The sequence below is a fragment of the Heterocephalus glaber genome, unplaced genomic scaffold (assembly GCF_053883595.1).
Source record: "Heterocephalus glaber isolate CG9 unplaced genomic scaffold, H.glaber_assembly_v1.0 deba00000768, whole genome shotgun sequence".
Lineage (NCBI taxonomy): Eukaryota > Metazoa > Chordata > Mammalia > Rodentia > Bathyergidae > Heterocephalus > Heterocephalus glaber.
The window spans coordinates 12,715,037-12,787,125 of record NW_028258162.1 but is presented as its reverse complement, the minus strand read 5'-3'; the positions used below and the strand labels follow the sequence as shown (position 1 = coordinate 12,787,125).

The 72,089-nt window shown below is 40.8% G+C and overlaps 2 long non-coding RNA genes and 1 pseudogene across 3 annotated transcripts in view; 1 reads left to right on the top strand and 2 right to left on the bottom strand.

The window, feature by feature from the left end:
* Nucleotides 1-21,901: 21,901 nt before the first annotated feature.
* Nucleotides 21,902-37,658, bottom strand: LOC110344912 (uncharacterized). Of its 2 annotated transcripts, XR_002387858.2 has the most exons (5): nucleotides 36,818-37,655; nucleotides 28,182-28,423; nucleotides 26,986-27,139; nucleotides 22,697-22,861; nucleotides 21,902-22,466 (listed from the first exon to the last, which is right to left on the bottom strand). It is a non-coding gene; the product is annotated as an uncharacterized LOC110344912 (long non-coding RNA). The 2 variants fall into 2 exon arrangements; XR_015449698.1 differs by having other exon boundaries at nucleotides 21,902-22,861; nucleotides 36,818-37,658.
* Nucleotides 37,659-40,930: 3,272 nt separating this feature from the next.
* LOC101699760 (large ribosomal subunit protein uL10 pseudogene) lies at nucleotides 40,931-46,579 on the top strand (annotated as a pseudogene).
* Nucleotides 46,580-65,274: 18,695 nt separating this feature from the next.
* Nucleotides 65,275-72,089, bottom strand: part of LOC147829106 (uncharacterized) — an 11,356-nt gene continuing 4,541 nt past the window's right edge. The window contains exons 1-4 of the long non-coding RNA XR_015449697.1: nucleotides 71,342-72,089; nucleotides 70,713-70,850; nucleotides 70,210-70,350; nucleotides 65,275-69,007 (exon numbers count right to left, since the gene is read on the bottom strand). The exon at nucleotides 71,342-72,089 is cut by the window's right edge and continues 4,541 nt beyond it. This is a non-coding gene — a long non-coding RNA (uncharacterized LOC147829106). The remainder of the gene's footprint in view (nucleotides 69,008-70,209; nucleotides 70,351-70,712; nucleotides 70,851-71,341) is intronic.

Here is a 72,089-nt window from a genome sequence, read left to right as displayed (position 1 = left end):
GGTTCAAACGCTCCCAGTTCAATGCCTGAAATAATATAAATACTCAATAAGCATAGCTATTCTTGTTATTATGACACACATTTATCTTAAGAGTATGTTTATCTCACATTTTTTGTTAGAGTGAGCAGATGGTAGAAAGCATTTTAAAAATCTAAAAATAAAGAACGTATTATTTAAACAAATTCTCTTTGGTTCATATGGATGGAGACATATTACTTCATAGGTTATAAAACTGAATGAAATTTGATGCTAAGCTTTTGTGTATCATAGGAAAAATAGAGTATTATTATACCCCTGGTGCATATATATATAAAATATATAAATGTGCACATGTATATATATGTAAATTTAGTCATTTTAAAGGTCTTGTATAGGTAGCGTTTATAAACAAATGCATTGGAGAATTTTACCTGTTCTGAATACCAAATATATCATGTAAACAAAACTCTCGTACCAAAAGGCAATATTTTAGCAAGTATGAAGTTTATATTAAATGTTCTTTTTTATTCACTAAGCTTACAATATCCACAGTAATTTAACCACAGAGCCTACAACATCCACAGTTATCTTAATCCCTTCAAGGTTAAGGATTCCCCTTAAATCAATCTCTCATTTTCTCCATAAAATCTATTTTTAAAAAAACCCAAAGAAGACTGACAGTATCATGTGTAAAACTTTCTAGCACAGCATGACTCAAAAGGGTCAAATAGAATTTCCAAATTTGAGCTGCTAGGGCTTCCCCTGGAAACTGAAGGAGACAGACTAATACCTATTTGACAACTCAAATCTTCATGAAACATTCTGTCTTTTAAAAATCCACAACATGTTTTTATAATATCTTGTTTATTTTTGAATTCTCATAGATATGTGAAAATCTATCAGTGCCGTGAAAACGTGCACACTCACACAATTTAGATTTTTATGAAATAGTCCCCTACTCTCTCTTCTGATAAGTGTAACCCAACCCCAGTAAGGGCAGAAGTCACAACATTTCAAGGATTTGGGCAAATAAACTCTTTCACTTTCAATTTCCAAAAGTAGGTGTTAATGAATGCGAAAGGAACTCTATTTTCAAAGTGATCTGACAATCAAGAGAAATACTGACTTCTAAAAACGACATGTTTTCTTAAAACATAGCTTATTTACCATGCTCAAGCATAAAAAGGGTTATGCAACATGTGCATGTGCCTTCTGCCACTGGAGGCTGGGCACTGTCTATTTGGGATGCTTTCCTTGCTCCCTGGTCAGCCTCACTTTTATTTTATCCTTGGAGGCCGGAGGAGTCTGATTTCTAACACCACGTGGCAGCGTTGCTATGGCAGCAGTGGTTTGTGCATCCCTAAGGGAACAAAGGGTGATTTCCATTTGAGGACCTCTGAGCAGGCTGGTACCCCGTTGGTAAAGGATGGTGGTAACCCAGACATTAAACACTATCGGCAAAATTCCACTCATATTTCACATGTCCTCTTTCCACCAAACACTTCTTCCTTCAGTACATGTTATTGCAACAACTTTGGAATATGGCCCGAACAAAAATTAGGCTTTTCAAGGTTGGGTAAGCATTTCCAGTCGAAGGAAGGCTCAGGATTTGAATCGTGTTTCTCGATGTCTGAATCCCAAGTCACAGCTGTCTCCCGTTGACTTGAGTTTCTGCTGTTACTATTATTTTTTAAAATGTTGCTACTCATACGACCAATATTAAAGTAGATGAAGAATCAATCAGGTAGTTTTCCAATTTCTCAGCTTCTGCTGAGAGCCTTGTAGTTAATTTCAGGCACCTGACTTATGTGTACAAACAACCTTAATGAAAAACAGCAAAATTCAAAATCTGCACTTAAGATATCGGTGATTGATGTTAAAAGCTATGATACCACGTAAGTTCTCAAAGTGTAGCTATATTAAATTGTTTATAGACATAATATCCTTAGGACATTCCCTTTACTAATTTGACCTTATGCTCTTATAGCTTTCTTTCTGAAGCAGAGTATTCATGCTGTGAAGCACACAAATTATATGTGAAGTCCATTAAATTTTTAAACAATAAGCACATCATATAACTACCATCTAGATTAAGTAGTAGATGTAACCAACACCCCAGAGCTGTTTCTCATCTCCTGCAAATGATAACCCATCAAAAAGTAACAACTACTCTGATATCTAAAATAAGTTTATTTTACAAGTTTTTGCGCTTTTTACAAAGGGAATCATTCAGAATCAAACAATGTGTACTACTCAGCAATATGTCTGATGGGTACACATAATAAGACTTTTTCCTTGCTGCATAGGCCCCGTGGTATAAATATAAGTAAATAACACATTTAGCATTATAGTACTAATGGATGTTTGAATTATTTCTAGTTTGGGTCTACTATGAATGAAGCTATTATATACCTTTTCGTGAATGTCATTTGATGGATATTTGCACTCTTTTCTCGAGGGTGTATACACAGGAGAGGAATATTTGGTCACCGGGTAAGGATAAATTTCTTGTAATAAATCTTGCCAAATAGTTTCTCAAAGTAGCAAATTAGGTACCAAATTAAGGTCCCTGAGCAGTGAATGAGAGATCATCTGACAGCACTTGAAACTCAGATGTTTTGTTTTGTTTTGCTTCGCCTTTGTGTCTCATTTTAGCAGATGTATAATGCTACTTCATTATCATTTATTCGCCATTTTATGTTGTGTACTCGGATGACCCTTAATGCTGATCATTTAATGCATTACTTACAAGGTTTGTGTGTACATTTAATGATTTAAAAATCAGTGACTTCTCGAAGGTCATGATGGTATTTTTATAATAGCACTTAGAGGATCTGCTTGTTAATCCTTCTCATTCAGATTGAAAATACTTCTGAAATGATTTTTGGTTTTTTCATGTGAGGTACGAATCACAAGGTTTTATTTTCCATACAAATATAGGATTGATACAATCAACACAAGAAAAAGCACTTCCCTTTAATAGAAAGAAAAGATTTTTTGTTTTCTTTTTTTCCCCACAAATTCTGTGAATCTATTAATTTGAATTTCCTTCCGGACTCTCTGTTCTACGACCCTTAACTATTTTTTAAATCTTTGAGCTAACCAGGACCACACTAGTTCATTGCTCCAGTTTTATACTAAGCTTTGATACTTGAGAGTGCAAGTATCCAAATTGGGCTTTTTTCCTAATGTGCTACTATTCTTGACCTTTTTATTTCCATACGCACTTTAGAATCAACTTGGCAATTTCTAAACAGTGTTGGGGATTATGGCAGGACTTATATTGAATCTTTAAATTATTTTAGGAAAACTTACTTATCAATAACATTAATTCTTACAATCCCTTAATAAAGTGTCCCTTTCTATTTTCTTAAGTCAAATATCTCTCAGTTTGCAGTTTTTTATATAAAATATTCTTGCATATGCTTCAGTAATGCCCAGAAATTTGATTTTATGTATCCATGAGCATTACCATTTAAATGAATGTTTCTGTAGACTGTCGAATTATTGCTGTGGCTCAAGTCTAGATGTCCCCCACAAAGTCTCGTGCAGTCATAGGTGAGGCACTTCGGACGGAGATGGCGGGATCTAGAATGTGTGCTGCTGGGATCGAGGCTGTGATGTTGGGTTGGATTCATGGTGGGATGCAAGATTAAGGCTGCCCCATCCCAGGTGTGAGGCTCCTACCCTGATGGTGGTGCCTGGATAGGATGCAGTGGACAGAAAGAGGGTCGCTGCTGAACCCTGGTCACTTGCTGCTTGCTGCTTCACTACCTTTCTGTCTGCTGCCTGCCCTGCCATGGACTGTTCCTCCTGAGACACCCCTCTGCCCAGACACCCCACCTTGGAGGCAGCCAATTATGGACTGAAACCAGGACAAACTGTGAGCCAAAACAAACCTTTCCTCCTTTAACTTTGAGAGCCGGTGTTTTATCTCAGCAAGAAGAAAACTGAGACAAGTATGTAGAGTTGCACTTGATTTCTCTTATTTGCCTTTAATTGATAACCTTGTTAAATTCACTGACTTACTGTAGCAGTTTGTCTACATACTCTAATGAATTTTCTATCTACACAATCATGGTGCTTATCCAGGATAGTAATTATATTTCTTTTCAATTCCCACGGCTTTCATTTCCTTTGTTTGGCTCATTTTACTGACTAGGACCTCCACTACATTACTAGCCTGGAACCATTGTACTGGAGATCACTGTCTTCTCCCCAGACGAAGGAGAGAGCTCTCAAAGTTTTGTTATCAAGTATGATCATTTCTTTAGTTTTTTATATACTTTTATTAGATAAAAGTTTCTACTTATACTTTGCTAATTGTTTTATCATGAGAGGATGTTGAAAATATACAATATTTATTTTGCACCTATTGTGATCCTTATATGGTTTTCAATCTGCAATATAAACCACCTGGTTTTAAATTTAAATCTTAAACATACATTCATAAAACAAACCCAACTTTGTTGTTATGTACCATTCCTCTTATGTGTCATTGGGTTGACTTGTTCATATTTGTTTGACATTTTTGTACCTATCTTTGTGAGAGTGATTTACCTATAATTTTCCTAATTTATAAGGTCTCTGCTGAGTTTTTCTATCGAGATTATGCTGGCCTTGTGGAAAAAGTCTGGAAATACTTATTTTTGTTATTTTCTGCAAGTTTGTAACATTGGTGTTTGTTGTTTCTTAAGTATTTTTTGCTAATATAATGCTGATGTCTTCTAGGACATGAGCTTTCTTATTGGGAATGTTTTAAATTACAGATTCAACTTTGTTCCTAGAAATAGAATTATCATTATTTTTTCTACTTCTCGTTTTAGTTCTAGGAATATATTTTTCAGGAATTTATTCATGTCATCTAAAATTTCAAATTTATCTGCCAAACATTGCTCATAATACCCTCTGTTTTCCAGTCCCCGGAACTTGCGAATATGTTTCTCTATATGACAAGAAGTGGTCGTGAGACAAAATTACAGCACTTTAGTGTCATGATCTTAATGGACTTTATTTTCAATTCCAGAATGAGAAAGCTTTATTTCATAAAACAGAAGAAGTGTGCCTATGAGCCAAGAGAAAGAGCATGGCTTTATAGACAGAAAAGAGCTGAAGAGAGCAGAAACAAAAAACAAAAATTGGGTTGGTCATTTCAAAGTTAGTTCCTTGTACGGTAGGGCAGCGAGACTGAAAAATAACGGACTGGTGACCATCAGGCGACCTCAGTCACCTTTTTTGTGAGAGGATTAAGGAAGAGGAAGCCACATTCTTATGCCAAGTGGAACGGACCTGTTTGGGAGATTCGGCTCTCTCTAATTCTGGGTTCTCAGAAACTCAGATTAACGATTCAGTTTCAGTTTGGTAACTGAAACTTTTATAACAGTCTGTGGGGCCTAATGCAGGAGTTTAGGCCCAAAAGATGGCCTCCTGTAATTTTTTTTAACAAACCTTTTCAGGTGTGACTAAATTGAGGATCCCAAAATGGGAAAATTATCTGAATTATCACATGGAAAGAGTGTGCACATTGCATAGCTATGACAATTGTATAGCTATAAAGTACCCAACCTGGGAACTTTAACAAGGAAAGGGGTTTATCTAGCTGATAGTTCTGAAAGCCGAAAATCATACCAGCATCAATTTAGGGGGCTGAACTCTTTGCAAATTGTATCACACTCAGTAGTGCATACAAAGGAGAGCAGTCATACAGTGAGAAAGGAAACAAACAGTACACCAAGAAAGCCAAACTGGCTCACTAACTAATCCTCTCCTTCAAGAAGGCCATTAATCCCTTCTCTGGGGGTTCCCTAATGACCAGTCACCTCCTATTCAGCTGCCTCTTGAAAGCTCTACCACCTTGCCATACTATTACACGGGAGATCAAACTTCTAACACATGAAACTTTCATGGCCAAACCATAGCCAGAAGACAGGAGAGTCTGAGCTGGATAAGACTCTGCTCAAGCAGAGGTCAGAAATGTGATTCCTGACAGAGAAACACAATGCAAAGAAATGTGGATGAACTTCCGAACAAGAAAGGGCCAGGAAACAGATTGTCCTCCTTCGCCTCCTGCAGGAGTCAGGCCTGCCTGCCCATGCCGTGACTCCAGTCCAGAAGCCTACGGGGCGGCCAACAACCTATGGGATGATTCTAAGGCAGAGGCACTTGTGTGGTTAAACCACCTTCAATTGCCTCTTGCTCTCTGCCTCACTACACACTGCTGAAAGTTTCCTCTTGGAAACTTTTCGGGGACAAGTGACACCAAACTCCTGGGTTTATTCCACCTCCCTGTTCTCTCCTTCTCGGCCTCTTTTTTTTTTTTTTTTTTTTTTTTTTTTTTTCTGACTTGTAGCTGGATTTTTCAGAGAATAACTCTGTACCCTTTTTCTTTCTCCTCATTCTGTTCCTAAGTGCTGTATTGCCATTAATTTGGTATAGACTGTGCTAGTAACTCACAAATACTTATCTGTAGTCACCTCTCTGCTGTGAACTCCAGACTTGCAACCATCTTCTCCAACCAAATGTCTGAAAATCACTGAATCTCCAACACAGAAGAAACCAAACTAGGAACCCCTCTCCTCCCTTTCACCTGGCCATTTTCATCTTGATCAGGATAAATTACCCAGTCACTTAAGCCAAATCAAAGTTTACTTCATCCATCATTTTAGTCCTTTGTTTAAAATTTAGTTGCTTCATTTTATTTCTCAAGAAAAAATTTTAAGAACTGAATTCCTTACAAAGAAACAAGAAGCCTTGCTGAGACCTGACCCGTATCTATGCACACATCATGGCTCCCGACATTCTCTCCCCATTTTACCCACTGAGCAGCAGATATAGGAGCTGGATTGAGTCCGTGATGGGACCTGCTTCCCTCGTCTAGAAATATTTTTCTCCCCTCTCACTCCCGAAGGCTCTGCTGAGATGCCCTTCCCAGAAAGACTTTCCTAGGTCATTCTCTCCGGAAATACCTCCTTCTTTCACGCTTTGTTCTCCATCTCAGCACCAAGCATGTTTTCTTCTGAACACCGTAAGTCATAAAAGCAAAAGTCCCGGCTGGACACCCACAGCCCCCACTGGGGGTGGGGTGTACAGTGTGTAATGGTGAGTGGATGTGGGAACATGCATCTAGAATTCTCTTCAACCAGTTGGGACACATTGAAAGAAATTATTTCTGGGTTACAGGGTGGAGATTCATTTTTGTTTTGTTTTCCTTATTACAGTGGACTAAATAAGCCAACTGTAACTGGTTGCAGTTTAACTGGTTGATTACATACCACTTACAATCAGAAAAACAAAACCAGCAATTAAAAGGCTATAAACAGAGCATTTTCTGTAGACATTATTATTAAACATTTATTTATCTACTATGTAGGTTGTCTCATCACTGTGTTGACTGTTTCCTTTGCTGTACAGAGGATTTTTTGTTTGATATAATCTCCTTCATCTATTTTTTGCTTTTGTTGCCTGTGCTTTAAGGTTTCATCAAAAAAAATAGTCGCCTGTAACAATGTATTAAAGTGATTCTCCTCTGATTGGTTCCAGTAGTCATATTTTCAGTCTTACACATAGATCTTTGAGCCATTTTGAATTGTCTCATATACGGTAAGAAATGAGAGTCTACTTTCATTGTTTTGCATACACATATTCAGTTTTCCCAGAATTTCATTGAAGAGATGGAGCATTTACAATGTATTCTTGGCAACTTTGTTGAAATTCCCTTGGCTGAACCCTCACAGATTATTCTTTGTTTCTTAGCTCTCTATTCTTGGTTTCCTTGGTCTCTATGACCATTTTAGTGCCAGTACCATGGTGCTTTAGTTACTATAGGTTTATAGTATGTTTTGAAGTCAGATATGGTATTACTTCCAGCATTGTTCTTTTTGCTCAAGTTTGCTTCATCTCTTCTGGGTTTTCTGTGATTTCATATGAATTTTAGGATTGTTTTTCCATTCCTGTGAAGAATGTCATTGATATTTTTTCATACAGTTTTTTGGGTAATAAAGTTTTCTCAGTTTATTTGTTTTTTATTTACTGGTACATAAAGTTTACATTTTTGCATGGACTTGGTGCATGTTCATGATGCATTGTGATCCCTTCTTCATCCCCTTTTCCTTGCCTCTCCCTCTAATGATCTCTTGACCCCCTCTTCTTATGCACATGACTGCAGCGCACAGGGTTTACACCCCTTGTGTGCAGTTGGCGCGTGTACATAACACATCTTCATTCCCTTTAGCATCCCCTTTCCCTCCCACCCTCCATCCCCTTCCCCTTTGAGGAAGATCCATCTCCCTACTTCCTATTATCTATCTTTTATTTTGCTCTTTATTGATACCTTGAGTTTCTTTGTGCTATTTAATCTTCTGTGCCTGATTCATTTCACCCTTGTGGCCTCACGATCCATCTATTTCCCTACAAATGATTCAAGTTTACCTTTCTTTGTGGCTGAGTAGTGCTCCACTTTGTGTATAATCACATTTTCTTTATCTGTTCATCACTGATATTTGATGGGTACCTAACTGGATCTGCAGATCACCTTGGATGCTATGAACATCTTATAATATTAATTCTACCAGTCACTGAACATTGGATATTTTTCCATGCTTCTGTGTATGGGTGTCTTATCTCTCTCTTCACTGTTTTTTCCTTTTTATTGCAGAAATTTTTCATTTTTCTGATTAAATTTATTCCAAGGTATATTTTTGTAGTGATTGTGAGTGGGCCTGCTTTCTTGATTTCTTTTTCATCAAGTTCACTATTGATACATAAAATGCTACTATTTTTTGTATGTTGATTTAGTATCTTGCAGCTTTACTGAATTTATCTGTTCTAAAAGTTTTTTGGTGGAGAAAATGTCATAACTATTTATCTGACAAGGGGATCAAAATCCTGATTACTTATATAAGGGTCTCGAACAATTCAATAGTGTAAAAAGTCTAATTAAAACTGAGCAAGTTATCTGATTAGACATTTGTCAAAGACATAGAAATGGCCAACAAGTACAGTATATGAGAAATGCTCAATGTTACTAATCACTGGGGAGATGCAAATCAATATCACAATGAAGGGTCATCTCACTCCATTTAGATTGGCTATTAACAGAAAGACAAAAAATAACAAGCACTGGTACATTAACAAGCACAGTATTTATATACATATATACATATATGTGTGCATATACATATACACATATATATATACACACACACTAGTATATATACACAGTGAAAAGTTAGTCATAAAAAAATGAAATCCTATCATTTGCAGCACATAGGTGTAACTGGGGTACGTTATCTCAGATGAGCTAAGATAGGCACAGAAAGGCAAATGTGTCATGTTATCAATCATTTGTGGCAGGTGAGAACAAAGGCCTCACAGAGGTAAGGAGGAAACAGTGGTCACTAGAAGCTGGGAAGCAGAGGTTGGCTGGGTCCCTGCTACAATTAGGTAAGAAGAATTATTCCTAATGTTCTATGTAGCACGATAGGGTAACCATAGGCTGTGATAATTTGTTACATATTTTTAAATAATTAAGAGTATGAAGTTTCCCAATGTATGGAAATGGTAAATGTTTGAGGAGATGGAAATGCTACTGGGTTCTGGAGTTCCGGGGTCTCTTTGTAGGTTCTTTCTGACCTGAACAAAGACCTGATCAAGACGAGCACAAAAGGTTGCAAGGTTTTACATTTATTAAAGGAAAAAAAAAGAAATAGGCTCTGCAGAGCAACTGTGGGCTGATTAAAAGAAGTACATTCCACCGGCTGAACACGGACGGCTAAGGAAGAGAGCAAAGGGGGACCTGCCTGCTGTCTGTGTCTCCCCACCCGAGCTGTCCTGTGGAAAGCCTGTAGGCATCCTCCGGAGAAGAGCTGAGGGCAGCTCTCCCCGGTTGGTTCCAGTGCAGGGCTTGGGGAACTTCCTGCCCACCCATCCGGGAAATGCCACTTACTGATTTGATCATCCCAAAGTGTAAATTTGTATCAAAGTATCACCTTCTCCATAAATATGTACAAATACCATGTGTTGATTAAAATTTAATTAACTCTAGCTTAATGATGGTACTTAGAGGGTTTTACCCTCATCTAACTGGAAAGCCTCCGCTATGCAGTACTTACCCAGTACCCCACGTAGAGTTTCACAGCTGTATTTTTATAATAATTACTCCTTCCCACCACTATAGATCTATGGTGTGAGGCAAGGATAACATCTCTTTCCATCTTGAGTCTAAGTCAAGAGTTTTCTCTTTTTCTTTTTCTTTTCTTTTTTTTCTTTGAGACAGGGTTTCCCTATGTGTTCTAGGCTGGCCTTGAACTCACTGTGTAGCCCAGGCTGGCCTCAAACTCACGGCAATCCTCCTGCCCCAGCTTCCTAAGTATTGAGATTACTGACATGAGCCACAACACCTGGCTGAGTTTTCATTTCTAATACTTGATTTCATTTTTTTCTTCTCATTTTTCCTTGATTTTCAGAAAGGATTGGGGTTTTTTAATTTTTGGTTTGGGGTTTTTTTGCATTTAGCAAACAAGATTTCAAATTGATGTAAAAGGCTCTGGACTAAATGTAGCTGCCTTTTTGCCCAGTGGATATAAATTTTTTCCTAGGCAAATCCCCCACTGACTTCCCAAAATAGCAGAAAGTGATTGCAGTGCAACATGTTTTTAATGTAAACAGACTTATTTAGTCAGATTCATACATGAGTCACATCTATACTGTTAATTTATTCTAGAGCAATTGCAAGGTCTCCAGGAGTCTTTTTCGACAGTTTATTCTGTGGCCAGACCAAAAAGTTCCCTTCATGGCAATAGCCAACACTGACTGGAGGCTAGCTTAGCGCGACAGTCTAGGACACTTTTGTAAGTCAGCTCATCGGTACTTTCACTAGCTTTCCTTCCTGTCATCACTACAGTGCTGTCTCCTCCACCCTCCTGCAATGGTTTCCTTGAGGCTTCACCTCCTAAAAACGTAGGAAAAATATGAAGAGAAAGCCAAATGGAATGATGACTCATGTGTGAGTCATGTGGTTTACTCTGACACTACACAGCATGTAAGGGTGATTTGATGTGCCTGCTTTTCCTCCGGGATAGTGTGATAAAGTCACTTTCTTGAGGAAACATAGCTGCTCCTGAAAAGAAGAGAAGCCACTTTCTCTTCTGTGATTGCCCATTTGGAACTTCCAAGGCTGTAAGAAGAACCACATCCTCCACCTGGAAAAATCACGAGTCAGAATCATGAGTGTGGTTTCATCCACAGCTTGCTTTCTCATGGCTTGAAAATGTGCTTTCATTGGAAAAAAAAAAATTCTGATAAATCCTGGAGCTGTGTATTTAGACTATATTGTCATTTAACAAAACAGAACATGGTGCTAATCATCCAATAAATACCAAGGAGAGCAGTCAAGTCTGGTGGTATCCACTGGTTGCTCTGATGTTTACATGCTTCTTATGAGAAACAAGATAATTCACACTTAATGCAGCTACTTAAGGAAATCTTGGTAGAGTGACAGCAAGGATGAAGTGTGGGAATTAGGGAAAAACCCAGAGTCATGGGCCAGCCAGATGAATAGCTTTGCTTATTAGAATACAGGGGGATTTTGACTCCTTGAACTAATTATTCAGTGCTAAGAGCCCCAGAGGTGACCCACTGCTTTATCATCCATTCACTGGGTTGGATTCTTGGGAACTCTGTACTTTGGAACAGACTATTTTATGAGGCACACAATCCACAATAAAGTCTTTTGTGATTCCCTCTTCTGTGACTGAAGTATTCTGAAAGTAATCTGCTCCTCACCAAGAAAATAAACATTAGGATCAACCAGAAAGACAGAGCCTTCTGCCGATAACACAAGGAAGCAATGAGCCGAACACGAAAGTAACAGGTTTGGTGAGAGAAGTGTCAAAGAGGCGGAAGCACAGGGCTCAGAGACAACAACTCAGCCAAGTGGCTCGGTTCCTTTAAGCTCAGAGTTACTTGGCTGAAAGTGAGGATGATGATACCTGTGCTGCGGATGTCAGATGGGTGTCCTCGTCATGAGACACATGAGATGCTTTGTATGAAAGCACCTACCAAATACAAGATATGATTTAATTCCACTGCAGTGACTCCTCTTTATGAGCTTTGAGGCAGAAAATAGTTTTTCAAAAAGAAAGTCAGGTAAGAACAATTAGTTCTTGAAATTTACTTAAATAGAGTTCATTTGCACTATATTCTTAGAAACAGTGTTCAGTTTTCAGAATAGCCTAGTTACACTCTGACTACATATGATGATTGTGTCTCCAAGAAAGTGTGTACTATTGAAGATTGTTTTCTAAACTACCATCCTAGCCGGAAAGGTTGAGAGTAGAGGTTACATTATGTTGATTCACAAGACTCATGGTTGTAAAGTTATTTTGCAGGTAGATATTTAATAATTAGGAGACTTAATCAATGCAGATGTGCGAATGTAGGCATCAATGTCCTTGAACAATTCCTCTACGTGATTCGACAACGCTTCCCTCACACAGAAGGGCCTTTCTTTTTCACTCACTGAAAGCACCATCGCTTACAGGCTTCCTGCACATTCCAGATAATTTTGATCATTATGACATCTGATCATTACAATGCTTAATGCACAGAGAACCTAGGTCACCTGCACAATAACGCTAGAAAACACTGATTACTAGCTTTAGGGCAAATTCTGTTCCCAGAATAATTCACCTCTTTATATCTTCTTAAAAATATTATAGCCTCTTGATATAAATTATTGTCTGTATTGACTACTACTCCGCTTTTAAAAAATAAAATTAAGATGGGGATTTAGCTCAGTGGCACCATGTGTGCCTCCCAAGCGCAGAGTCCTCAGTTCGATTCCCAGTACCAAAAAAAAAACTAAATTAAATTAAACTCTTGCAAACAGATTTCTAGGTTAGGCTGAATAGTAATAGTGATGATGGTGAAAATAATTATAATACCTCCTACTTAGAGTACCTCCTCTCATGTTTGAATATTCCAAGGTCATTTGGTGAGATCATGTGCTGTTGTGATACTTTGCTGTGAAAAAGCACATCAGATAATAGCTTCTCAGTTGTTCCTCTGTGCTCTGCACTTCTCAGGTAACTAAACTGAAGCATAAACTACATCCCAAAATAATACTACCTCACATTTCTGAGTGCATAATATATGCTGAACTTGCTAAATGCTTTGTGTATATATAACTTTATTTAATCTACACAACAAAAGCTAGGAGACTGGTACTATTATATCTACTACTGGATAAGGAAATTCACTTTGGAATGAGAAATATTCTCTCTGGAATATAGCAGCTAAGAATCTGTCAAACCATTTGATCTCCTAACTACGGCTTTAGGAACACAAGAATCAATAATTGTGTGTCTCAAGAAAGAAGCATTTTCTATTTCTATTGATCATAGACTACCGTACTAAATAAGGCATAAATTGTAAAATAACCTTATCAGATCTAGAACTGTATTCAGTTTGTCCACTATGAAATCATAACCTGCTTCCATGAAACATTTATGAACTGGCCAAACTGGTCAAGCTGTTTGAACCAATAGAATATGTAGAAACTTACACTTACAGAGAATTTACATAGAAAAGTGATAGAGAGAGAGAGAGAGAGAGAGAGAGAGAGAGAGAGGTAAATATATGCATGTATATGTATTAATCAAAGAGAAATGTGTGACAACAGGAAGTGTCCGGACAGGTCTACAATCATGAGGAAAAAAGTTTCTGGCCTCTTAAATTTTAATTTGTGCTGTGACTCAAAAGCACTTTTGAATGAACTCAAGCCCTCTGCACTTCCTCTTAGCCCACACAAAATTAAGATAAAGCTCTTCTCTCTGTGGTAGCCAAAACATGGGCTATGATCAAAACCAGTACTAAATTAGTCACTAATAACTCTGTAGCTTAGACCAATTCATCTGCTAATTGGCTTACAGGTGGCCACTTATTTGCCTCCTCAGAGTTTTACTCAGGAGCTATACCACTTAAAAGCCTACTGTGATGTAAACTATTCTGAGATTTATTTCATAAACCCATGAGCAATCGATATTGACACTTTCAGCCTTTCATACGAAATCATCACAGTCACATTCATATGATAGTATTGATCATGAACTATGTTTCCTGATTCACCATGATACTAAGATCTGTATATCTCTCCTCCTCCTTTGATTTCACAACACCTATTAATATAGGTGCTAATATTATCTCCAGCCAATATATAAAGAATTTGAGTTTCAGATAACTTGCCTAGGGATGAAAAATTAGATTTTTAACCAGCCAGTTGAATTTCAAAACTTTATTTTTATATTTTGTAATATAAAATTGGGGGGTTAGATTATTCGATTATTTGCATAGTAGGGTATATATTGGCCCAAATTTATCCTCTAAGGTAAATGTGGAATACTGTCTACAACAACCACCAAGTCAAAGTCTCAGGAGGACTCTTACCTTTTATGACGGGTCTCATTGATATGTTCTGCTTATATGCCTACATAACACCACCAAAACTTCAACCTTAAAGTATTTGTCCTTTAAATTTATTTTAAAGCTGGATTTTTAGAAATAATATTTCTGAGAGATTTCCCAAAAGATATGCAATTCATAGTTTCTTCTAATCTAGGTTTGATCATTCATCAAACAAACCAACCGCAAGGGTGCACTTGGACTTTTGCTCTATATGGAAATTTTATCTTAACGTTTCAGAGCTTGATGAAAAAAAAAAAACCCAGAAAAAAAGTTTCTTTCAAAAATTTAACATGCTTTTTAATGAATAATATGAAATGCCTAGATGATTCTTTTTTCATTACATGGCAAAAACTTAAAGTCAGTAAAGATGGAGGAGATTATGAGACATTCATTTCTGCATAATAATTGTTCTTTGAGTCTCTTACTCTTTGACTTTAATTTTTCACTTTTCCCGTTTTTCTTCATGAAGGTTGACTTCAGAATTTCTTAATTGACTCAAAAATGTACATCATACATTGACTTCAAGAAGCCTTGGCTATCAAAACAATTCAGCCCTAACTAACCCCCAGAACTGATTCAGTAAAAAGTGCTGGCCGCCTATTCTCTTGACAGAAATAGCCACATCACTTTGTGGGTCCAAGGCAAATGAAAACAGAACTGGGGAGGCCACAGAGTCCATCCCCCTCAACCTGTCAAGTGCCCGTGAGCCCATACACCAGGTGGTGGGGGCCCAAGGCCTAGAACCTGTCCTGGAACCAGCCTGAGGGAGGCAGAGGGCGAGAGAAGGCCCATGTGTGAGCTGAAGCTCAGATTCCCCACACACACCATTGTCAGCCTTGTCTCCCAAAGCACAGGTCAAAGGAGAGATTATTAACAATTTCCAGATCTCAAGGATGAAGCAGTAAACCCAACTGTGAGGCTCTTTCTGGCATGGAATTCTCCTGGACCCCCTTTCTGGCAAATTTTATTACTCAGGAACAAAAGCAGACTTGGGCCAAATGTATCAATTTAATAAGCGTAGGTTGTGATATTTAAGGTCTTCCTGGCTACATGCACAGGAAGCCAGTGCCTGCCCTTCTAAGCACTTCTCATTCTTGCTTCCTCTCTTCGGAACTACCCTGGAATTCATGGGAAAATACGTCAGCCTCAAACTGCTTAAATCACACAGTCCAGCTGGTGCCCTCCCACAATTGGCTGGGGGATGTCCACTGATTTCCACCAGAGGAAAATTTTTCAATACCCTTCAGCTCCTGGCTCCTTGACATTCTTTCCAGTTTTCTGCAGTCTGGTGCTGGAGGTGTCAGGAGCACCCTTGCACCATCTGTCAGCATCCCCAGATGCTGTCACTCAGGTTGGCCATGTGGCTCTCCATTCCTTTGCTGTCCTGCACTTTAATGCTCTCATACTGAAGGAGTTCTGCCCTCATGATTGAAAATTATGCTTTTTGATGAAGAAAGGGGAAACAAAATAGGAAATGAACAGCTCTACTTTCTGTCATCTGTTTGCTGCTGGTCATCTCTAAATATCACACCATGTGCTATTAAATTGAGAAATTTGGGCTAAACCTCTTTTTGTACCTGAGTGATAAAATTTGGCCAGAAACTGCCTCCATATGTAGTGAACCACAGCCTATCTTAGCATGTAAATACATTACAACCTAATTTAGGATACACTCTGTAAAAGATAGCTGAGTCTCAGCCAATCACAAACCATCAACTGGTCAGACCATGCCCATATAAGGCAAATACCTCATCACACCACACCCATATAAGGCGAAGCTGTCAGCAGCCTTCAGGTTGTTTCTGTGTGTCACTTGCCTTCCTCCATCTATTCACATAACCTGTACATGCGGTAGGGTGGGGGCCTTCTGAACCAACTTAGATCCAGAATACTTACTGCCTGGCTCTAGAATCATTTTATGCTCATATCATCTTTGTTAAATTGAACTCACCTTGCACTGTTACTTAACATGCCTCAAGCAGTCATTTTTTTTCTCTAGCCTGAAGTACAGATAATAAAGCCACCTCTGCCTTTGCTTTGGTGCTCCTGATACTGTTGTTAAGTTTCTATCACTGCCTCAACTACTGCTACTGGTTTTGTGCTCGCTTTTCAGCTTCTGTCATTTCCAACAGCCCCACCCCATGTGCAGCGTATGAGACCTTCCGGATACCCCAGCCCCTCCTTTCTGTCTTGTCAAACTCTCGCAAGATTCTGCTATTCAGCTCTGCCCCATCTCCTGTTCTCAGACGTCAGGCCCAAGAGGCAGCCTCAGCCAGCTGCAGCCTGGGTGTGAAGCAAGCCATGGGACATCACCCATGACTCAACTTCTCTGTACCTCAGCCTCTTTATCTTTAAAGTGGGGCTGAGCTACACCAGGCCTAATTTTCTCACCCTGCCAGGTTTTCACGTCTCCTGCCTGCCCTGGAGGTATCTCCGCTGGAAACGTCTACCTTAAGTCATGGCTGAGTGTCCACGCTGAGTTCTATAGGAATAAAGTTTTGAACTCACAGAATGAGTATTTGTAAATTTGAACACATGCTTTTTGTGTTATGTCCATATAGCTCATAAAGGAAAGAAGGTGCGTCATGGTTCCTGCTTTCGTTTTCATGAGGGCAGAGTTTTAGTCACTTCAGGCTACTTCAACAGAATACTATAACCTGAGTGGCTTTCTCACACCAGATAACTATTCCTCCCCGTTCTAGAGGCTGACGTCCAAGATCAAGGTACCCGCAGACTCACCATTTGTGAGTCCCCGTCTTAGAGGGTGAGGATTTCCACATGTGAGCTTTGAGGGGACACAAACTCAGTCCATTGTAGGCAAAGAGCCTGCAGCAGACAGCTGGACGCCCCACCTCTCTCTTTCCAGGAAAATCTCTCTCTCTGCAACTTCCAACAGGTGGGGTGACGATGGCCTCCTGGGAAGCCCCAGGGGACTCTCTCATGGGACAGGAGGTCATTTGTGAGATCTAGCTGGTCAGTGGAGAAGTTAAAAAAGCAGCAGATGCCCCCATTTACCATCTTTCAGGGGTCTCCAGTCCTGCTTGGCTCCCTCCCATTCTGCTCTGTTTTCAAGGTATGCACTCGCATCCTTGCAAAGCTGTTGCTGCGGGGGAGCAAAGCCCCCTTCCTCTCTGGCCCCATCCTTCACAAGTTACACGAGATGATACACCTGTTCGAAATATTTATTTTTCTCTTTGCAAATAATTTGGGATAAACTAGGTCAGTTCAGAAGCTTGGGCATCCCAAAGAAACCTGTTCTTGGCACTGAAACAATGGAACAATGCCTTGGCTTAGCTTAAATAAAAAGCTGGAGCAAGATGAAAGGAAGTGATCTCTAACCCTCTAATCTGCAGCCCAGTCTCACAAATCTGAAGCGATGTGAGACACCACCAGAGAAAAACCCCAATGGTTGCCATGGAGACCGGGCACCCTGAGCACCTCCAGAAGCCCAATGCCTGTCCCTGGGTACCCTCTTTCCTGACCATGTATTTTCAAACTGACAGTGTCAGGTTGCACCAGTCTGGGTCCAAGACATTGGGGAATTGGTTTGGCTTTGTTTTCTTGTGTTTTCTTTTTTCTTTTTGTAAACTATTATGACCTTAGTTTATATATTTATGTATATATACACCTAGTGAGAAACACGCAATGCAAACCCCCCATCTGGATAAACACACTGTAAGCAGACAATAAAAGCTTTATCAGATTATGAAACAGTGGGCAACATTCTCGTATACTTAGCTGCTCAGAGGAGAATTTCCGCCCTGCCCTGTTGCCTGGCTGGCCCCTCCTTCTCACAGGTAGGCTGGTTTGAATGCCACTGATGCTGGGAGTGTCCCAGCATGGCCCAGTTAGAGAGACCTGCCATCTACTGTTTCTGCTGCTGTGATGCCGGGTGAAAATACAAAGACCAAGTCCCGAAAGGCCCTTCAGCCGTGGTTGGAGGTGTGGTGTGCAATTTCACACGCAAAGAGGCATACACCAGGGAGGCTGGGGGGTGACCACCACGCCTTTTAACTACTTGTGCCCTAATGCTTGGGCAGCACACTTCCTCTTTCTCTCCATCTCCTTGTCCTCCCTTTCCTCAAACAAAATGTATCTAACTGAAAAGAATTCATTTCGATCAGAGCAGCCCCAAACTTCCCAAACCCCAAGCTCAATGCTATGAAACAGCAAGTTCATTCAGAAATCTCCTTCACCTAGGAAATATGTTTCATCAAAATATAAAAATGTAAAGCAAGCTTTGGATGTGACTCTCTGCATTGTTGTCACATAGGAACCTAATTTATAACTTAGAATATGTGTGTTTATAACATTCTCAAAACAGATATTTGAAATCAACACAATAAGGGCACTTAAAACAGTAAGGCACCCTCAACAGCTCTATTAAATATTATCCTGATAGAAAGGATTCACAGCAATTGATTGGATGCAATATTTTATATGAATCTGATTTGAAATGTTTCCTATCTTTGATTAGACAAGTACCCATTAAGGTCAGGAATCCAACTTCATCATGATTGATAACTACCATCAAATACAGCCTTAAGCATCTCAGACATGTCACCCTCCGTAATATATTCTTGGAAATAGCCATTGTAATATTGTAAGGGCCAACTTGCCTTATCAGAGGAAAGGCTCAGTAATGGGGACAGTGGCCCACAGCTGTCACGACGAAGAGCCCAGTTAGCTTCAGCTCAGCTCACACTGACTGGACCCTTCTGCACTGCCAGCCAGGTTCCCATGTACACTATGAGCTATACTTCTGCCAGTTAAAATCCTCTGAGTCTAAAATGAGTAGGAACACATAAATGCAAATGGACTGATTGAATCCTGGGCTCCTGTTTACAAATAACCAGTGCAGCAATTTTTTATGGTAACACTAGGTAAGAATTTAAAATGAATCTGCATCTCCTCCTAATGGGAACAGGCACATGAGCATTCTTAGACAGAAGGCTCCCACTTGGCCACAAAGAGATGTGCCAATGCCCTGTAGGGAGGAACTAAGGGTTTCTTGTGCCATTTCAGGGACTGAGAGGAAGTCCTGTTACTCCAGGCTATTGGCTTCACTATGTCACTGAGGACAAAGCTCATTGTGTGTGTGGCGGGGGGGGGGGGGGGGTTACTCAAGTGAAAGGTGACTATGATAACATCGTGCCAGGCCAGTGATTGCTGGGCTCAGTCCTAACTCGAGGAGGGAAAGGGAAGGCCATGTCTTTAAAATGTAAGGAGCATGGCTGCTGGGAAGCAGCTTAGAAATAGATCCCTGAGCCAGACGGTAGTAACAGGAGGATGCCCTGAAGTTATCCCCAGTAGATCCTCGCCCCCAGAAGACAGTCTAAGACCAAAGTCATGTGACACTCTATAGCTGCGCATTCGGAAATAGGAAGAAACCTATGATGTGCAATCTGTGGCTTCCTAACCTTTGTACACAACTTGGCAACATTCTGCTGATTCCAGAAAACAAAAGCCGTCCGGCAACACACCCAGAAGCTGCCCTCCAAGAGGGCAAAATACCCACCACATTTTGAAACTCAGCTGTGGAGATTCTGAATTTTCTTTGCAGACCTCACTACTTGTCTGTCTTGTATAATGAGATGAAATGAGAACCCTTTGCGAAAATGACCACTACTATGTAACTAACATGTGCTTTTTTAAAAGAGAAAACTGTTTTCACATTTATTAGTCTATCTTAAGCCCTTCTAATATGTGCATGCTCTTTCTTATTTCAAAGGGACAGTTTTCCTCTCCTTCTTTGTAAGAGGTCCTACTAGGACGGGATTCTCTGTGAACACCTGGACCAATGTCTTCAAAGTGGTTAAGAGGAGTAGTAATTAGAGATTCTGGGAGATACAAAGAGAGAAAATGAGCTGTCTCTAGAAGTGTCCTCTATGAAATTCCAGATACAGCCCCATGGTGACATTTTGATCAACAATAGACCAGAATTCCAATGGTGACCCGTCGGAAGCTTTGTACCACGACCCATGGCTACGCTGCCATCCTGGCCCAGTGCATTACTCACATGCCTGTGCAGGTGTTGCTGTACACAAACCTGCTTCTTCACCAATTGTGTAAAGTACAGCACATAAAATCACACACAGTACACAGTATCCGCGAGTGATCCCAGTGACTGTTACCAAACATGTCTCACCATCAGGAGTGCACGGCCGGAGCCAAGCTCTTCCCTGTGGATTACCTGTGCCCCTCTTGGGCAGTCTGTACCTCCAAGTTCTATTATTTTGCTGGCTCCTGTGACAGAACAAATGCACACTTCAGGCAAGATTAAAATAGGAAATCACAGTCGTAACATCTTCATGCACACACTCTCTCATTTCCTGTTGGTGTAAGCACTTTTCCATTTAAAGCATGTTTATGGTTCACCAACCTAGAGCATCTTCCTAATTAGCACTTGATGTCTTACCAAATAACGCCCATAAGGACTGCGCATACCCAAAAGGCAGAAGCCACAGAAGACTGCCAAATCCACAGAGGGAGCATCAGCGTGGGAAGAAAGACGGGCATGGGGAAGGTAGAACCAAAGAAACGGAGCAAATAACAGATTCTTCAGCATAAAACAGACTTGTGAGAAGCTAATTGCTGCAGATTTTATCACGCCCAAAATAAAATGCAGGGAAAATATCATGAGCATACTGTAATGCATAAAATCTTGACACTTGTGATAAAATACTCAAAATACACACTGGAAGGTTGGAGCTCGTCTGTAATGTTCAGTTCTGTAAATTATTCCAAACAGCTAGCCATATTTGTGGCATCACATTGAACTGGGTGAGAGAGGAAGAGAAGAAACAAAAATAGACCCTGCTCTTCCTTGGAAATGCACGTCCCAGAAGGTGGCTTCTGAACAGCCAGGAGCAGTGCTCCATGAGGGCGGAGGATCTCATGTCAGAGGCAAAAGTGTGGGCCAGGACAGAGGAGGGATTCGGCCAAATGGCTCCCTTTTTCAGATACAGGGATTCAAAATCTCTTACCTCGTGGCCTCTCTGGGATGAAGCAGAGACAGCTCTTCTTTGGTAATTACCATAAATGATTGTGTATCACTCAAGAGTTTGGAGGAGCCTGTGGGAAGATTACATTCTACAGATTTGATCGCTGAAAATGCCTGGGTTGGAGCTGTAATTATGGGCTTTCTGGGCCAGCCGCAGCACCTCCCCTGGGATTATTTGCATAAACTCCTTGCCTGTGACGATTCCTGAATGCAACAATCCCCTCACTATTAGGTCCAGGCAGTGAAGGGGACGTTTCTTAGGTTAGAATTTTATCATAACTTTTGTTCAGCAACCTCCATGTGGCTGTAGCCTTAAAAAACAAACACACCTGGAGTTTTTCTGTCCTGTCAAGCACTTCAACTATAGAACCACGGAACACCTAGAATGATCAAGAATACCAATGGAGCAGAGGAGGGTGGCTTTAGAGTGGTGACTTTCAACTAGAAAGTGACAGCAACCATTGTGGACACGCTTTATTAGAAACAGGAAGGGAAAGGAAAGCAGAGCCGGTGGGGGTTGCATTTCAAGAGCCGAGGGCAGGAGTCAGAGAACCTAGGATTTGGACCTCAACCCCAAGTTGTAAGGGTCAAATGAAATCATGGGCTGAGAGCCTTGGACAGTACTTCACTGACATGCATTATATGACCAGACTCCTCAGAGGGCACAGAGAAAATGGAGAACAGTGAGAGCTCAGAGGCCCTGAGGGCATTCGTTCTTCAGTGGCCACACAGGAAGAGGACCTATTTCACAGAGCACAACCCGGCAGGGCCTCCTGCCCACCGCGGAAGTCGCTCTTGCCATCTGCTTGAAAAGGTTCTATGTCCAGCAGGACCCCCCAGAAACATCAAGTGATCCAGAAAGAAGAAGGTTGAGGAATTTAGTGGCAAACGTGTCTACGTGTTACTCACAGAGACACTAGGGAGGAGGTAGCTCCAGGGTGAGGGCTTTCTGGGCAGACGTTTGCTCCTGAGGCTGTGGTGCCTTAATGTGAAGATGCTGGGAGCCTTGGATTTCTTCTCTTCTCTGAATGACAAACACGACACACACATGCAGAGGGAGGAGCCATCCACAAGAGTGGTGCTACAGAAGTCCTGGTCCACACACCAACACTTGCCCACATGTGTACACGCTTGTGTGCACAGACACACATACACACACGGGCAAACACACACACAGGATTCACCCCAACTTCTGAGTGACACCCACCCCATTCAGGAAAGAGAAGACCTATTCTCTGCATAAATTTTACTTACACTAAGAATTATTTGCTTGAAAGTTAATGCACCTCCCAATTTCCAGTCTCTTAGCAAGGACTATCTCGCTCATCCATCATAAATGACTCCTGAAATCCTCCACGCTGCTACACGAATCTCAGCTTTCATCTCCCGTCAGTCTGCCAGGAGGACCTCTCCGATGACCTTAGGGGATCGAAAACAAATGATGCACATGAGTGAACGGCTATTAAGCACAGCGTGTTGTCGTCTCCCAGCAAGGCCTGACTCCGCTGTTTACCGAGTGGGCGCCGGAGGCTCACGGAGAGCTTTACACTGTCCTTGGTAATCCCAGCACCTTCTTCACACAGGGGTCCCCACCAGACTCAATGACTGAGGTGAAGGAAGAGCAATTTCCTGGAGGTTTCCTCCCCCTGCTCGACTGTGGCACACCATGAATGACCTCAGACACACAACACAATATTTTAATACGATTTCTCTGACATCAATTTTTTAACCACGCACGATCATTCATGGCAAGCTTTTCGGGTTCCTTGGAATAATGGTGTGCTTACAAACTTTATAGAAAGGCCATGCCAGGTTGTGACGAGTTGCACAATTACATGTGCAAGGCATGAGCACATTTTTCTGACGTAGCCACTGAGAAGCAGCTCACCAAGAGAGCAAAATTCTGCCCATGTCTCAGAGCCCCCATAGCATGATCTGGCCACATCTGTGCAACAGTCACCTCATACTGCCCAGTGGTGCCACCTCTGAAGGAATTCGGCTACTGGCTCCCACCCTTTCTCTTCAGGACCACTCTGTGCAGCCTCGGCTGCTGATCACTACTCCGCTGTGCAATCTTGTGAAATGAGAAAATCTTCCTTCATTTTGCCTCTTGTCAAATGCTGCCAAGAAACAGGTTAACATTCAGCTTCTCCCAAGGAAGAAAGGACAAAGAATAGCAGCAGCTTCCCCCAGACTACAACTGAATTTCCATCATGTACCGCACACTGCTCAGTTTGGAATCTAACAACTGCCCCAAGTGAATTTTCACATTTTTCTACTATTAAGGACATTTCCATGTATTCATTTTTTTTTTAATGTATTGAGCCCAGACCTGAGTTTTTCCCCCACTCTTCCAAATTTATAGGTTGAAGCCCAAACCCCCACTACCTCAAAATGTGACTGTATTTGGAGACAGGCCCTTTAAAGGGGTGATTAAACTCAGATTGATTATGAAGGTGAGGTCTAATCTAATGCGACTGGCATCCTCACTGCAGAAGAGATGCACAGAGGGAGGGCTGTGGGCAGACAGGAACAGATGCCCATCTTTAAGCCAAGAGAGGCATCAGGAGAAGACAACCCTGCTGCCACCTTGACCCTGGACTTCCAGCCTCCAGAGCTGTGAGAAAACAGACTTATTTATTATGGAACCCCTAGGAAACTAATGCAGACACTTAAATTATACCAGAGCCATTGTTAAAGATGATGGAGAGGGGTTAGTGAATTGAACAACACCAGGTGTTGGCTGGCCTTCCAGGGTGAAACTGACAGGAAGTCAGATAAAGGCTAAGCTGAGTGAATTAATGAGTGAGGAAATGAATTAATGAATGAGTACCTGTAGCCAGAGTCCAGAGTATGAAAATGTGAACTTGGAGTGAGAGTGTTTAGGACATTTGCGTTCTAATATGCTATTCCCATAAGATAGGGCGTGATAAAACAGTTTGTTCCCCTCTCCTATTACTTCTTTTTCAACCCACAAAACTCATGATCAAGGTCTTAGAAATGCAGTTAGTCTCCTCAGAGGAGAAGCTTCAGTGCTTCCTATTATCAGTGACTTGTAGGAAGGCACCGATCATGTAGACCTTATCAGGAGGCCCCTGGGTTCAGTGAGTTACTTTACAACAGAGCTGTAATTCTTCGTGTTCTTTCTGGTTACCCAGGGAATCAGAACGGTGGTTCTCAACCTGGAGAGAGTGAGGCAGTGCAGGTCCCTGGGTCCTGTCCACAAAGACTCCGTGTAGATGTGAGTGAGACCTGAGCATCACACATGCTTAAACCTTCCCGCTGATGCTGGTGCTCGGTCGGGACCCTAAACACTCTAAGAGGCTCTAGTCAACCCGCCAGCTCCTCAGCGGACACTGGGTGCACGCCCTGCCCACCCTCTCCGGTGCCTGGGCTTTGGCGGATATTGGGCTGATGAGCATGGATGGCGATTCAATTCAACCCAGCAGCGCCTCTTTGCTTACAACAGAACTCCAGGTATTTACGTTACTTGTTATTTAGAAGTAGGAGGAGCCCGGGAGATTGAAGTAAAAAGGGAAACCAAACATGTCCATTTAGCACTAGAAAGTTTATATCACATCTTCCAGATGGTAACTGGTACTTGGGGCTCTCTGCTATGAAGGTGCCATTGCTGCCCCCACCTTAGATGCTTTCTCAGAGTCACCGACCAGTTATGCATTTTACACTGAGACTGAGTAGCATCCAGGTCTTACTCTTTGAATGGCAAGATTTGGTAAATACAGTATATTCTAGAAGTCTTTAAAGAAAAACTCAAGCACCCAAACAAATTTGCCTGTTTTCTTTGGTCTTTCTACAAATTTAATCACAAGGCTTCTTAAAAATATGCCCCAGAACTGAGACCCACGAGACAGGAGGGAGAGTCATCTTTTGCGTCCTTTAATATGTACCTGGATCCTTAGTACTCCATTAACGTGATCAAGAAACAACCACTCTGACACTCAAGTTTGTGTTCCGTTTGTCCCTTGGTCTGTACATCCATTTGGCTACCACACCCACTCTGACTTTACTTGACTCAAATCCAGTTCTTTCCTTTTAAACCCATGATGGGTGCATTCCACATCTTCCCCGTGTGGCCTGGGGACCATGGAATCCCCCTGGCTTCCTCTTCTGGTCACTTTCTCAGTTAGGCAATCCTGTTATCCGCACCATGGTCTCCCTTCTTTGGTGTTTTGGTGGCTTTTCATTATGCTCTCCATTAGGTCCCAAGTACTAACCAACTCATGTCTGTCATCAAAATAGCACCAACCTTCACCTCCCTTCCTTAATTCTGTAAGTTTGCTACTTATCTTCAGTAGTAGCAGATTTGTCTTCAGTTTTAGTTTTGATTGGCTATCACTTTTTCTATCTCTGAACCTTCAAAGCTTCAGTGAAAGACTGGTTCATTAGGCTGTCAACTTTACCAAGTAATTCCTTAAAGCCTGTTTCCCAGCTTAAGCTTTCTCAGGATGTTTTTTAAAAAATAGTGCCTTACACAAGCACATAACTCCCATTAAATCTTCTGATGCTATCTTCCACTCACCACCGTGGAGCTGGTCTTGTGCAGATTGCTGATGCCATGTAATGAATTATTCATGTATGTTCTTGCACCTATATTCACTTTTCTACATGACCTATACACAGATGTCATTCAACTTGCATTAGACTCTAACGCTTAGAGCACAAGTCTATCCCTCTGTGCCTCAAGATCACATCTTGGCACAGGTTTGGAGCGTCAGAGCAGGCAGCAGAATTCCACTCAAATCAGTCAACTGAGAAGCCTTCATGAAAACACCATTTATAAACACTTAGAGTTAAAACTACCAAAAGGGGCATTGAGGCTCCCACAGCTCAGCAACACAAGCAAAGTTAAAGGGAGCGAAGAAAGGAAACAGTGTCACCAGAGATGAGTGAGCAATGGAGCCACAGAGGGCTCACCAGGTAGCTGACAACATGGATGGACATAGCTCTGTCATACCCTGAAGCACCAAGAGAAGGGAGACAATGCCATGGGCTCTCACTTCCCCAAACTCGTATCTCTAGAAAATGACTCTCTTTCAACAATCCTAGGGAAGGCAGCCAGCAAGGGATCATCCTGGGACAAGATGGGGACAGTGATCATAGAAAGTGGATATGGAGCAGGGGTGGGTGAGTGGGAAAAAGTCACAGTCCATTCAAAATGCCATCAACTGGCAGAATGTTAGTCAACAAAGGAAGAAATTTGTAGCTGGGTGTCAGTATCATGATGCACATCTGCAATCAGCATTCTGGGAGGCTGAGGCAGGAGGATCACAAGTTCTAGTCCCAGCCTGGGCAATTTGGTAACTCAGTGAAATCTTGTGTCAGATAAAATATTAAAAAGGGCTGAAATTTAGCCCAGTGTGAGGGCCCTGAGTTCAATACCCAAAAAAGAGGGAGAGGGGAGGGAGAAGGAAGAGAAGAGGGAGGGGGAGGGGAGAGAGGAAAGAAGGAAGGAAGAAGGGAAGCGAGGGAGCAAGGGAGGGAGGAAGAAAGGAGAGAGATCATTTAATGCAGAATTAACTCACCCGCCCCTGACTTCATGTGAATTTTCTCTGGCATATAAGCAAACGATGTCTTTGGCTGCTGTTTTAGTCACCAATGCATTTCCATTGTCTCTCACAGTACCAGTCACATTTCAGGTGCTTCATTAGTTAGTTAATTAATGAAATTTTAACCTATCTTTGAGTGAAGAAAAACATCTGTCAGAAGTATTGTGAAGGCTTCGTGAGGAAACTGCTACTTAATATGAAGGCTTGCAATAAACATAGGTCGGGGGTGCCCTGTGCTTTCCCACTTCTGTGGAGTCCAGAGTGACACAGGGTGAGTGAAGTTTCAAAGACCACATCCACAGAAGGTAGTGACAGTTTGTGACCCTGCAACCTGCCTCTGAAATTGGGGCATTCTCTCTTGTCTGACTCTGTGTATTCTTTAACCTCTATCACCTAGTTGCCAGGTATTAAATTAGGAAGCTCATTAAGCCCTCAGATTTCCCATATATATGGAACACATTGACAGAACACTGATTAGAAGTCTAGAATCATTTGATTTTTAAGAAGTGTGTTTCAAGCAAGCAAATATACATATGCATCCTCAGGATATGTTGTTTTAATCTTCAGTTTCAGCCATGTTTCTTATTGGTATCTCCCTTTCTTATCACACCTTTGAAATATGATTTTTTAAAATAGTTGCCATTAAATATAAACAGGATTTTTCTCTCATGCTATATTCTGAATATTTTACTCATATGCTGTGTTTATTAACTATAATCTCTCCCCATCACCACCACTTCCTCATTCTTCCTAACAAAATATAAGCAATGGGAGGACAGGGATTTTTAACTGTTTAATAATGAATCTTAGCTAGACGAGCAACTGGTTAATGTGATAGGGAAAAGTTTTAGATAACTTAATAGATTGAATATTAAGGTAGTTGTAGAAGCAAAGTAAGTAATGTGTTCCTTTAAGATTTGATTTTCCCATAACTCTTGTTGTTTAAGGTGACTTTAAGGTGACAGTTACCTGACTCTTTAACCAATAACTTCATTAACCTAACAAAGTTGCAATGCCAGGGTGAATTTACAATACATATGTGCCTATCTTGTGTCTGCGTCTTGTAAATAGGAACTGGAACTGTATTTACACATCAAAGACCACTAGGGATGAGATAATGGCTAAAAAGGATATAAAAAGAAAACTCTGAACAAAGGGGTGCAGATACTAACCAGACTGGTTTCTGGCAGTCCTGGCTGCTTGCAAGTAGAAGTTTTATTATTTTACCCGAATTCTGTGTCTCCATGCATTTCTTTCTGAGATTTCCGGAACAAATGGACGAGCAGTAAACATCTGCTCCGAAGGGGGAGATTTCAGTGTTTCCTACTCCATGTGAGTCGCTGTCCCGCATGCTATAGATGGTACTGTGTGGTGAGGAAGAACAAAGGCCAATTCCAAATTGTAACCCTAGACCCTGAGAAGAAGGAAGTGAAGAAGTTAGAGGATAAGCAGAAACAGAAAAATGTCCTCCTGAAAATATGAAGGGCGGGGGAAGAGGCGTCTGCATAGGTGTCCGTGGGATGCTTGGCAGCCTGGTTCATCGAGTCCTGAGGGCCACTCCCATCCTGCACGCCCCTGAAGGCCTGTGGCCCTCAGAAGTCTGACACCTGGCTTCATCACCAGCATAAGCCTGGGTCTGCTTTCCCCAGCCCCCCAAATCTCTGCTTCTGATTTGCTGCTTCCTATCTGTCTGCTCCCCCTGCCACACTGCTGTTTACCCTGCAAGCTCCTACTCAACCTTTACTGCCCTCCCAACCGTCCTGTCCTCTGAAGAACTCCAGCTCACGTCACGGAGCTCTTCCTACCAGTGTGGGTGATGGTGACAGCGCCAACACTTCCTAAGGACTTGCTTTGCTTGTACCTTGTACCAAGGGTACATTGGGGCATGGAAACAAGCACAGAGAAGCTGGGGAGCAGCTGAGGCCCTGCCTGCTTTGCTTTCTCCCACTTGTTAGGCCTGCTGGACTCTGAGGGGGACTCATGGCTCTTCTCTTTTTCTGTCTCCACATAGAAAGTGGGCACTTAGTAGATGCTTCATAAGAGCTGAAAAATTCCCTTGGAATCCCAGTTAACTCACTCCAATTATTCTACTATCTCCAATCTATTTAGACTATTTTGGACCAAAGCTAAAATACTGTAGGTTTTGGCATTTGAAGACAAGACTGAGTAGAAATTTTAATGTTTTGCCTACAGGAATGGCAGAGTTTTGTTGAGGTCAATTCCAACCCAGAGGTCTGCTCTCTAAAATCCTCAGTTTCACAGTTTATCTGATTCCCTGACAGTAGCTCGGAAGTTCCAGAGTGTCCTTATGATGGAGGTAACTCTTTCTGTCTGCCTTCTCATGCACAGCATTTGAGAGGTTGTTAATTAAACTGGGTAATAGATGACTTAGATTGCAGCCACTGCAGGAGTAGAAAGCTGAAAGATTCCAAATAGGGGAGGTGAGAGAATGTTAATGAGAATAAGGCAACGGTGAATGATGGTCTTTTGTTCCTCATTCCAAACACTATGGGTGACAGATAAAGGAACTTTCCTCTGAATGACAAGAAAAACAACAGCAGCAGATGCAGCAAAACATCAAAAGAGTAATAAATAAAAGTAAATATATAGAGAGCTACAATTTTGCAATGCATTATTCTAAATTCTTAAAACATATGAATTCAGTGAACCACCTCAATAACCTTATGTGGCTTTGATCCTTATTCTGTAGGTGAAAAAAAGGAGAAGAGAAAGACTAACTTGCTAATGATCATGCAACTAGTAGCAAAAGATTAAAAAGCAACAATAATAATAAGGAGACATTCCCCCACACTGCACATACACACCAAATAATGGAAGGATGTAAAAACAAAATTTATAGTCACATAGGGCTAGGAATTTAGCTCAGTGGTTCCACCGCCTGCCTCGCAAGCACAAGGACCTGAGTTTGATCCCTGGGACCAAAAAAAAAAAAATTTATAGTCACATAGAAAATAAGACATAATAATATATTTTTAGATATCAACACTTATCCAAGCTAAAGAATTTGGAAAGATAAAAAAGATAGGGAAATGATCCCATCTTTAATTAAAATTTGTTCATGACATTAATTTTGATTTTTTTAATTGCATTACAATATTACATGTCTAGATTACTAGGTTCTTTTGTTTTTGATTCTGTGTATAAGGCAAATGTACTCAGACTTTGCCAAGTATAACCAGACATAGGTCAAAGATTTCAGAGGACAGAGTGTCGGGCGATGGGCAGCACATTCACAATGCAGAAAGAAATATTCGAATGAGGAAGACTCCGAGTCCCCCTGATTCTACAAAATAAGTCTGCCTATTCCAGGGCATAAAATATTCACCTTCAGAAAGCAACCCACAGCAGATGGAGAAGCCAGTGTGCTGGAGTCCAGGAAAGCCCTCTGTAAGATAAAAGGGTCCTACTGAGCTGAGAGAGTGAACTGAACTCCAGAGGCCTCAGTTCCCACAGCCCTACCTGCCATGCATGTGAGCAGCAGCTAGCACCCAGCACTCTCGTAGCTGGAGAGAGAAATAAGGAACTTCTCCGACTTCTTCACAGAGACAGGTATTCAGTATAGATATTAAAGTGGGAGGGGATTCCCTTCTGGTTCAGATATAAAAAGTCATAGGAGAGACATAGTCAGTGGTGTCAGACAGCTTCCTGTTACTGTAATAAAATACCTGAAATAATCAACTTATAAGAGAAAAGGCTTGTTTTGGCTCACAGTTTTAGATGTTCCAGGCTACAGTGTATTGGCCTGCTTGTTTTAGGCCTGGAGTGAGGCAGCACATCATAGGGAAAGTGTGTGGCCAAGCAAAAACTAAAGAACTGCTGGGAAAGTAGCCCAATGTGAAGGCCCTGGGTTCAATTTCCAGGACCTCCCCCAATTTTTCAAATTATCTAAAATAAATCATTAACTGCTTTTGAAATTGTATTATTTTATAACTTGTTAGCTCTGTTACAGTAAAAGAAGATGGAAGCTTTAATTAATGGGAACGTTTTTCTAGTACAAGTTGCATAATAATTAAGATTTTTGATTTTGCATTTTTTAGATACACTTTGTGAATTTCACTTTCCTGTTGATAACTCCATTTCACTTTCCAGCACAATTTTAGAAAGCCATCATTTTCTTTACCTTTTCATTCATGATATTGCCTCAGCAACCTATATTTCAACTCATTGCTGACCTCCTCCCATAAATATAACGTGGTAAAGAAGAAAGTAATATTCAAAGGCTTGTCAAACAACTTGTCCATTAAGAAATAAAGATATGTTTGTATTCAAACTTGAGCTCCGTAAGTTTGAGTCACTAAGAAATTCAATGATTTAATGAGAAACAAGCCAGTTAAGAAAGTAAGCTGTTGAGGAAGATGAATAAACATATTAAGCAATGTGACAAAGAAATAGAACATGGAGATTCCTAAGATATAAGGCTCTGAATTTGAATTTCACGTGGGATGGGCTCTGCCAGAGAGATTTTTTAGATTCAGTATGTCGTTTTAATTAAATTACAATTCTGAATTAGACATAAATCAACTAGACCCACTTTGCTTTCATTTTTAGCGCAAAGAACCTATCATCTTTTGCATTTCATTCAGAGCTAATTAAATGTGGATTTATGGCTCATGGTACCTTGAACTACAGGACTTTCCAAACTTGCTGACCTATTGGGAAGAGAGCTATTTTGAGTATAATAACTGAATGTCAGACATTTGCCACAGCACGCTGCTTCTCAAGGGCTAAATGTGCTTCTGGTTTGTAAACACGTCTTATAAAACTCTCATTGTTTCAGTGTCTCATAGTAACGGTGTAAATTCACCACCACAAACTGGAAGCCTGTGCTTGCGGCCAATTCTATTTCAGCACAATGGCTTCCGTTCTCTTTCCAGACGCTTCCTTTCTTGGCTGTCCTGCTGGACTGAGCAGAAGAGGGGTGAAGGCCTCTCTATCTCCCTGCTCAGACGTCCTCCTTCCCTCCGTCCCCAGCAAAAGTCTGCTGTTGAGGATCTTCGATTCTGGCTGAGGGTTAGTAAACATGTTTGAGCTGAGTTTCTTGAATGCCTTGAAAACCAAAGTCCCGGCACCTTGCTGAATTGCTGCGCATTCCCTGGAGGTACCCAGCGCCCTTAGTGGGGTATTAACGCTTTCAGGGCAGGGAAAAGAAATGCACCAATTAAAGATGTCAAGTTATTTCTTCCACATCAAAGATTGGTCATGTGGTCGTACAGAAAATTATTCTCTGGGACATAATGGGCCAAGGGACAGGAAAGGAAAAGCAGTCCTCTTCAGTGACAGTAAAAATGGAGACTAAATACAGCAAAGCATTTTCAAAGATTGCTGGTGTATACCTTGGGATGGAGATGACAGCACTGATGCACACAGCAGGATTGTCTGGCAGAGGCTGGCAGCCAGGGAGGCTTCCTGGCTTTTCCATGCCTCCCTACAGTTTTTGGGAGACAGCCTATAAGCAAAACATCCAAGGATTTTTAAAAAACAACTACGAAAGTAATCAAAAGAGTTTTGATTGGAGAAAAAAGACTTTGTCAAGAATCTATTTTGAATGGGAAGAATTGAAGCATGAGATACTGATGTCGTGTGGATAACAAGGACAAAGAAGCACTTGGAAGAGCGCTTGGCACTCTCTCCTGGGAGAGGCCTGTTTCTTCTGCTTTTGGTACCGGGGATGGAACTCGGGTCCTTGCACTTGCGAGGCAGGCGGTGGAACCACTGAGCTACATCCCCGGCCCAAGAGACCTGTTCCACTGGCTGGAAGCATCCCAGGCCAGCTTGGTTGAACTTGGCTCTAAGGGACAAGATTGTCAAAATGCACGAGTCAGTTGTACACTGGTTCTGATTTCATACTCAGACACGTTCCAAAAATACTCTTTTTGCTTCCTCATTAAATATAAATAAATAAAAACTTCCTTCTGGAACTCAGTGCCTCACTTGTACCAGAAAAAAGAAACCTAATGGTATGGTATACAGTCTGTTGCTGTTTAGTTACTGGCATCCCTCTTGGGACTGGGGACGGAGCTGTGGTCTCGGACTTCACTCCCCACAAGGCCTGAGGTCATCACAGCAAGCTCCTCCCACGCGGTGGAATGTGATCCCTTGGCTTTCCAACACCACTGGGCAATGGCGCCTCATTCCCTCTTATTGAGACGAGGTTGTGCTACAACTGGCCTTTACCATGCGTCTCCCCACAAAAGTGATACACTCAAATACGTGAGGCAATTCGCCAGGGAACCTGGAGCTACTCTCACTGTTCTGGATTTTGAAACTAAACGCAGATTCCCTTGGGAGGGACTGCCTTGTTGGCCTAGAAGCAAGTAAAAAGCGAGGGGACCTCGTAGCACAGGGCTAGCAGTGCATGCGAATTGGGTCATGAGCCAAGTTTGGGCCAGCATCCCTTTGTCAGGGTAGGAGCCTCGGTGATGTTAAGGGGAGATCAGCTTTACCTTTCTCCCTGCAAGCTGGAACCAAAGCAAGCTCCTACCCCAGACTCACCACTCTAGGAAGTCTGCTTGTTTCACCTCTCTCGGGAACTGAGGTATTGGTATTCCTTTCCCTTCTCTGCCCGCATTGTGACCTGAGCCAAATTCTTCAAATCAGGGACATCTCCACAGGCTTGGAAGACCCCTACACTTCCAGAGAAACCGAGGCAGGCTGGGGTCAAACCACAGCTGTGTCATGGAACCCCACCCTGTTGGAACCATTTCTGTTCAAGACAGGGAGCCCTGGATACATTTTGGAGCTGGAGGTTTGAGGAGCCTCTCCACCACAACTCCCCCGGCTTTCTGGACCCCAGTGGAAAGAGCTGGCTCAGCAAGAGTCTGAAATACTAGACTGGCTGTGGTTCGTCCTGCCCTGGTCTCTGCAAAACATTTTTGGCTGTTTGCAAGGGCATCATGAGTCATGCATTTCACAAGCGCTTTTAAAAAAGAGGAAACGCCTCCCTACTGGAAATGTGATTCTCCTGTGAAAAGAGACTGTGTCAGAGAACGCTAGCAGCTCATCCACTCAGTGTACCTTCCCTTCTCCCTCCCTGAATCTATGCACAAAACAGGATCTGACTATTAGAAGCCTAAAATCCTGTCTTGTTATAAATCACAAAACCGAATTCTCTTTGAGTTGAGAGATTTTCAATCAAATTAGCGCCAGCCCTCATTCTAAGGATTAGGCTACAGGACAAAGGAAAGCTAACCTGCTTTGTGATTTACAAAGAAAATGCTGCAGCTGAGTTCAAACAAACAAACAAAAAAGGAAGGCTAAAAAGATTGGTTTGGTCTGTACCTTGACTATGCGATATGAACGTTGTAAGGGGATGGAGTGTTGCTTTCCTCCCCCAAATTATAATTTTTAGCAACAGATTCATAACCCAGTTACTTTTACATGATAGTATCTCTTTGTTAGTTTGATTCTTGACAACTCTCCAGAGAAAGCAACCGGTAAGTTGTATCACGTGCATCTTCCTCTCGTGATAAAGTTTTCAGGTTCCCAATGCCCAGAATCCTGCTCTTCTTTCCACTGTACCCCCAATCAATCCCTTTACACCCACACTTGCACCTCACTGAGGCTGAGAACTTTCTCCCCCCAAAAAGGTGAGCAAGATATTCAGAGTCAATCAGATGTGGTAGGGACTGTTTTAGGTTAGATGATTCAGCCCATTTTTGTGGATTTCTCAAGATGCTTTCTGAAACTCTGTTGAAAAATACCTTGTGTGATCTTGTAACAAATTAAATAAGAAACAAACCACTGAGTGCTGTTTGCCTTCCTGAGCAGGGGAAACCACAACTCTGATTCATGGTGACCTTCTCCGGGAGGGAGACCAGCCCGAAATCATCAGCGTAAGGCTAACTTTCACCAGCTCCAGCCACCGAATTCCTTTCAGGGCTCAATGAAAGAGAGAAGGAGGATTGGCCTAAGGTTCATTACACTGAAATGATAAAGGGTTCAGGAACATCCTCTTTCCGGGCCACTGTGCCAAAATGCCTTGATTGCATTTGTTTGCATCTTTTGGTCATCTTCAGTTATAAATGAATGGGGTCGGAGATGCTTGTTTGGTTTTTGTTTTATTTTAATTTTAGGAGCTAAGTGAGCCCTTAATACATATTTTCTTTAGCAGTTAACAAAAGTGATTCCTAGGTTTGGTTGAAGGCTATTTTCTGTCCAACTGCACACACCCACATTTCTTGGTGGCTTACTCACTCACGGAGCAAAACAATAAGCACCAAATCTGTTTTTCACCAGATAGAGGTTCCTTGCCAGGCTTTCCCAGCAGACCATGCAAATGGAATTTGTAGCACACCCGCCCTTTGTCTTTGTTGTTATTGTTGTTGATGTTGTCGTTGGGTGTTTTCCTCTGGACTGAAAACCAAGGATAAATCTAGGCTTTCACTTATCTCTTGGGGAACTAGCAAAACAAAGAAACAAGTATTTCCAGCAAGCACAGCCCTGCCCAGTTCTGTGATGTAGTTTATCCTACCATCATTTACAGGCTGCCCCATATGCTCATTCAGACACACACACACACACACACACACACACACACACACACACACGCATGCAACTTCCTTTCTGCACAATAGCTCCATCCCTCTACCACTGGGAAGGTTATTTTTGAGCTCTCTGGGAAATGTTCTATCCTGTGGGATAGATTTTGAAATTTGAATTTGCAATTTTTCTGAAGAGTCACAATTCCAGTGCTATTTGCTTGCTCTCATTAAGGCTGCCTCATTGTTATTGTTATTTGAAGTCCTCTTTCTGAAACGAAAATTTTCTGTCTTTGGAGAATTCCTGAGCTATGGGAAACTTCAGCACATTGAGAAAAGGAATGTCACTATGTGTTTTGCCAAAAACCATCTGAAATTTCCTGTTTTCCAAGTTTCAGATGTAACTTTACCTTTTGGGGTGAAACTTTCTCTGCCCCTGGGAATTGATAGCTTTCCACTCCGGCTACTCTATTTCTTTAAGGACTTATGAACAGAGTCCAATGGGCTTCTTATAAAAAATAAACAAATGCCTTTTAACACAGCTCCTTATAAGCTAAACTCATTCAATTTGAAACCATGTGCATTCAGTTTCCTTTTAAGGATTTATCCTATTAGTATGAAAGTGAAAAAAACTCAGTCAAGAATCTCATTCTACCCTTAAGCATAGAAAAATAATTTCAGACATTAGTGTTCTGAGAACAACTAAAAAGTTTTATTAAACATCTTATGTTGAAGATGACAACTCTGTAAGAAGCTACATGTCATGATTTTCTTTTCATGTGCTCTTCACCCATATATGAATGTTGGAAAATATAACACAGAAATATATAAAATATAATAATACTTTTATAGCACTATAAGGAAAAAGTACAAACACATAGATATTATTATATTTAAAAACTAAATCTAATGATTCCTGAAAGATTGAAAAATATATACTTTGTTTCTAAGCAGATTCAAATCCTCGATGACATCAGATTAAATTCTACCATTCCCAAATGTACTACCTGCCTCACTCTTCTTCAAGTCTCCAACCAACAAGAATACTAATTTTGGTTGAAATACAGCCTTATGAACAAGATCATCTACTCTAAAGATTTCCTCCATCCAACTTCTAGTTTAAAATAGAAGCTGCATGTTTTCCCTAAAAGATCACCCTGTCAATATCCTGGAAAATACCCAGACACTTCACACAGCGTCAAAGCTAGGTGGTGCTATGGACAGTGACCCCAACCCCCCTGGATGTGCTTACAGAGCCAAAGAGCCAAGTCCCTGGGACCACAGGCTGAAGTGACTGCGGGTTCTCTCACCTGTGCTCAACCAATCTCGTCTCCTGTTCAGGACGCTAAGTGTACTCAGCTTCTACAGGCCCCCAGTTTATAGACACGCATGCTCTCCCACTGAGTTTTTATTCCTGGAGTTTGTGTAATGCCAAAGTTAAATTTTTACAGGCAACATTGAAACGACTCCCTGCCTGAACCTGTAGAGAGACAAAGGGCTGTTTCATGCTGCACGCATGGAGCAGCAGCAGCGATTTAGGACTCACTGGATCAGGATTTCACTTGCTGCCTGTAGGTGTCAGATTGCCCTGTACCTGTGGCCAGGAGAGTTTATAATGAAGAAATCATTTTTTTAAATGCATATCAACTTTATAGTTATAAGACCATCATATCAGTAACTTCGCCTTGCTGGTGACAGAAACCCAGAATTTGAATATCACTGCTACTATTTTAGCGTCTTCTTTACTGGTCATGTGACTAGGGCAAGAATCTTGTCCAGGTCCTTGGTGTCCTGAGCAAACACTTGAGCAGGACACTCAAAAGGAGCAGCAGGATCAGGCTTGCTGAAAATGAAAGTGCACGCCACCGGGTGGGAGCTGGCCAGAAAGACAAGCTCGCAGCCCCGGGAGACTTGGTGTTGAGGTTTGAAGCATCAGGGCTTGGAATGGGACTGAGAGCTTGGGCTGAAGTTCTGTTCTTGTCAATGAGCAATTTCACTTGCCCTCCGCCAGTGGTGGCTCTTTTGGAGGAATCGTCATGGCACCCACAGCCCACCACAGGGAGGGAGGTGTCGAAACAGCCTTTCTAGTGGTAATTGGGGCCCCCGTTGGCCAGGGATTGTGCATGCAGAGACTTACTGCATATGAGCTGGGTTATCTGGTTACTTTCTCCTTTTAAATTTAGACCAGGATATCCTGGAGCTGGGTTAGAGTTTAACTCAGAAGGCGGATCGGTCCAGAAAGCAGACTCCAAGGCAACCCTGTCCCCTGGCTCGGGCAGTCATTTGCTACCTCTTGCCTCAGTCATAAATACAGACTGACTTAAGCAAACTCCAGAGCTGTACAGTCACATGTTCTCCAAGTGCAGTTGAAAGGAGAAAGAGGGCAGAATATTCATCTCAGTGAATCAGCACTCAGATAGACAGTAAGGTGAGTAAGCAGTTATGAGGAGATCTTCAAAAAGGTTTTCTCTCCAACAAGATACAGAAATTAATTTGTGACTTTTATTCTCCAAACACTTGAGTTTCTATGTGTCATACTTTCCTTCCTGATGAAAATCTGATGAACATATCAAAGCCTAGAGATGTTGAGAGAAATCGGTGAGATCATGGTGAAGAATCTATTTTTTTAAATACTGTGTAAATGTGATTCTGCCACCACATATTTGTGAGATTGTATATGGGAACAACTGGGTATACACACATGTGAAACTGCACACTGATTTAAACTTAAACAAGGCCTTCATTTTGAAACCACTGGTAACTTTTTACCATTAAATGCACACACACACACAGTTAAAAAATAAATTTCAGAATAGGTAAAATCACCACTCTCATATAGATATAAAATGAAACCATGTCTAAAGATTTATTTAATTCATATGATATAAGGGAGCCAAGCAGAAGTTACGACTCATTCAGAGGAAAGTCAAACAGCACTTAATGTAGACATGGTAAAGGAATGATGAGATTAATTGGAAATGAAGACATAACTAGAGGGAAATGAGGGGGAGGAAGGAAAGACATCAATTAGATCACTACTAGAAAGAATAAAAGTTACATACCTGTTAGTCATCCATAAGTTACACATGACTGCAAAAAATACTCCAAGCTAATTCACAGAGTTAAAATCTGATAACCCTGAAGGGTGTGCTTTAGGCAGGCATAGTTTTCTATTGAGACACAAAACTTTTGCTATATACACGAGAATATATATATATACACTTTTCAGACCAGAGGTTGATAGTTTTCTTGGAAGATAGCTGTGAATATTTCTCTGTGACTGCTTGGTTGCTACATAACACAGATAAGTTGCTAAAGAAATTGTCTGGCACAATGTCTGAAATATTTACTATTTGACTCCTCATATAAAAAATGTGTTCACTTCTGTTTTGCATCAATACATAGCACTCTAAAGTATATTTTTTATTTATATATTAATTGGTACATTTTAGGTATACAATATGTTTACGTTTATCACTGGGTGTTTGTACCTGAACATGATGCATCTTAGTTCTTATTTTTTCCCCATTACCTGTGCACCCTTCACCCCCACCACCCTTCCCTATTTACACAGACTTTGTTTCTATTTTTTCCTTTTCTCATAATTTTTCCTTTCCCTTCTTCCCTTTCCCCTTTCCCTCCCGCCACCCCTCCACCATTGGACCTTTTCCTATTTCAAATTATCAATTATTCATTTTAATCATTTTCATCCTTATTTACACTTTCAGTTTCTCACATTAGAGAAACTATTCAGTATTTACACGTGTGTCCTATTTATTTCACTTAAGAGGATGGCCTCAATGTGCATCCATTTAGCTATAAATGACTCTAGTTTCTCGTTCTTTATGGCTGAGTAGTACTCCATTTTATAAAAAAACCACATCTTCTTTATCCAGTTTCCAGTTGATGGGCACTTGGGCTGTTTCCAATCCTTAGCTATTACAAATTGTGCTGCTATAAACATAGGTGCACACATATCGCTGTGGTATGATTCTTTTAATTCTTTGGGGAAGGTACTCAGTAGGGGAATAGCTGGGTCAAATGGGACCAGTAGTCCAGTTCTTTGTCTAAAGTAAATTTAGAGAATTACACATTTAGTTCTTTATTAATGAGCATCCAGCTAGAGCACCAGTATCCCCACAACAGTAGAATTTTTCTTAGCCATGGGCATTTGTGTCTATGGGCCAATACTTATGATTATTATTAGTACTATTAGCATTTATTAGTAATTATTAGTATTAATTATTAATACTTAAGTTTAATGATAATTAAACAGAAGCTGCCATACCTATGGGGAATGTCCACCCAACTGTGGGTCTCTACTCTGGATCTTGGACAGGTCCGCCCCTTGACCTTGCAGCCTCTGCTAAGTTTTCTATCCTAGGCCTTGTCCTTGGACCTCTTCCTCAAGGACAAGAATCCCACTAAATCAATTAACAAGAGTCCTCCACCCTTGGTAGCTTATCATGTTCCATATCTGAACAAATTCCTCATTCCCCAACCAGACAATATCTGATTACCACAGTATGCCTTCAAAGATTCCTTTCTGTTTATGCAGAATCCTTGCCCTAAGTTTTCCACCTCATAGTTTTTCCATCCACTGCCTACCACCTTGCCCCTTGGCTATAACTCCCCATTTTTCTTTGTTGTATTTGAAGTTCACCACAATGTCTCTACTCTACTTCAAACTTTCGAGGCAGCAGTACTTGATTAAAATCTTTTTGTTATATTTAAAAGTGCCAGAATACATTTTTCTTTAATAATAAGAATATTTAGGTAATTTATTAACCATAGGATGGCACAAACTATATGTCCCTTCTATTTCTAATTTTACTGAACGTTATACTCTGTTAAAGAAGAAAGGACTAGCTCTAAAGAAAGGACTAGCTCCAAAAGATTGTGACAGTTAATCTTGAATGCCAATTTGATTGTATTAGAGATACCTTGAGAAGTGATTGTGAAAATGCTAACCTTATCTATGGATTAATCCATTCATAAGTTAGTTAGTGGCTGAATGGATTATTAGGAGATGGGCCCAGTTGGAGGAAGTAAGTCACTGAACCATGACTTTGAGTAGTACAACGTTTACATGGTTCTTTCCAACCTTCTTGGCTTCTGGCTGTTGGGAGCTTTCCATTTCTATGCCCTTCCACCATGATGTTTCTGCATCCTCACAGGCCTAAGAGCAATGAAGCTAGAAAACCATGGCCTAAAACCTCTGAAACTATGAACCTAAGTAAATCTTTCCTTCTTTGAGTTGTTCTCAGGTATTTAGTCACAGTCATGAAGAGCTAACACAAGATGTTACTCAGATTATGATGGTCAAAAATGAAGGCTCTGTCCTCATGATGCCTCTTCCAGGTGTCCTCGTGAGAGTGACATTGCTTTAAACCCTTCATGGACATCCCTGACACCCCACCATGATGCCCAGGAAAGACAAAGTGACCTGGAAATCCAACTTTTGGATGATAAAATAAAATGCTCCAGTGTGGGCTCAACCAGATGCAGCAGCTGCACATGCCTCTCCAAGGGAAGACCATCCTAATGGGCAAGCACACCATGACTCACAAGGCCATCTGAGAGCAATGGAAAAACAACCGGCTCTGAAGAAAATGTTGTCTCATAGCCAAGAGAATGTGGGGTTTCTGTTTGCCAAGGAGGACCTCAGTGAGGTCAGGGATATGCTGCTGGCCAATAAGGCGTCAGCTGCTGCCCGTGCTGCTGCCATTGCACCATGTGAAGTCACCGTGCTAGCCCAGAACACTGGTTTGGGGCCTGAAAAGATCTCCTTTTTCCAGGCTTTAGGCATCACCATTAAAATCTCCAGGAGCACCATTGAGATCCTGAGTGATGCACGGCTGATTAAGACTGGAGACAAAGTGGGAGCCAGCAAAGCCACCCTGCAGAACATCTCCCCAGTCTCCTTTGAGCTGATCATCCAGCAGGTGTTGGACAACGGCAGCATCTGCAACCCAAACTGCTTGACTTTACCCAGGAAGCTCCACATTCCCGCTTTCTGGAGGGTGTCCACAATGTGCCGGGTGTTTGTCTGCTGTTGGCTGCCCGACTGTAGCATTAGTGCCCCATTCTGTCCTCAGTGGTACCAGCAAGTCCTGGCTTTGTCTGTGGAGAGTCATCACACCCTCCACTTGCTGAAAAGCCAAGGCCTCCTTGGCTGATCCTTCTGCATTTGTGGCTGCTGCCCCTCTGGTTGCTGTCACCACGGCTGCTTCTGCTGCTGCAGCCACCCCAGCCATGGTTGAAGCCAAGGAAGAGTCAGAGGAGTCAGATATGGGTATAGATTTGGTCTCTTCGACTAGTCACCAAAACACAAACTGCTCAGCCTGCCTGATTGGCCAAACAAGGAAATACAGCCATAGTTCTCTTCCAAAAAGTGAACCTTTGCATTATTGAGAGGCTGTTCCACATTCCTCAGCGATCGCTCCTACCCAGTACTTTACTTGTATACATTAGGGTAGACTGCTGATTATAACAAGTTGATCCGAAAATGTATCATAATTTAGATATAGTAAAGTAATGCAACGGAAGTAATTGCATAAGTTAATGAGCAGCCAACATCTACACAAAAACCCTGTAATCTTCCCATTTAGATGATCCAAAAAGAGTGTGGAAAATGGACTCATGGGTGATTTTGACAGGCCTGGGTAGGAAGTAATTCACTTCTCTTTCACTCACATTCTGTCCCTAAAACTCTTTTGTATGCCTGCTTCTAACTGCAAAGTGAGCTAAAAAATGTTGTCTCTACCAGGCACACCTTCCCAATTGGGGAAAGGGACGTGATAGAGGCAGTTCTCCTGCCTTCCACATCTATTTCCAACTTATCTAAGAAAGCTTGAGGCTTCCATAACAACAAAAACTTTCTAATTCTACAACTAGCATGCTAATTTTAAAATATAAAGGTGCTTGAAAATGAGAGATAGCAATAGGAAAATCATTCTCGTGGTGCACATAATTTATTTTAGCTACAAATTTTGATGTGTCGTGATATATTTAAGGGGGAATAAAGAAGAACTGTGAGACAACTGCCCATGGATCTCTGACCAACAGAAACATGGATTGGCTCTGGACGATCTTTGTCTAGGAAGACAATGCACAGCCCCAGGAGAGTATTAATGTTTCCTTAAAAGAAGGGCCAGATTTCCTTGGGCCTTGGGAGATGGATAGTATCCCTCTGGAGAGAAAATCAGATGCTCTTACTGGTCATTTTTTTTTCAATTAAGTTTATTGGTCCATTTTAGGTATAAAATACAGTTACACTCATCATTGGGATCTTGTACCATTACATAATGCATCTTGGTTCTTATTTTTTCCCCTTCCCCTGCCCTCCCTTCACCCCCTCCACCCTTCCCTATTTGCAAAGATTTTGTTTCCATTTTTTTCTCATATTTTTTCTTTTCCCTTTTTCCCTTCCCCTACCCCTCCCACTTCCCCTGCTCCTTTAGACCTTTTCTTCCTGTTACACAATATCAATTATACATTTTTTAAATTACAATATCAAGATCTAGGAGACATTACCACAGATTTTACAGAATTTAAAAGGATATAGAAAGCATACTGAAAAAATCTGTTTTGAAATAAATTTGACAACTTCTAAGAAGTAACTTGGAAGACAAATTAATGAAACTAACTCTGGAGGAAATATAAAATTTGAATAGACCCTATTAAAGAAAGTATATTCCTAGCTTGAAAACCTACCTATATGACAACAGCAGGTTCATATACATTTTAACTGATAAATGATATCAAATAATTAAAGCAGAAAAAAGAAGGAACATTTCTCCCCTCATTTTAGGAAATCAACATTGTGCTAATCCTAAAACTGGATAAAGATAACAGGAGAAAAAAGTATGAATATAGATAGAAATTTGTTTAACAAAAGAAACTATTAGAAGTCAGATCTGGCAGGATGTAGAAAGTGGTTTTGTTATAGGGATGGCAGGGTTGGTTCAGCATTGGAAGATCCACCCCCAAAAGTCATCATTTTAACAGAGGAAAGGAAAAAGCCATAGGATCCTGTCACTAGTTGGAGAAAAATTATGGGACTAAATTCTACAGCTGTTCATGGTAAAAGCTATCAGGAGACTAGAAGTAGAACAGAAACTTCTCCATAAATTAAAGACATGTACTCCATACTTCCAGCAAGAATGCCTTATATGAATGGAGAAGATACAATGCTTTCTCCTTAGGTGGGGAACAAGGGCAGATATGCTTAGTCTTAATCTGTCCATTAAACTTTGAAACCTAGGCCCCACCAAAATAGTCTGGCAATAAAATGACACAATTAGGATAGGATTGGCACAGCAGAAGCAAAATCTGTATATGTAGATGAAATGATCATCTACAGAGAAAATACTAAGAAATCTCTAGGAGCCCCTAGAACTTGTATTTGAATTTAGCAGGATTAGAAAACACAAGGTATATATAAAAATTCAGGTCTGTGTATACTTGCTATAAATGAAGAATTGGATATTGAAATTTAAAAGTTATTTAGGAGTACAAAGGACCTAGAAAAGTTTAAAAAAAAAAACAAAAACAGTGTTGGAAGACATTTAGCACCTAATTTTAAGACTTCTTCTAAAGCTACAGTAATCAAGGCAGTGTTGGTGTAAGGAAAGGCATATAGATCATTGGAAAAAAACAGAGAATCTAGAAATAGAACCACACATATATGGTCCACTGAGTTTTGAAAGATTATTTAACATTAGCATTTTATAGAATATAAACTCAATTCAAGAGCCGAGGAAGAGATAGTGTTTTCAGCAAACGGCACTAGAATACCTGGTATCTGTATATAAAAAAACTAAACTCAACCCTTTATTTCCATACATGAAAATAACTTGAAGGGATCTATGAACCTAAATATGAAACCCTAAAAGTATAGAACTTTAAGAAGAAATTACAAGGGAAAATGTTTATGAATTCAGGGTAGGCAAGAACTACCTAGTATACAAGACATGATTTATAAAAGAAAAAAAATTGATAAATGAGATTCCATCAAAATTTAGAACTTTAAATGACATCATTAAAATGAAAAGTAGTCCTTAAACAGACCATACTTACAATGCATATAACCTATGACCAGAATATATAAGGAATTCTTAGAGCTCATTAATAGACAACCCAATTAAAAAGTAGACATAAGAAGATGATAAATAGCCAGTACGGAACAAGGAAAGGTGTGCAACTCTAGAATCAGAAAAATACTAATCAGTACAATAACAAGATTGAATCATACACTCATTAGGGAGATGAAGTTAAAAGTTTTAAAAGCCTTGGCATGACTTTTTCTTTTTGTTAGATTCTCCCCCTTTGCGTTTAATGTGTTACGCCCAATGGATTCATTCTGCTGGGTTTCCTGGGGTTGTGATCCTCATTGTCTTTTCCTAGGGTATTGTCTAAAAATTTTTGGAGTTCTGGTTTGATATTCATGAAGTTCCTGAGGTGCTCTTTATCTTGAAAGTATCTTATTTCTCCATCAATTTTGAAAGATAGTTTTGCAGGGTACATCAATCTGGGTTGGAGGCTGTTTTCCTTTAGGGCTTGAAAGACATCACTCCAAGCTCTTCTTGCCTTGAGGGTTTGCACTGAGAAGTCTGCTGTGATTCTGATGGGCTTTCCTTTGTATGTGATTTGTTTCTTTTCTCTCACTGCTTATAGAATTTTGTTCGTCTGTTGGATTTCTGGAATCCTAACTATTATATGCCTATGTGTAGATTTTTTTTGATTAAGGCTAGCTGGAGTCCTATATGCCTCACTTATCTGTATGTCAAGTTCTTTTCCCCTCCTTGGTAAGTTTTCTGCCATCACTTCTGTGAACAGTTTTTTGATGTCATCTGCACTCTCTCCTGTTTCTTCATTGACTCCAATCAGTCTTATGTTTTCTTCTTTGCATTGTCTAGCAGCTGCTGGATTGATTTCTTGTGTTCCCTTACAATTTTAAAGCAATTTTTCTTTTCCTCCTCACTAATTGCAATCTTATCTTCTATCTGTGAAATTCTATCCTCACATTGGTTCATTCTGCTGTGCAGACTTTCGATGGAGTTTTTAATCTCCTGGAAATCTGTTTGTATCTGTTTTATGGATTCCATTTGTTTCCTGTGTTGGGATTCCATCATGTTCCTCAGATCCTCTATTTTTTTAATCTGTGTCCTCTCTGGATTTATTAATCATATCTTGCACCATGAGCAAAATCTTTGCTGTTAACTGAGTAATTATTTCTGATATCATTTTTCCCAGATTTCCCCTCTTTTGTTGCCAGTTCAGAGAGTCCAGGTGGTTGAGTACCAGATTGTTCCATCTCATTTCCCTTTGGGGTTGCTGTAGGTGATCCAGAAGTCTGTTTTTGAGGCTTGTTTACATGTCTTCTCATTTCCACGGAGTGAGGGGTGGTGGTTCTGGCACCCGTGCAGCTCACCTTCTTTGCTCTAGGAGCTTGGGATGGTGGCAGGGGATCTTCCTTCCAAGTGCTGAGACCACCTCAGCTTCTCTCTGGTCATTTTAAAAGATTTGGGATTCCTAATCTGCAGTTTCCATCTTCATAATACAGCTCAATTTGGGTACGGTTATCACCTGACCTTCTTTGTGCTTCCTTCTCTCTTGGGATCTTGGTTTTGAGGAACCAAAATAAGAGAAATTATGGCATTGGGCAACTGTAAATCCTGTGAGTAATGTCATTCTTTATATCTGATCCAGGAATCTCATGCCCTCTGCCAGCAATCATGAAATTAACATTTTAGCTTACTTACAAGTAGGATGATATCTCAGCTCCTTCATTACTATTGGCAAGAATAAATCACCATAGAACTACAAAAGGACAAGGTTTATCTTATTTGCCATGTTTCAGTTTGTAAAATAGCATGTACCAATGAATGTTGCATATGCCCAATTGTTTAAGGGCCAAGATCCACCACTTTGACTGAACAGCGTAGAAGCAAGTGATATTGCAAACATGCTTCTTGCTACCTATTCTTATTATGAACACAGTCAATTATAGATTATGTACTTAGATTAGTTCCACTGTTTCATCTTTGTATTTCCATTATACTTTTTGTATGTTAGCAACACAAATACTCTGTTATTCTTTAGATGTTAATAAAACTATATTAACTGCAATACATTAACTATATTAACTGTGATATATTTTCTTAAGAAAATATAAAAATACACAGAGTTATTCAAAGCTTGGGATTCATGCAGTACAAGCTGATTCCAGAAAGAAACAAGTAGCAGATCAAAATATATCATCACACATCTTAAGTATTTAGCTTACTTAAAGTGTGGGGGCAAGATTTTAAACCAGGACTCAATCCCAATTGTATCAGATGTTAATGAGAATACATCACATCAGAATCTTGCTATAAATATTTAAAGTGGAGATATACCCTTAAAGAAGAGAAGAGAGAGAGAGGCTAATGTCACCAGTTGAGTGCAACAAATGTTATCTCAACAAGGTGACTCTTCAAAAACTCATGGGCTTCCTAGTGATAGGGTAAAGTTCGCTTGGAACAATAAAAGTAGATAATGGTTTCTTCATGTCTTATGGATTCAGTCACTTAGTTAAATGGAGTCCCTGCTGGGTTTGCCTCCTTGAGAATCTATTTGATAAATGTAAAGACAAGAAAGGTCATTTTTCCATAAGCAGCTTCATTGTTTTGACTTTAATCTGAAGCAAATTATCCTTCTTCAGTAAAAGTGAAGAAGTTTAATCATGCAGGGTACTCTTCAAAGTCAGAACTGTAATATTATGCCAGCATATTAAAATTGCATTCAGCTCATGTATCTTGGTATATTTGATTATAATATGTCTCTTTTCAGTTCATATAATCACAAGATAGGAAAACTGTGAACTTATTATCAGCTAAGAAAACAGAGCTAAGACCTGAGTATTTGTAAATCTGAAATTATTACCTACGAGCAACCAAAACCTAAGCATACATTTCTCTTTTGATAAGCAGTTCCTTTACAGTCTCCAGAAATAATGAGTATTCATCATGATAGATTTCTATCAATGACAAATAAAATGGGAAATTAGAACTGGAAGGCAGATGTTAAAGCCTTTCTAAGTCTATTGCCTAATTTTTACTAAATGTAACACAGTATCTCCTTTTATATAGCCTATTACAGTGGACTAGATAGTGGGTTTTTTCAATAAACTTGTGAAATAGCTACTGCTATTATCCCCTATGACAAATGGAAACTGAGCCACAGCTGTCCAAAGAGAGATTCCTGTCTCAGTGTCTGTGCCTCCTCTGCCAATCTGGGGCAGAGGAAGAGCAATAGACCCTGTTACATAAAAAAAGAATATGTTATCTTACAAGATGTCAGAAGATACAACAAGAAAGTAGAGAAATGTTTCCCATTGTCCATTTGTCAGGAATTTAAACTCGTAACTATTTGACTTCCTTGGAACTGACAGATCTCTCTCTCTCTCTCTCTCTCTCTCTCTCTCTCTCTCTCTCTCTCTCACACACACACACACACACACACACACACACACACACACACACACACTCTCCGATTTGTTCATTACCAAAAATGCTAAGTAAAGAAGGCATTAGGCCATATGAGGCAAAGAAGCCCCCTTTGGGCGAGGGTTCTGACCTATGGGAAGGGAGCCTCACTCTGGGAACTCTTGGAGCATGTCACCAGAGGAGAAGTGACATGATCAGAGAGCATGGGGAGGGGAGTCTTGGCGCACATCAGGCTGGAATGGGACATTACTTGGTTGTAGATTACTACGGTGAAATACCTGAAGCCCAGTAACTTTACGAAGAAAGGATATTATTCTGCTCATCTTTCTAGAGGTACAAGATGGTGCATCTGCATCTGGTGATGGCCTTCTTGTTGCAGCCTTGAGGCAGCTTAAGGTATCACATGGCAAGAGACAGGAAGCATACACATGGATCACTTCTAATGTCTTGCCCTCTTCTTGGAAAGCCACTGTTACTCAGTCATGGGGGGTCCACTCTGGCAACATTGTTCAGTTGCAATTTCCTCCCAAAGACCCTACATTTAAACATCACGGAGTAAACTTCCACCCTCTTCATAACTCACAGTGGGGATCAGACTTCAACCCCTGAACCCCAGGATGTAGTCAAACCATATCCAGACCATAGCGGGTGTCAAGGACAGTCTGTCTGGAAGTCAAGTCCAAGGATGCCTGTTTCTTCACCATCCAGGCCATGATATGGAGGAAGCAACAGGGCTGCCACCTCCCAGGGTTCCGAGTGGGCCCTTCACATGGCGCTCATATTCGGCCAGGTTAATATAAAAGTGCACTTCAGAAATAATGGAGGAGTCAGTGGGACTGGGAAGACCAGGTGGACATGATCCAGTGCTGCATGATGCCATCATTATAGAGAAATAGAGGATTAGCTGCACCACTGGCTAGGTGTTTCAAAACAAGAGTATTTGGACTCTGTGCATGTGCGTGTGGTGTGTTCATGTATGTGTGTGTTGCAGACTTGGGCTCTGCTGAAAGGTGACGCACTTAATTGAAAGGGATGGGATACGATGTAGGTCATTTTAGCCAAAGCTAATGTGTACATTTCTCATACAGAGTGGAAATAAGAAGGCAATTTGGAAATCATAAGCATCTTGTTAAATTAAGCCCAGGTGGAATGAGGTCATAAACTGTAACTTTATAAAAATTAATTGGAAATTAGCTACCAATAAATAACCTGTACTCCAAAGCTTTGAAAATTTACTATAAAGCAGCTTGATACTCAGTAAACTGCTCAACATATTTGAGAAGAACATACAACAGAGGAAGGTTTCTGTGTACATGGTATAGCACAGGTAACAGAAGTTTGCAGTAAAATGTTGGAAAACACTGGGTTTGGGTTGGTGCAGGGAAATTTGCTCCTGAGAAAAATCGTTCTTCCTGCCTACAGTGTGAAGCTGAGGGTGAGGTTGGGGTGTGAGGATCAGCGTGAAAGCTGACACAAACGCACGTGCACGTGGCTGCATGGAGAGGCGGCATGGGTCTGTTCCTGCTAGTTCCTGCTTCCCCTCCCATGACAGCAGTGACCCGGGGACCCCAGGCTCCATCGATGCCGCTATACGGGGATTTTCCACTCACAGGACAGATGCCATGCCTCAGCTTGCTTCACCACCTCAGCCTCCAGGAGCATCCTAGACAACAGTGTCCTGGAAATAACTACCAGCCATCCTAGTGTCTTTGATAATACAGCTTTCAGTTCGCTCAAACCTGTTTCTTTAAAAGGCAAAAGAAATGTCTAGCTCCAATGTAAATAACTAACTTTGTCCTGAGATTATTTTGGAAATATACATGGCCAGAGTTGCAGCTGCATCCTGCTTAGCCCTGAATAGCAGCTTCCCCAAGTTTCCTGCAGTGCGAACTCCATTCTCAAACCAACTATGCCAGATCCAGTATCTATATTCTGTAAGAGAAATTTAATTTTTCCTCACAAGAGAGAATAAAGAAGGAAAAACAGTTGTATTTATTTAGCATTTACCCTTTATTTTAAGTGTATATTTTACAAGCCTCATGTATAATAAGAAGGGACTATAAACAAACAAAAACTAAAAGAATTCATCCAACAGCAAAATATATATATATATCAAAATTCTGACTCAAAAATCACAAGGCCCTATGAAATGATTAAATAAATGATTAGCATTCAAATAAACCACTGGGCCAACTGCTGCTTTCAATGGCATCATTGCTGTGGACTTCGCCAGCCTAATGTGCCTCAGTCATGGGCATGGAAACCAGTGGGACCTTGTGGAGAACAAAACCTTCTAGATGCAAGGACGGATGTTCCCATGACCTTGACCGACCAGTGGTAGACTCAATCAGCAGTAGTGGAGGCAATCAGACCCCTGAATGGGCAGCAGTCGGAGGACTGCAGAGGGAATTTTTTTCACTGAAAAGCAAGTCGATTTACATTAATTTAAGAGCACTATTCAATACCAGTATTTTCATGCACTGATTTTATAAAACCTGTACTGTGTAACCGGGCAGTAGGCACTACTCTACCCCTTCTCTCGAATAGCGTGCAAAGTGGGTTCATAGTGCCTTAAACAAAATCCTTGAGACCCTATGTGTCTCAGGATTCTTTTTCTTTAATTTGTAATTTGAAAAGGACAATATGGCATATTTACTGTATTTAAGATAATAACCCTTTCAACAGAACCTAGAGCAGAAATCTGCTGCAAGATGCAGTAATATTTCTGTATTTAATGTGTGAATGTTCAAAATAAAGGAATTTATAAAGATTAATAGAATATTACATAAATTCGGGTAAGGTTTTGCTGCAAATCTAGTTTGGGTAGCAAACTTATGAATGTAATTGTGATTTGAGACTTTCTTAAATTTCGGAATTCACAGATGAGAAACCCTGTCTAGATTGTCAGAAGCGACATGGTCAGGGTTTCACCTGGTCCTCCTGGTGGGAAGATATGTCCTGGGACCAAGGAAGAAGCAGCATTCTGAATGGAAACGGGTGTCACTTTAGGACCCTAAGGTGAGAGACAGGAAATGTCCAAACCTCCGGCTAGAAATGACAAGTGCAATGTTTTCCCTGAGGTCAGAAGAAAACTCTGTCACTGCTAGAGGATGTGCATGCTCTTTCCTCAAGAGAAAGCTCTTTGAAGTCGCATTTCTATGTTGTTTTGTGTTCAACCAGTACTATATGCTCTCATTTTCTTAAATTAAGTGGAATTATACTGAATAAAAAGATACTCGATTGAAAGATGAAAAGACAGTGGAGCCATTTGGAAGCTTCCATGAAAGACTACCCGAGAACCCACTTCCGTGATGCTTTGAGGGGAGGGAGGGGAGGACCAGATCTTTCCTGTTTGAGAGTGGTTTTTGCCCTGCAGCAGGTGACAGAGTCAAGGACCTGGAGGCCTCTTCTTGTCCCATGCTCTGACCAATTCACAGTTCCGGCCTTCATAGTAGCAGGTGGCAAATTAATACTAGTAATGATGAAAATAATAATAATAAAAACCAATACCTACCTCATAGGAGTGACTGTCAGTTAAACACTCTAAAAGTATATCTCACATAGCTGGTTTAAGCTGGGTGTGGCGGTACATGCCTTAAATCTCAGCACTTGGAAGGCTGAGGCAGGAGGATCGCCATGAGTTCAAAGCCAGCCTGGGCCACATAGTTGAAGACCAGCCTGAACTTGATAGTGAGACACTTCAGGGTGGCCATACCACCCTGAATGTGCCCAATCTCATCTGATAGTGAGGTCCCGTCTAAAAAAAAATCAAATCAAATACTTGGTTTTTCGAGGTAATTCGCTTTGGTCCAGATTTGAGAATATCCTGTTATACTTGTTTGCAAATTCTTTTCTGAAACAAGTTTTCTGATCCTATTGTTGCCATAGAAAAGAAACCAGTGACTTGAAGTAGGCTGGTATCCCCCTACTAGAAGAAAAGAGGGGTCCCCACGCCAAGCCCTTCCTTGAGGAGGAAAGTCCTGCGGCTACTGAGACGGAGTTGGGAGCTGAAGCCACATCTCTCCTTAAGCCAGACTTCCCGGCCAGCTTTAGCACTCAGCAATGCAAAGGGGAGCCCAAATGTTACTCAAGCAGAGTCCTATTTTAATCTGCCCTCCTGACTCCCAGAATGTTCGCTTCACTGCGATTTGGAGTCTCGTCCTTTGACCTCCTCTCTGAGCTGACTTATTTCTGCAGCAGAACCTGCTAACCCTGGGATCTGACATCTTCCAACATGATTCTTTTTCAGTCAAATATGTTAAGCATGCTCACTGATAAGTGGGAAGGCTGCTTTTCATTCCCTTGGGATTCTGTATTTATATGAGGGCATGGGAGTCAGGGAGAAGGGCCTGAGCTGCTAGGGTGTTCAGCATTCCGGCAGGAGTTGGGTCTGGGCTCTGTCCTGCAGCCGCCGGGGTGGGAGCTGACCCCGCACCGGCAGATCACAGCTCTCTGGAGCAGGCAGTGAATCTTCTCTTGTTTACAAATCTCGCAAAACAAAGCACTGGAGGTCAGATCCTGGCTCGGCCAGGACTGTGCTTTCCATGGTGAAGCCACTAGCTGTCCACTCTGTGCTGAGACTCCAAAGGAGCCCGCTTCTCCTCGGACAGCAGGACACTTCTGACTGAGGCAGGCCGCTGGAGACAGGCAGAACCAGAGCACAGCGTTAGACGAAAGAGCAGGGAGAGCACTTGGCCCAGAAGCAATCTTCACACGGCTGCGCCTGCTTCCCTGTGCCCGAGTGGAAGCCAGGGCCACGACATGACTCAGTCCCTTACGTGTATGACCTGCTAGGAAGAGGCTTTGTTTGCTCGCAGTAGTGGGTTCAGGGATGGCTTCATCCTCCTGCACTGTGACTTTCATCTGAGGAGCTTTAAGCATCTTCTAAATTACAATTAGCCATATCATTACGAGGCCTCTGAAATCGAATAAATGATTACACAGAGCAGCATAGTGGTTAGTGAGAAACCAAGGAGAACTTAAGAATATCAATGGCCAGACCCTTATTCCAACCTGTGAACAACACCGAATTGAAGAAACAGTGCTATTTTAATTCTGCATTTTTCAAAATATTCTGCCAATGTATTTACAGAAGGACAAGTGCATAAGTTTCATCAGTCCCGAGCACAGAAGGAGATGCAGAGTGGGGCCACAATGAGGAAAGGCAGCTCGGGAGAAGGGAAAGGGAAACTGAGGCACGCCCTTGGTACGGTGTGGCTCTCATTTTGCACACTCTATTTCATAATTGATTCACAAAAGATGCATCTCAACATAATAAAGGCTATATATGTCATGGGCATAGCTAACATCCTACCCGGTGGTGATACTCAGTCTAAAATTTTAATAGGAAGATCAAGAGCAGGGAAAGGTCACCGATTTTCTCCCCTTCCATTCAACATGGCACTAAAAGTCCTCGCCGAGACATTACCTAAGAAAAAACAGTCATGCAAAACCGAAAGGAAGAAGTAAAGCTGTCTGTTCATAGATAATGTGATCTTATGTTTAGAAAATTCTAAACACTCCAGAAAAAGTATGCTGCAAGTAATAAATGAATTCAGGAAAATTGGAGGATACAAAATCAATATCCAAAAATTGGTTGTATTTTTCTCCACTAACAATGAGCTCTCTAAAAAAGAAATTATAAAGTAATCCCACTTCAATAACACAATGAAGAAAAAAATACTTAGTTTAAATTTAACCTAGATGGTATAAAAATATATACACTGGAAACTATAAAGCATTAATGAAATCAAAGACAGGAAAAATCCTATGTATGTGGGTTGAAAAATTAATATTGTTCAAATGTCCATACTACCCAAAATTATCTACAGATTCAGTATAATTCGTAACAAAATTTCAATGGCACTTTTTATATCAATAGAAACAATTCTAAAATTCATGTGGAATCACACACCCAAAAAAACCCTTAATAGTGGAACAATATTGAGCAAAAACAGAATAAAGCTGAAAACATCATACTTTTTTATTTCAAGCTATGGTAATCAAAACATTGGTCTACACATGAACGAATGGAAGGCAATAGAGAACCCAGAGATTCACATATAGACATGCATTAAGTAATTGTAGGCGAGGAGCCAAGAACAGGCAATAAGGAAGGGACAGACATTGCAGCAAAAGGGTGTTGGGAAACTGGATATCCACATGAAAAAGAATAAAATTGGAATGTTATCCTGTACCATATACAAATCTACTCAAAATGGATTAAACACTTAAACATGAAACTAAAGAGCTCCTAGAAGAAAACAAGAGAAATGTTTATTTATACTGAATGGTTTTAGCAATGATTTTTTTATATCACACCAAAAGCATAGGCAAAATGCAAATCTCAACAAATAGATATAAGTCAAACCAAAAAGCTTCTGTATACCAAAGAAAGAAATAAAAAAAGGAAAGGCAGCTTACAGATGAGAAAAAAAATTGTAACCATTTATTACATAAGGATTTAATATGTAAAATGTACAAGGTGTTCACATAAATAAATGTCAAAATAAGAACCATAATCCAATTAAAACTTGAGCAAAGAAATTCAATAGATATTTCTTCAAAGAAGGCATACAAACAATGTTAAGCTATATAGAGACGTATTCAATGGCACTAATCATTAGGAAATCAAAATCATAAGGAGATATCAACTGATACTGGTTTCCGTGTCTATTCTTTAACAACAACAAAAACAAAGAAAAGTGTCACCAAGGTTATGGGACAAAGAAACTCTTGTACAATATGCTGAGACTGGAAATTGGCACAGCCCATTATGGAAAATAGTATGGAGAGTCTTCAAAAAGTTAAAAATAGAAACATCATATAATCTAACAATCCCACTTCTGGGTATACATCCAAAGAAAATTAAATTGGTACATCAGAAATCTGAAATCTGCATCCCTGTGCTTGTTGCAGCATTGTTCACTATAGTTAAGACATAGGAAAAAATCTAAATGTCCGCTGATATCCACTGATGGATGAATGGATAAAGAAAATGTGGGATATACATAGAATGACTATTGCTCAGCCTTAAACACAAAGGAAATACTGTCATTTTCAGCAACGTGAATAAACATGAAGGGCATTACGCTAAGTGAAATAAGCGAAGTACAGAAAGACAAATACTGCATGGTACCACCTATATGTGGAATCTAAAATAGTGAAATTCATAGAAGCAGAGAGTGAAATGGTGGTCACTAAGGACTGAAGCGGGGCAGGGCATGAGGAGGTGTGGTCAAAGGCCACAAATGTCCTTTATGCAAGATGAGTAATTTCTGGAGACCTACTGTAAAGCATAGTGTCTACAGCTAGAAAATACTGTATTATATACTTAAAGTTGCTAAGAGAATATCTTATGCTGACTGTTCTTACAATAACGACAAGAACTCGACAATAACAATAAAAGAATGGGAGGACACTTTAGTGGGTGATGAAGCCAATTATGGCTTCGATGGTAGTGATAGTTTTGAGTATATATATTAAATATATACTTTTTCCACATCAAGCCACTAGATAAAGTGGGTCTTAGAGAGAGAGAGCAAGAGAGAAAGAGAGAGGGAGAGAGAGGGAGAGAAAAGCTGGAAAAATAGCTGGATGCACCTTGAGACCATAATGTTAAGTGAAGGAACTCAGACAAACAAGCTTAAATATCACATGATTTCTCTTCTATGAAAAGGTCAAATAAATATGCACACACATATATATATATATATATGTAAGATATATTATGAAATAAAAGACAGACAATAGGGAAAAAAGACAGAAAATAAAAGGTACTGTAATCCAGAGTGAACAATGTATCTAAAAGTACACCTTGATTTAGTACAATTGTCTTACATGTTTCATATGTTCTTTGCCTATTAGTCTGGTTTTCAATCTGTATATGTGATAATTTATAAGATTTTATAAAAATAAAGAAATGAATCTGATGATGGAAAAATAAAGGGGGTGGCGGGAAGGGGAAGAAATGAATAAAAATGCATTATGTACATGTACCAATTCCCTACAGTGAATATATCATTATGTACTGCAAACATGTACTAATTGAAGTAAATTTAAAGAAAAGAAGAAGCTCAGTTTGGTCAGCTCTACTACTACAGTCTCTGTAGCCAACTTATAGAACCTCTCTGAGCTCCAGGTTCTCAATCATAAAATGAAAATTATGGGAGTACCTTCATTTCAAAGTTGTGGAAAATTTAAATAAACACTTTAATTCTCAGCTACTTAATGGTATATAGTTTTTAAACTATCATTTGTATCTAAAAGAATGATAATTAAAATAGTTAATAATGTCTTGGAATGGATTTTTTCCAGATGAATTACTTTTTGACAATATACTCTTACAACAACTAAAAGGAAATAAACATCCCAAGGCAGACTTTCAGCAGAAGCACAGCATGTAAATAGAAAAGGATTTTGATTGAGAAACTTTTGGGGTTTTTTTTCCATATTCCTCAATCTCAAGCAGATAAAATGTCATTTTTGAGAATGAAATAGCATTAAGCCAAATATCCTGCACTTAATAGCTCCAGTCAAGTTTGGTGAGCTGGAATTTTACACTATTCAATGAATGTGTTTTTGAGATTATGGGTAGATACTAACCAACTTACTATTCCCTTGTATCTCAGAACCCAGATAATATCATTATAAAGCTTCCTTTCATTAAAGCAATTTAGTTTTCTTTCCCTTTCCGTCATTATTACTCATCTGTGCTTTACACACTGAGGGCCCCTTGGTGTGCGTGGCCACTGTGGTCCAGGAGTGAGTTCCAACATGGCGCTCCAAAACATGACATTTTGGTTTGTTGAATATTTTGAGCTAAAGGAAACTGAAAATTATTCAAGGCATCAAAAGCTCTTTAACTACCCCTTAACTGCCTAAAACACAGTATAAATTTCTCCTTTTATTAAGGAAATTTACATTTATAAGGAAACCTCTGCGAGTAGAGGAAGAGAGCTGGGCCAGCCAGAGGGCTGCTCTGATTCAACTCTTGTCCCCTGAGAACTCTCGTCTGCACGGGACAACTTTTCGTGTACTGCACACCTTCAGCCCTCTCCTTCCCATGATTTGTGTTCACCCCACCCCCAGAAGCCTCAAGCCCACATGCTTCTCAGGAACCCAGGATGATATATGAGGCTCAATCATCTGACTGCTTCTCTGAGTCTCGCATTTTTTGCGGGATTCCTGGGCATAGACACATAATTAAAATTGTTTTCTCCTTTCAATCTGTCTTATGTCTATTTATTCGAAGACCAGCCACAGATCTTCAGATGGTGTAAAGCCACGATTTTTCTTTCCCCCAGAATCCCAGATGGCCCATGTTTAGCGCTCCATTGCCAGGGTCTCTGCAGATAGCAGAACTTGTCCTTTGCTGTTTCTCCCGTTCCTTCTTTACATCCCGCTGCCACTGTGGGTAAAGCTTTAGAGGAAAGTCGGTTGTCCTATGAAAAGCAAAGGAAAAGTACAATCAGTGTCTCAAGAAAATGAACTAATTGAAGCCTCTGAGCATATAAAAACTTGAGATGTTGTTTGATGATTCTTTTGTTAAGTGTTAGGTGATCCTTTTTTCCTAGGCCTAGGAAATCTGATTCTCCCTTTTCAACAGAAACATCATTTGACCTTCAGACCCCAGCTTTTCTTAGCACACCCCAGGACACTTTGATCCAGATGTTACCCTCTGAGTTACAGAACGCTAAGCCGATTACAGGCTCCACGGCAGTGCTTGTCTGAAATTGCCAATTATGTAGTCTAAAACACAAACCTACAAGCAAACGTTTTCCATCAAATGTACTCTATTAGCCTCCTTCATTAAAGTCAATTTTTTTTCAATTTTAATAATGCCATTATGATCAACAATCAGTTATACTGCAGCTATTTACAGTGCTTATGAAATGTTCAAAGCCTAGTGTAATAATGCATTAGCACTTTGCCAGCTGGGATCCTGTTGACAGCCACCAATTAATGGGCATATCGCTAATAAACCAGATCGCCCTGCCCACCACATGTGTAGAAATGGCTATTACAATCATCACTAAAATATTATACAAAGGTACTACAAGTGCACGTGTTAAATTGATACACTCTGAAAGGCATTATATTTATTTCTCGTTAGAACAAAAACAGACTCATGTGTTTTGACTACTTGAACAGAATGGCCACTTCCACTTGCCTTGGTGAGAAGGGAAGGGACAGTCTCAGGGCAGAGGGCCTTTGCTTTTCTTCCTGGAGATCTTGCCTGACTCATCGCTCCTCCCAGCCTTTGTGCCTGAGTATCCACTTCCTCCCTTAAAAGGCCAAAGCTTCTTGAGGAGGCTGAGCAGATGCGGAGGAACTGTCACTGCGCTGGGGTTTTCAGTGGAGATGCCCATCCATAAGCAGGGAGCAAAGCTCTGAGCCACATCAGGCCTGCGGTGGACACGGAGGTCACTTGCTCTCCGGCTTGCTCACCCATCTGCTGAGAAGGCCATGCTGTGAATGGGCACAGGATGGTCGCTGTCATATCAGCACGTCTGGGGAAGGTTTCTCATGCCAAAGACCAAATAACCGAAGACTCTGTCATCTTCTTTTGTTGCCAATTCAGATCAGCCAGTGTAACTCAACGAACCATCCCAGACTCCTCTGAATTCATTATTTTATGGCCTACTTCAGAACATCTGAAAAGGAAAACTTATGATCCTCACAGGGAGGTCACTGAGTTAGGGGTGAGGACCCCTGGTTTCCAAGCCCAGCTCCACATTCAAACCTCAGCCAGCCTCACTTTTCTGGGCTGCAGAACCTAAATCATGATATGGTACCTTTCTGCTCAATCTTACAGAATAGTGGTGAAAGGCAAATGCAAAAATGTATATCCAAGTGCTTTTGAAAAATTATACACTTTATTAAATAAATGTAAAGTATTATTTATGTTCTATCTTCCAACCTTTCCTCCAAAATGTTCACTGGGCCCACCTGCATCTTTTCTCCTCTTAGAGGTATGTTTATCTTCCTGTCCTTCCTATCCTGAACACTACATAGAAACTAGAGAAGCTTAGATGGAAACATAAGAGCATGTCGACTGGAAAAGCCAGGCCCCCAAAGTCTCCCTGGAGTGTCACAACGTAGCCAATCCAGCCTCCAGGCCCTTCTTCCACCAGTTAGGAGTCCATTGCCTCATTTGCCAGATGGAATCTGATCTGTTTCCAGCAACAGATTCCATTAGCCGCTCCTAGCAGATAGATAGCATCGTACTGCCACAAATGGGTCTTTTGACTCCAACACCCGGTCTTGTCAGCCTTGTGTGTGGAGAGGTGTGCTACAGTAAATAGGTTGTTCACTAGGCAAAGAACATGAACAAGCAAGGGGAAGTGCTGGCTAAGCAACAGCAAAGCTCAGTGGAGGGTCACCTGAGAACAGGGGCACAGTGGAGACAGCCAGCCTTCAACAAGAGCCACGTCCTCTCTGAGAAGTGACAGCCAGCATCCCCACTGCAGCTTCGCTGAGGAAACTCACCAGCTTCTTACTGGTATGTCCTCTCCTGAGCCATGCTAGGGGCAGTTTTTAGGATGTGCTGTTTCTCTAAGGTGGTCCACCAGTTAGGGGATGATTTCTAATATTTACCTCTTAGAAATTAATTCTTTCAAATTGCTTATTTGCAAGTCCTGGGAAAAGAATCTCAAATGGAAAGGGAACAGTCATTGATTACAAAATTCCAAGCTCTCGACTACTACCAAAAAAGCACAAGAAAGGCTCTGACCTGGCCAAAATCTAGAACTCCGATATCACCAAATGCTGGCGAGGACGTGGAGCAGCAGAACTCTCACTTAGTGTTGACAGAAATGTAACCAAATGGGAAAGCCACTGTGGGAAATAGGTTAGCAGTTTCTTATAAAACTAAACATATGCAGTGTGAACAAGATATACAGAGAATGTTTAAATTTTTTTTTAAATTATGGTTAAAGGCATATTGCCATCAATTTCCTCAAAATATTCCCCTTCCCTCAAACACACTTAGGTATTCTATCATTCATGCCACTTTCCAAAGCAGGTCTGGAGATTCTCTTTCAGGAGTGCCTTTACCAGGCGTGATCAAAACTACTGTGAGGGACAGGATGGCGCTCAGTGGCACAGTGCCTGCCTGCCAAGTGTAAGGCCCTGAGTTCAATTCCTGCTACCAAAAAAGACCAAAAAACAGTACAGTGAATGCTGCTGCTGAATGCTATCCAACAGAAAGTTGGGCTCCTAAAAACACTATGGTGTGTCCTGATCCACCTTATTCACCCAACCTAGAACCATGTGACTTCTGGCTTTTCCTCAAAGTCAAAATGACCATGAAAGATAAACATTTTGAATCATGTAGGAGATCAAGGCAGCCAGGAGAGTGCAACCTAACACATTCACCAAACGGCACTTCTGGAACCATTTCAGAAAGTGGCAAGACTGGTGGGATAAGTGTATTAAAAACAAGGGGGAGTATTTTGAAGAGAATTAATGGCAATATATCTTTGACTGTAATACATCTCCAATGTAAATATTCAGTGCAGTTTTCAATCACAGTGCATGTTCTTAAGGTCTGACCAAGCAATCATATTTCCTGGTATTGACCAAAGAAGTTGAAAATCTGTGTTCACACAGTACCTGCACACACCTGTTTATAACAGCTGTAATCATAATTGCCAAGACACGGAAGCAAGGTGAATGGAAAAATAAGCTATGGCTCAGCCAGACGACAGAGAATTTGTCAGCGCGCTACAAGCCAGAAAAGACAAGGCATCATCTTCAGTCGTACCACTAAGGGAGGACACCAGTCTGACAGGCTGTGTACTGTAGGTTTCCAGCTAGAGAATGTTCTAGGAAGGTAAAACTATGGTGACAGTAAAAAGAGCGGGGCTGGGGAGGGAAGGATGGATGTTGGGATCCAATGAGGCATGCTGCATGCTGCTGTGGAGAACAGAAGCATGCTACTGTACCTTTCCCAAACCCTAGAAAGTCCAACCCCAAGACTGAACCCACTGCGAGCTCGGAGCTGGAGGAACAGTGCTGGGTTGGTGTAGGTTCATCCACTGTGACAAATGTGTGGTCTGACGTGGCACACTGACAACAGGAGAGGCGTGGGGAAGGGAGATACATGTGAACTCTGCCTTCTGCTTAAATGGATCCTGAGCTAACATTGTTATTTAAAAATCAGGTCTCTTTTAAAAACTCCCACCACACAAACTGGAGCATATTCTTACAGTTCTGACAGCACATTTGTATTGTCACGTCTTTTTTTCCTTTTTCTGTGTGTACCTCAGTGATATCATAGCCCTCTCATGCAAAGGAGACACATTCTTCACAGAGCACAGTCACCCACACCTCCTGCTTCCAGGCTCCTTCTCCCTGTTTGCCTCAGTTTACCCACCTGGGAGAAGACTAACTGGACAGGAGTTCCGACCCCGCCCCGCCCAGCACCGGACACTCGCCACGGAGTGTCTGGCCCTCGTGACCCCTCAGGGGGCTGCGGGGGAGGAGATTTGCTCACAGTTCTCCTCAGTCAAATATATTTTCTGACAACTGGAACTGTCGTTTACTGGATTCTTCACCCATAAAATTAGGGGGGACTAGATCATCTCGAAGGGATTTACCAGCTTGGGAACGCTGTGATTCCATCACTTTATGATGTGGTGCTGAGCTTTTCAATTACATTTCACTCGGTGTGGATTATCCAGTGTCACTGTGACTTGTCAGAAGAAAGGAGACTTCCACAGTATCCAAGCCAAGCTCGGCATCCAGGATGATTTGTTGTATGGCCAATTTATCCAATATTCTTTTAAACAAAATAATCTTCTACAAAATTTAATATAAGAAAAAATAGCTCAGTGAAACCCAAAATAATCAGGAACACCTAGAGTCAGCCTTGGTGCTATGCCGGTACTGAGCCATCTGAAAACAAAGAAGTCTTATTTGGAATTTTTTCAGTCTTGGGAGAACAACACTGCAATTAAATATGTACATTTATAATATGAAATTAGCATGTAGCACATTACTTTATAAGACATATTTTACAGGTCCCTAGGAGCTAATCAGAAGACATAAAATCTTCTATATCAAGCCATTCTCTAACAACTGAAGTCTTACTAGAGTTAATCAATAGTGTTAGAGATACGTGGTCACATATTACAATAATATATTAGTACTTAACTTTCATTTTCAATTTTTTTATAAATTTAGCAAGATAGAACCACCCAAAATTACACAATTAATATTTAGTATGTATCACGCTGATAAGAAAATGTGACTTACTTTAAAAACTGTAGCAATGGGGGATGGAAAATGAAGACCCTATTTTCATTATTTCCAAAATCATGTAAAGGATAGAATCACTTGGGATCTTCTAAAATGCAACCTAGGTCAATTACATCTATATCTGTGGGATCAGAAGTCATTCTTTAGTGACTTTTAAACATTATTTCATTATCACTTCTTTTTACAGATGTGACACTGAGGCACAGAGAGAATAATTAATTTTCCCAAGGTGACACAGCCAGTAAGTGGCATAACTGTACTCAGGGCTGACTCCAGAACCTGAGCTCTTTATACCAATATCATACTGTATCTCACACAAACTCACTGGAGAACAGGAAAATGCAACTTAGCAAAGTGCTGAATTAAAAGTACACCACAAATCTTACACCTTCAGAAAAAAATAATTGTTAACATTTTGGAGTATATCATTCTTGAGTTATTCTCCTTGGAAACAGTCTCAGGTTTTACATCTAATATGTTAATGAAAGGAATTCCAAACTCATGCCTGATAACTATATATATAATATATGTGTGTGTGTATACATATATATATATGTGTGTATGACACAGTACGTACTGTTTTGCAATGTAGTTTTGTAACTACATTATATGACTTTTAGTGGATGTAGTTTGCAATACCTCTTTAAATGAATGCAGTGCTTTCAATTACATGCTGTTAAAACATTTCCCCAAATTGTTTGATACATGACAATTTTAAAAAGAAAGGAGGAGTTAATTCTCCTGTCCTTGGGTATGTGGTAGACTTAGTGAATCACTTCCATGGCACAGTTTGTTGGAAGTAAAGGTGTGTGTGTACTTTTAAGAGCAGGTTGTAGAGGCCACAAAAGGTCTCTGTCTTTCTCCATCTCTCTCTGTCTCTCCCCCCACCTCTCACTCTAGAGAAAGTCCCAAGGACACTATGCATTCATGTAGCACTGTGGAGAAGTCCACATGGCCACCTGACAATCAGCCACACATGAGGGAGAAAGACACCTTGTCAGTGAGCGTGCCAGCCCCAGTCCAGCCTTCAGATGCTTGCAGCCAGGACTGACATTTTGATTGCAGTTTCATGAGTAGTCCCGGCAAAACCAAGCAATAAACTACTTCCAGATCCTTCACCTTCAAAACTGTGGGAAAAGTAAATGTTAATTGTTTAACTTGATAAATCTTAGGATAATTCTTTACCCAGCAATAAACAACTGGTGCAAATAGATGTACTATGATTTATTAACCCATTTACTGTTGTTAAACATTGAATCATTCCAGCTTTTTCCTGGTGGCAAAAGCACTAATGTGAACAGCTTTGAGTAAAATAGTCATGTTCTTGGACATGTTTTCAAAGAAAATTTGCTGGCTTAAATACCATGCATATTTATCAGGCAATTATGAAAGCAGCTACGCCTATACTTTCCCTAGAGACTTTTAGCATTTTACATTTCCAATTACAGAAATGAGCATCTCCTCACCTCCTCACTGTAGCAAACAGAAGGACAGCCCCCAAACACATCAATGTCCTAATTCCCGGAATGGATGAATATGTTTTATTACATAGCAAAGAAGCTTTGCAGATGCAACTAAGTTGAGGGCTTCAAGGTGGAAAATGTGTCTGTGAGATTTCCACCACTATGACAAAATACCTGAAGCAACAAGCTTAAAAGGAGAAAGGTTTATCTTGGCTCACAGTTTCAGAGAGTTCAGTCCATGGTCACTTAGCTCCATCACTTTGGGTCTGTGGCAAGGCAGAGCATCACGGCAGGGAACATGCGGTAGAGGAAAGCTGCTCAACTTAAGGTAGCTAGGAAGCAGAAAGAGTCGGGAGGGACGGGGATCTCAACATCCCCTTCAAGGGCACACTCTCAAGTACCTACCTTCCTTCCACTGGGCCTCACCTCCTCTTCATCTCCCCCAGCGCCACAGGTGAGTAGGCCTTTAACACGCCAACCTCAAGGGGTCTGCACCATGGCTGGAAGTTACACTGGATTATTCATTTTGGGGGGGAGGGAGGTCAAGTGTAATCACAAGGATCCTTAAAAGTGAGTGAAGGAGACAGGTGAGATCAGAGTCCTTCAAGGGGAGGATTCCATCCACTGTCACTGGCTTTGAAGATTGAGGGAGGATCCTCCAGGCCAGGAATGCGGCACCTTTCTCTTCTCAAAAGGGAGGAAACAGACTCCTCTGCAGTCTGCAGAAAGAACGTTTTCCAGCTGATGCCGTGATGAGAGCCCAGTGAGATCTGTGCGGAAGTCTCCAGAATTATAAGATGGTTGATGGCGTTGTTTTAAGATACTAGACGTGCGGTAATTCATTACAACTACCACACTCACTACGTTTTAATCTTTGTCACGTTCAAAAGCAAGAAGGAGACAGGTGCTCATCACAGCCTGACTGAGAAGCTGACTTGGTTATTGTTCCTAGAAATTTCTTTTCACTGAGTTCCCTAGATCTCTTTCGATCTTTCACCTAGTAGTTCTCTCTCAATAGTGTATTTTGCCTATGAACACGTCTGTGACCTAATTAAGGTTGGTGATGCTCCTTGTTTTGATTGTTAAATGTTATTTTTAATTCTAAGACTTGTTTTCAGTGAATGATGGTTGGGAGAAACAAGACAAGTCAGAACTTAAAATAAGACTTTGCCTCTTAGAAAACGATACTGCAGGAAGGGAAAAGGGAAACACCCAGTTTAGAAACCTCCACCTCCCTCTCTCAACACACTCACATTACAAGCTTTGTCTTATATATGAGCACAGGGTATGAAGCCCTCTAAGATTGCCCTGTGATCAGCAGGAGCAAAACAGGGAGATAAAAGCTCCTGCTCCACAGCAGGAGTGGGGACCAGACCTACAACCATCAAAAGGGCTACTTCAAGGGAACTTATAACACACATTTAAAAGGAAGCTCAGTGTTTGACCAGAAAAACATTAAAGGTCCCTCTTGTTGAAATTTTAGCATTATTTCTATCACATTGATATAAAGTCCTGGAGAAATAAAACAATTCTGCCAATAAAGACCTCTTTGTACCAAATGGGACGGGGGGAGAAATTTATTATAGAAAAATTTATTATCAAATTTACATGCACATAAACATGAAAGGGACAAAAACATTCAGACAGAATTGCATCTCAATCTACACATTACAGTGGGTGAAAGAACAAAACTTTATCACAAAAAGCCACATGCCACATGTTTTCACTCAAGTGTGCCACTGAAACATTGACCTCAAAGAAGAGGAGAATAAAAAAGTAAATACAAGGGGCTAGGAAGAGTAGGGGGCTGGGGGGAGAGGGGAGATTGAAAGGATACAGAAGCATCCATAGAAGTACTAAATCCGAGTGTTCGGGACACTGTGACTTTAACATCCTGTCAGATATTTTAAGAAGAACTAGAAGAGAAGAGGTCAAAGTTCCAAAACATAAACAAATGATAAGGAGATGGAAATGCTAATTACCCTGCTTGGGCATTATACATTGTACACATGTGCTGGATTATCACACTGGACCCCATAAATATGTACAATACGATGTGTCCGAAAATAGAAAATGAAACAAATAAAAATGCTCCTCATGCCTCCTTGAGAAACCAGGAATGGGCGTGGGGTCCTGTTCTCTTGACAACCTCTGCGCTCACTCCGGGGCATCTGTGCGGAGTTCCCAAAGGGCAGAAGACCTTGCACTGAAAACCCTGCAGGCTGGGGAGGGAGTCGCTTCTTGGCCCATTATGCCTTAAGGAGAAGGTGCACGGAGGGCGGAGAGGGCTCACTTATGCCGATGCCTGCTGCAGCCTGGTCACGGAAGTGTGGGCTACTCCTTACCGCCTGGAAACACATCTTTCTCTTTCCAGATTTGTGTCGTCGTCCACCTTAAATGAATCTGATACTCTGTTTAAGTCATCAACAATAGAACTCTAGTGTTGCAAGCCACCCATAACCCTAAATTTCCTATTGATTTCTAAATAACTACCCTCTGACAAAAGACTTGGTTGGCAGTCCTCCTATAACTGAACCTATATTTCTCTCGAAAAGAACTTCAGAATGACCTCTATTTAATAGTAGCTTGAGTTCAATTTTAATTAGGCTGTAAGTGGTAAATATTAGCTAATAGACTTTGGGGTGAATAATTAATCAGTGAAAGACTGCAATGCACTGACAATTTATATGAACAAACTAATAGATCAGATCTAATAAAGTCTTAGTAAAAACAATCCTTTCTAACCTAATTGTTGAAAATTTAAGATCTCTACAAAACTTGTTAAAAAATTATTGTTGGACTTTTCTCTTAAAATTTATTCCTATTTCAATAGTGTATATAAAGAAAATATTCTTCATATTTTATTACATGAGACCAAAGAACTATTCTGTCAAAACATAATAAAGGAGTTGAAATTAGACAGATTCTGCAGATTAGCCTTTCATGGTATTTGAGCATGTTTTTGTTGGAACATTATTTAAAAGAAACTAGGTTTTATTTTATTATTCCAATAAATAAAAGTGCTACAATCTGGAAGTCCAATTATTTTTAACAGCTTTATGGCAGTCTAATTTACATACCATAAAATTCAGCCATTTTAATTGGACAATTCAATGATCTTTTTTTTTTAGTGAATTTACAAAGTTGTGAATCCATTACCGCAGTCCAATTTTAGAATCACAAAAGAATTCCACTGCCAATTTGCATTCATTCTTCTTCATGCCTCCTCCAGCCCCATGCTCTAAGAATCCATTTTCCTCTGCTGGTTTGATTTTTCTTGGATGTTTCACATAAATGGAATCATATTCCGAGTAGTCCTTTGTGACTGAAGTCCTTCACGTAATGTAATGTTTTCTAGGTTCGTCGGTGTTGCTGTGTGTAGCAGCACTTCGTGTTTTCACTGCTAATGCTCTGCTGTACGGTTCTGTCTATTTTATTTATCTAACCACCAGCTGATAGGCATTTGGATTTTTAATGTTTTGGCTATTACAATGAGCATTACTATGAACTTTGCATGCAAATCTTTGTATGAACACATAATTTTATTTCTCCTCCTTCACAGATTCCTTGCATATCCTTAAGTGGGTATATGGCAAATTGCTGTTCAACTTTTTATGAACAAAATATATACTGATGGGAATATAAATTGTGCAGCCCAGATGTTTTCCAAAGTAGCAGTAAAAGGTGTTTTCCCATTAGGTATATATGAAGGATTCAAGTTTCTTTGCATAGACACCAATATTTATTATTGTCCGGTTTTTTATTATAATCGTTTTGGTAAGTATGTAGTGGTATCTCGCTATGATGCTCATTTTCACTTCCCTAATGACTAATGGTGTTGAGCTTTTTTACATGTGCTTAATAACCTACCATTCATATATCTTCTTTCATGAAATATGTACTCAATTATATTTATGTAGTATTAGATATATATTACTTTAACATCATCTCACTCAAGTATCCTCCTGATTTTTTAACGCATTTGATCATATCTGAGCGAACATTTACTGTTTGCAATGTGATCATTAGTTTGCTTTGTAACTTTAAATGGAGATCTTATACAGGCAATTTGTTGAACTAGTTGTTCTGTTACACACCAAAAGATGAACCAAAAATACTTCAGCTTCTGAGAACTTTATAGAATTAACTATATTATAAAGTAGATGATTCATGGGTGTTGAGTGCTACAACAGATAACACAGTGTTTCGGTAATTCAAGGAAGAAACTAGAGTCTTCTGCCTTGGTAGGCAAGAGGTGTCAAGGAAGGCCCGAATAAAGACAAGATAGAGAGGGCCCAGGAGAAGGTGCACCTGCTCTCAGGCAGGCGTCTGACATGAGAGTTACACACATTTTCTCACTTCCTCTCCTATCAATCTTGTTTGCGAGAAGGGTTATCACTGTCTTACATTAAAAAGACTAAGTAGGGAGAAGTTAAGCGCCTTGAAATTTGTACAGCTTTGAAGAGCAGGGAGGATTGGAAAGCCAGCTCTGCAGGTTTCCACAGCTCCTGGACTTACGTGGACAAACAGGGTGGGAGAAAGAGAGCTCAAGCAGACCCGTGAACGGAAGCAGGGAGTAGAGAGCTGGGGAGGCTGGGTCACAGGAGAAAGTCTTTTGCAGCAGATTTTGGGCTAGGGAAAGTGACTTTGCATGAATTACAGACCTGAAATTGGTGGAAAGACTGGCAACTAGGAGAAAATAAATATTTTCACTATCTCAATACTAGTATTTTCTCAAATAATTTAATGCACAATAAAACTTCAAATAATCTTGGCTGAGAATGTAGCTCAGTGGTAGAACACTTGCCTAGAATGTGTGAAGCCCAGGGCTTGATCCCTAGTACAAAAAATTTTTTTTAAACTTACAGACTCTCTTGAGCCTTCTTGGTACATATCTTGATACTTTAAAAATGAAACTGAGCCCTCTTGAGACTTTCTGAAATGCTTAAGTACACAGATGTGGGAGTTCTCTTTGTACATGGGTGTTTCAAACTTTGAGCTTCATTTTAGGTTTAGCATTTCAGAGCTGTATGACTGTATTTTAAAACGGTAGGACATACTGGTTTATTTCTTTTTTTCTGTATATCCAAATTCAGAAGAAAAACTTTTAATGCATTCCCTCTTAATCCCTCCTCTTTCAACATTTAGGATTTTGCCTAATCCCAGGGACCCTATTTAACGCATCACCTTCTTTAGACAGTTGGTTTTCTGTTCCAAGCAACAGAGCCTCAAAAATTCTTTTCTTCAGCTTTTTAGATTTTTGTCATCCTCCTCCTCACAAACCCTAGAGAAAACCAAAACAAGCAAATAAAAACCCAGAAAGACTTTGAAATCCAAGTCAAGCTCTGTGAATACTGTTCAAGCAAAGAGAGAAAACAAATCATGGTAACTCATCCACCCATCTCCCTCTTTCAAATCAGTGTCTAATTCACACTGGATGGTGCAGTACTGTGCATCACTGCCCCATGTCGGCTTACCTGCCCTTTTTAAAAAACACATTTTCTTGATGCGAGCATTGACTCACTGCCTGGCGTAAAAGCACTTCCTGTGTAGGTCAGACAGCCATGTGTGAATGTGTGAATGGCTAAGAACGTCTTCTCCAAATTCATTGCAGCAAGTCCTCGGCAAGGTAAGCACAATTTCAAACTCCACTTAGTGCCTGATCACCCATGAACCTGTTTTCTAAAGATCTGGGTGCTCGCGAATTAGTGTGAACTCCAAATCCGAGTCTACAGTGCCTTGAAGCTTTTATTATCCTTTCGCAGGGCAGAGATGTCCTGCAGAACGCTCCAAGCTCTGACTGTCTGGGTTGGGAGGAATGTTCCCAGGAAGCATGAAAGACGTTATTTCAAATTCTTCCTTAATTGTACTTGCTGTTCATACCTGTGCCCAGGGGCTAGGACCCGACTCAGGTCAGAGACGTGGGTGGGTGAAACAGGGTGCCATCCGTCATGGCCGTGGAACTGGGTGTTGGTTTATAGGAGGGAGCCATTTCTATTTACCAGTTAAGTGTGACTTCATGAACTATTCCTCTGAAATTAATTAACCAGTACCAACAAATCCCTAAGGTAAAACCATTCTCACAGATTTCTGCAACGGGAGGTTGCCTTCCACACCCCTGGCGGTACTTGTAAATGCATTCTTTGCTCTACCCCTTGGGGGTCCCATCATGCCCAATAAAATCAGGCATCTATGTCAACAGCAGCACCCCACCCCACTGCTATTCCGCTGGCTATCAGAAGAGCCTCTAAAGCACTTTTAAACCTGCTGAAGCTCGCAATATATTTCTTACCAAAGGAAAAGCCTTCTTGCAAGTCAATAGTACACAATGAGACTCTGTGGGCAAATTTATGTGATAACCACTACAACATTTATATGCCAAAACACTTGGATTTCATGCTAAATGAAGAACTTTCTGGCAACTGAAATTTACCTTCGTGTGGTATGTGAGTACTTGAAGAAGAAAACCCTCGGAATCCTTCTCACCTGTTCAGGCTGCCGTGGGCCTCCACACCCCCAGGAAAGTGTCCTGTGGTGTCCAAGCCAACCCTGTCTGGAATGACGTCTTCTGCCTTGGTCAGCATGCCCAGGTTCTACACTTGAATGCGTTTCCTAGATGCTTTGCTTCTGTCAGATAACAGAGTCTTACAAACCCTTCGCACACCCACCTTCTCCTCCAGGCGCTGTCACTGGAAACCAGGGAGGCATTGGCATCGGACTCTGTCGCTCTAAAGTACGCCATCTGGGCCCATTGATTTGCGCTCAAGGAAACTGTGACTTAGCCCATGCAGGTAGAGCACTTGGCCTTCCTCCAGGGTCTACAATAAAGTATAAATCTCCCCTCTTGTCAAGGAATTTTAGATTAATAAAGGAAATCTCCAGGAATACATGTATCTGTACCTGGAAGAAAGCTACTCTGAGAAAACTTTTATCACTTTACAACTCTCATCTTCTCAAAAAGGTAAACTTTATTCATCATATATCTTTACCTTTCTCCTTCCCATGATTTTTCTCCACCAACCACAAGAAACTCCAAACCCCTACTCCTTTCAGTAGCTCAGGGTGATATATAAGTTTCAATCTTCTGGCTTCTCCATTGAGTCTCCTATTGGGTGTTAATCCTGTGCCTGCAAACAAAATAAAATAACTTCTCCTGTAAATCTGTCTTAATGAAGAATTTAATTCTTACACCATCCATACAACCTGCAAGTTTAGAAGGAGGCACTTTTCCCATCCTACAAAATCTACTCCTGAGTCACTCTGAGGCTTAAATTCCAGGTGCGGGTTTGGAGACATAGGAGTAACTGGCTTCTTTATCTATTTAGTCATTTTGTCACTATATATCATGGGTTGAAGGATTCATCTCCCTTGATACAAGTCTTATTTTTATGCCTTTTACCTCAGATAAATAACCCCAGGCCCCCAAATTTCCCTAGAGCCTGAGGGATGCAACCATTCTTGGTATCTCTTTCTGTGGCAGTCAGGGTTATTAGTTGTAACCAGCAGTAACTTTGAACTATTTAAAAAGAAGATAAATTTGTGAAGGCCTTTATGTCTTGGAGAATAGGAAAGTACTAAAAGAGACTACACAGTCCAACTTGTCCTGCCATAGGCCTACCAAGGCTCTGTCCACACCGCTGCTGCCTGCTGCACCCTCATCCTGCCGTCCAACTCCACTAACGCCGGCCACAGAAGCTGCTGGCCATGCTGGGGACTTTGCGACTGTGGATTTCGACTTCCGCCTCTGCAACTGCTGGAATTCCTCTTCCACGCATTGGCTTCTTTGCATGACTACCTTCATCAGTCGGCTGAGGCTGTCATTATAAATACCACAGACTGCATGGCTTAAACAGCTAAAATTTATCGTCCACAGTTCTGGAGGTTGGAAGTGGGAGAGCAGGTTGTCCACAGAGTCAGTTCCTTCTAAGCTGTGAGGGAAGGACCTGTTCCATGCTTCTCTCCTTAACTTGTAGGTGGCTCTCTTCTCCTAGTGACTCTTTGCGTCATTTTCCCTCTCTAGATGTGTCTGTATCCAAATTTCCCTTCTTTATAAGGAGATCAGTCATAGCACGATTTAAATTCATCACCTCTGTAAAGAGTGGCACTCCGAGTAAGATCATAGTCTGAGTGACATCGGGGAGGCTAGCCTGCCAACACGCGAATTCTGATGGAACACAATTCAGTGCATACCACTCTGCTCAAAATCTTACAGACCTGTTCAGGGTTACATCAGAATGTGTGTGTGAATGTGTGCATGTGTGTGTGCTAGAAAAACCATTCTAGCTTTAAGATATATTATTGTGGAGACAAAGATCAGTCAAGAATGTCGGTCAGTGTATACCAGTTTGACTTTTATTTGTTATTTT